The sequence below is a fragment of the Neolamprologus multifasciatus genome, chromosome 16 (assembly GCF_963576455.1).
Source record: "Neolamprologus multifasciatus chromosome 16, fNeoMul1.2, whole genome shotgun sequence".
Taxonomy (NCBI): domain Eukaryota; kingdom Metazoa; phylum Chordata; class Actinopteri; order Cichliformes; family Cichlidae; genus Neolamprologus; species Neolamprologus multifasciatus.
In genome coordinates this window covers 10,549,171-10,620,010 of record NC_140454.1, presented here as the reverse complement: position 1 = coordinate 10,620,010, position 70,840 = coordinate 10,549,171, and the positions used below count along the sequence as shown (strand labels likewise).

Here is a 70,840-nt window from a genome sequence, read left to right as displayed (position 1 = left end):
TCAAGCTGATGACCATAGGTGAAGATAAGGACGCAGCTCAGAGAGTAAATTGAGATCTTTGCTTTTACACTCAGCTCTGTCTTCACTTCAAACTGGGAGTTTAAGATCTTCTGAACCAGGGCCTCTGTCAGATGTCTCCAGCTCAGCTCCTCTCCTCACCTGAGTGTCCAGACCATACAACCGCAGATCCTCAAGCTGTTTATTGAGGTCAGTATCTCTCAACTCTAGACACTAACTCAGGCTCCCTCCCCAGTGTCCCGAGAGGTGACATTTCATGTCCCACTCATCAGCCACTGATAGCTCTGACCACCGTCCGACAAACAATAATTTCATGAAAGCATATTTTAATAAAGGGCTTTGCCAATATAGCTATTAACTTTTCGACAGTCCCGCCAGGCACACGACCTGGCCACCCGTGTATCTGGCAGGGAAAGTACCTCCAGGACACTCAGGCCCACCCGAGCCCAGGCTTCTCGTTGAGAAGAGGGTGTCAATTGCATTCAGGGAACAGATGATGATCAAATTCATTATTGATGAGATAGCAGAGTAAAGTTACAGCAAATGGAAAGTTCATTTTTTCTGCATAAAGCTTTTAAGTAACTTCAGTTCTTTTCATAAATAGAAAATAATTATTACTTTTTAAATTTTTAACCCTTTAAACACCAGTTTGTTTGTCCACTGCACTAGCTGGAAGACAAACTTAAATTTCACAATTTTATATAATTGCAGTGCTACTGGAATTTCTTGTATTATTAATAGTAGAGTCTGGGACATGTAATTGATTCACATCAACATTGATTATAATGCATTGTTATTTTTGTGCAGTGACAGAAAAACATAAAAACTTCCTCTCAGCTTGTTTGTGGCCAAAAATGGCCACCCCTTGTTTACGTTTACAAAATGCTATAAAATTCATATATATTAAGAAAAATTCCCACTTTTTTTGACATGATTTTTTAGATTAGTACCAGTGCTGTTCATGAAAATCAAAATTTCATTCAAATTCATAATTTTAACCCTTTAAATACCAGTTAGATCACATAATCCTAGGAACTCATAAATGGAAAAAATCACAAAACCCCAATTTTTTTCCAAATAAAACATGCCATCTGATTTACTTTCTAACCATGATGGAGGTTAGATGTATAACAATAATTAAAAGTATCAATGACTTTTATACATCTTTGTTTTTTTGTGCAGTGACAGAAAAACATAAAAACTTCCTCTCAGCTTGTTTGTGGCCAAAAATGGCCACCCCTTGTTTACGTTTACAAAATGCTATAAAATTCATATATATTAGAAAAATTCCCACTTTTTTTGACATGATTTTTTAGATTAGTACCAGTGCTGTTCATGAAAATCAAAATTTCATTCAAATTCAGATATAATACCCTTTGAATCATAGCTGGACTGGCCATCGGGCATACCGGGCATTTGCCTAGTGGGCCGATGGTAATTTTTCGTTTTAAATGGGCCGATGTTTTGTTGTTGTTGTCTTTTTTTCTGTAACAGTGTAAACAGTGAAAGGTGGCGGATTGGACAGATGCTGGCAGACGTGTAAAAATAACTCAATTGTTTGGTAGTGGCTATGGTGGAGCTTTCACAGATTCAGTAAAATTAGCAAGTGGTGGAGGCCAGCAGGTGGATGGGGGAAAGGGGAGGCGGAGGTGGAGAGACCCAAGGCGGCTGTCAGGTGAAATGAGCTTCTGGTAAGAAGTTATGACCTGCAGTCTATCTGGGTCAGATATAAACCAAGTTTTGGTGTAGTCAAAGGAGCTTGCAAAGAAAAGCGTCTGGACTTCTTTAAGTTGCTTGAAGACGTTTCACCTCTCATCCGTGAAGCTTCTTCAGTTCTAAGGTCAAATGGTGGAGAGTCCCAGATATAAACCTAGTGGGAGTATCCCCCCACAGAGGGACAAAAGGACCCCCTGATGATCCTCTAATCGCCTGAGCCAAGGTGTGAAACTGGGTGTGGGTCCCAATCAGCCAGAGTTTCGGGTGAGTTCATTGTGAAACCTGGCCCCACCTTATCATGCGAATTCCTGAGGTCAGATGGCCCAGGGTGTGAGTGGGCGTTAAGGCGTCTGGGGAGGGAACTCAAAACTGGAATATAGATGGCAGAGAGTTGGTGTCGTAAACCACCGCCTCTGTTCAAAGATGGTTTGCTCACAGTGGACATAGATGGCTTCTTTCATTCCTCTTTCAAACCATCTGTCCTCTCTGTCCAAAATGTGAACATTGGCATCCTCGAAAGAGTGACCTTTATCCTTAAGATGCAGATGGACAGCTGAGTCTTGTCCTGTGGAGGTGGCAAGCTCCTTTGACTACAATGACCTGGATGACTGAGAACCTTCACAGACAAGTTTTGGTGTAGTTTATTTTCATTGTGCTAACTTTTTACAGCCAGTTACAATAACTCGTACTGTGTACTAGCTAGCATGACGGAGTTTCTATACAGTTGGGTGGGTGCTATATGTTACTGGTGAACTTTATTTTATTCATATGGTTAGTTAGTAGAGTTGCCTACCATCCTGTAAAAAACAGAATCCTCTGGTATGCAGAGTTAATATTAAGCATTTCACATTGAGCTGAAAATAAATGCGATTTGTCCCGTACTTCAGCTACAATTAAAAAAAAGACAAAAAGCTGGAGTTATTCTGTGTCTTTACGCTGTCAGCTGCCTCTTCTTCTCTCATTCTCCCCCCTCCCTCTCCTGCTGCTACTTCAATCGTGAAACTGATCAATGATCAGCTGATCGGCGTTTCTGCCGCCTCTCTCCTGTCTCTCTTGCTTGTTTATCTCCCGCTTTGCGCCAGAAAGAGGAAACTAGTGGAGGTCGGGTTAAACAGCAGCAGCGCCTTTAAACTTGATAAGCTGTTGTTAGAATTTATTTAATATTACTTTCCAGTATCAGCTGATGTTTGTTGGAGCCGTAAAAGCTGCTGGTCATGATGTCGGTTTGGTTATCTGGTGAGAGGGAAACATGAAGAAGAAACCAGGAGATGTCCTTACTGAATCATCAGAGCTGAACAGGTGATGGAGAAACAGGTTTACCTTTTAGGTGACATGAATGGGTTGAAGGAAAGCTATGAACTGTTTCTGAGAGACAAATAACACCAGGATTCTTTTCTATGTAGCTGACAGCTGGTAACTGTGCAGGGGCAGGTCTAGCAAAGTTTTGCCATGGGGCCAGGTAGAGCATTAAATGGTAAATGGCCTGCATTTGTATAGCGCTTTTCTAGTCTTTAAGGACCCCAAAGCGCTTTACACTACATTCAGTCATTCACCCATTCACACACTGGCGATGGCAAGCTACATTGTAGCCACAGCTGCCCTGACAGAGGCGAGGCTGCCGGACACTGGCGCCACCGGGCCCTCTGACCACCACCAGTAGGCAAACATGGGGTTAGTATCTTGCCCAAGGATATTTGGCATGCAGCCAGGAGGCAGCCTGGGATTGAACCACCGACCTTCTGATTACTGGCTGACCTGCTCTGCCACCTGAGCTACAGCCACCCGATTAAAGGGAAAGGGGGGCACAAAGAAATACTTTTCTTTCTTATTCTCATTTAAAATTTCTAGCTTTTAACAAATAATTATCTGAATCTTACAACCAAAGTTTTCATCTGATGTCAAATTTATAGAAATCCATTATTGTACATAGTAAGTTTTTTTCAGGGTCCCAACATAATTTCTTCAGAAGAAAGTACTGTACATGATGCCAGTATTTTCCCACATTTTCTAGATACTGTACTAGTACTTTGTGTAAAATGCCATCAAAAAGTCAGTTAAGTTTTATTCTTTCTCACCTGTCTTTCTGTCTCCTTTCACTTTTAAAAGGTTGCCATGTTAGAAAACATATTTTGCCCTGCCATGCTGTTTATTGATGTGGTAAATAAATAGTTTATGAAAATTATCACTAAATCTGTCATTTATTATTTTTAATATTCAGTAATGGTCATGTCTCACCTCTAGTCTGCTCTGTCTTAATTTCAGGTTTCCACCATGTGTTGTAGATAGTTCAGGAAGTTAACTCAACCAAGCAGTCTTTGGGTTTCGGCTAAGTACTGTTTAGAATACCAGAATAGGGAGCCTCCAGCCTCCAGTCCCTCCTGCTCAGACTATGAAAACTTCCAGATGGTTCCCACTCTGGAGACCTCCTACCTTGCGCGGAAACAAACCAACTCTGCTTCTTCCTCAGAAAAACAAGCGCTCTCTTAAAAAAAAATAAATGAATGAAATCACTTCTTTTCAGATCTGTTGTGTCCAAGAAGGGTTTTCTAAGCTTCATGGAGCCTCGCTCTAACTCATGGGTGAAGCATTTTGTGGTTGTTCGCCGGCCCTACGTCTTCATCTACAACAGCAACCAGGACCCCGTGGAGCGAGGCGTCCTCAACCTCTCCACAGCACAGGTGTACAGCGAAGACCAGCAGGCCATGCTTATGGTTTGAGGCAGGATAGAGAAAGGCTGGATGTAACACGCTTGTCTTTAATGAGAATTCATTCAAATTGTTTTGGTGCACGTTGGCCAGTTTTGGACACATTGATTGATGAAATGGCAAATGGACTGGGATTTATCATTTGAATGAACATAAATATAATGTGATGTTTTCTTTTCAGACGCCCAAAAGATTTGCAGTGAGCACAAAACATGGAGGCATCCTCCTGCAGGCCAACAACGAGAATGACATGAATGACTGGCTGTACGCCTTTAATCCTCTGTTTGCAGGAACAATAAGGTACACACACACAGACACACATGCACCTCTCACACCACAGTCAAACGTACAGCTTCTGCACCCTTCAAAAACATTCCCTTCTCCTCACAACGTAAAACTCTCCCCACAGATCTAAGTTGGCGAGGAAGAACTGAGCGGGCGGAGCGGTACGCGGGAAAACCACCGCTTCCATCCTTTATGAAAAGCCTTTGAAAATACCGAAAATACCAAGTGTTAAAATGTATTAATCATTGTGATTCTTGACGGTTTTCTCTTGTAAGTAGACTTGTGGCTTAAGTCTCTTTTCATGCGACTCAAACGTTTAAGTTCCACAGAACTTTTGCCTCCCCGCTTCCCTCCAGCAATCCCGCTGCCAACTTAGCTTTCCTCCTCTCTATTCCCTCCCCTCAGCTTTTTGTGTTTTTGTTTCGATGACAATGTTTGGGTCTAATTTTGTTCCGCTTGGTTGTCATTCCCAAACTCCCCTAACTAAGTAGCATGTTGTAGTAGTCTACTTGTGTGTGCACGACTCTTTAGAAACTTTCGGTTTGCCAATCATCTGTACAAAAAAATGTCTCTATCAGTTTTATTTGTCTCCTGAAATGAGTTTCATTCTATTTTGGGGGTTTTTGCTGTTGGTTTTTTATTAAATTAACATGCTTGCATGATACCTGCAGCAGTCCTCAGGAGAAGACCAGGTTTGCTCAGTTTCAAACGAAAAACAAAAATTAACCAAATCAACCAGCTTACATTTGAAACCATGAAGAAAAAATCTACAGATATCTCCAAGTGACGTGTTAGTTTACGCTCTGCTACCTAAACTATAGCTGCTAATAGATTTATAGGGTATTTTTCTTCTTGCAGTGAATTTGCATCAGGCTGAACCATCTCTGAAACAAAAACTCAAAGTGGGAATGAACTTTGACAGGAGGGCCACGCCCAATTTCCTCTGTCATCCACGTCATACTTAGATCCTCCTCAATCTGTGTACATACGCCGCCTCTAAACCCCCGATAGTGCCAGTCAGTTAGTGAGTCAGTAAAATACTGACTCACTAACAGGGTTACAAGGAGATGAGGAGGAGGACTAGGAGGATGAAAACGAACTAAGGAGAGAACTTGATTTGTACATGCAGTCTGTTCTGGGATGAGTGTGGTAGTTAACCCTCGTTTAACACTCTGCTCCTCTAGCTCGCTCTATCTCACTGAGAATCAGAAAGCCTTGACATTTACTGCTATTAACTTTACACTCTTGTTGTAAAGACGCAAAGAAAACACAGTGAAAAGGTTAGAAGGACGTAAGGAAAAAGAATGAATGAATGGTTTAATAGAAGGAAAGAAGTTAAAGGGACTACATATTCAAAGGTCTTATTTCTGATACTACTGTTACTTATTTCTGATTACTATGTAGTTTTAGTTTGCATTATTCTCCTGAATTAGAAGAAGGTGATAACTATTACATTTGGTAAACTGATTTGCATTACATTAGACTGTTGATTTATTGTGAATGAATGATATTGTTTTATGATGCATTATACTGCTGAGTTATAAGAAATACTGTCACAGAAAGTCATCGCCTTATTTGTCTGATTAGAAGAGAACAGAGCATACTGCCCCATCTCAGTAGGAGCAGATAAACAGGGAGCCAAGGTCGTAGCTTAGGCGCTGTGTGAGAGAAAGAATGTGAATGTTTAGGCTTTTATGATTAGGTGGGGGCCACTAGAGGCTATAAGAGTTTGATCAATGCTCCACCATTTTGAGATCTGATGCTGTCTGCTGTATGGTGTCCATCTCCCACGCGTGTATTCATTAAATCATCGTTTGACTCAACCTGGCCGGACCAGTGTTGTTATTTTGGTTTTCCTCTTGTATCCATCCCCAATATTTGAATCCGTAACACTACCCCATGAAAATATTTGCTATTTTAGTGTGAACTAAGAGAGGGTTTGAATGTAAGAGAGAGGAGGAAAAAGGAAAAGGAGACCTAAAATGTAACCCCCTGCACCTTGACTGAGGAGGTGAGTTACATTAGTGCTTCCTCTTTATTAGAAAGCGGTTTAAGTGAATTAGAAGTCTGTTGTTTTTTTGGAGGAGATCTACTCATTAGTCATGCTAGACATCCATCTGAACTCTATCAAAATAAAGGTGTATTTTAACTCATTTTTATTTTTTCTAATATCAGAGGTCTAGGACTATAAAAGTAGCTGGTGAGATCTAAAACGACAGCAAACTTATTGTGTCTTTCTTCACCTCATCACTTTTTTTGTGTGTGTTTTTCTGTTGATGCCTTTCAAACAAAACTAGCCATGATATTTTCCACCTTCCCCCTCTGACAATTAATATCAGTTAACCAAGCCCCCTTTCAGATTTGTTCACCAAAAGAAAAGAAAAAAAAAAAAAACGTCATTAACGCTGTTTATTATTTGTCAGACCGGTTTTATTTTCATACTTTGTAAATATCTATGTTGTATGGAGCTTGAACTAAAATGTAAATATGTTTACTGTATTTGTAATAATTATAATCCATTCACTGTACAGCATAGATGTGTCATGCAGATATCCTAATTCTGTGTATGGTAATCTTGCACCATTGAACTGTTAGTGAATGAGGCAACAATAAAAGTGGGAAACGTGCATTAGCAGATCAAGTGCTGCCTGCTTATTTCCTGCTTTATGTGAGCTTCTGCTGTAGTTTATTATGTGCTTTAGTCCCAAGAAACCACCCTTTTACTGTGGCGCACAATAAGATCTTCTGATGTTTGGTGTCATCCCTGTGATCTCCTGTGAACAGGTGGATTAATTCATTCCAAGTTTATGTATGTAGCACCAAATCACAGCAGGGGCTGAACACTGTAAAGACTCTAGAATAATTATGGAGGCACAACATTTAAAGCTCCCATCCTTCCATCCCACACACCTAAAAGTTAGTTATATGATAAACAGCCCCGTGTTTGTTTACTTGATTTGTAAAATGCAAAGTGGTGACGTCCTCATATGGAGACAGTTTTTTTAATAGGCCAAAACATTGTTTACAAAAATGTACATTTTATTGGGCAAAATGAGGTAAACAGTGAAGAAAAGTATGAGAAAACGGAGCATAGGATCTCCGGAGACTGTGGCAACTAGAATTATTGTATACATGTGTGTGTATTAAGGACTGACACAGACAAACAATGAATCAGACAATGAAGCAATGTCCTTTTTAAATGTTTATTTATAAACAGGATAAAACCATTCAAGTATTGAGTCATGAATAAAACATCAACCTCTGATCTGCTAATTGGGAAACAGAGGATGTCAGTGTATTTTTCAGTGCTAGTCCAAATTGAGTGAGATGACTTTACATTTGAATAGATTCGATTACAAGTTATATTTGGTTTTAATTGAATGAGTTCAATTTGATTTAAATCAAGCCAATTCACAACATATAAACTTGAAATATATGATAAGATAAAGGTTGTGCAATAATACAGAGAAAGCCCCAACAATCAAATGACCCCCTATGAGCAAGAACTTGGCAACAGTGGGAAGGAAAAACTCCATTTTTGGCAGAACCAGAATCAGGGAGGGGCCATCTGCCTCCACCGGTTGGGGTAAGAAAATGAAACTAAACTATAGGGAGACAAAGAGGAAAGATGTTTATGATATATATGAAACTTTCCGCTAGCCTTGACTAAAATATTGGTTTTGACAGGAAAGTATTGTTTCATTCATGTTTATTCCACGAGGTGGACAGCAGGAATAAAACAAACCAGATACTAAGAAATAAAGTATACAATGAAATTTTCTCGATATGCTAAAATTCCCACTGAGACTGGATAAGATTATTCTAAAACTGGTCAAAATACAATTCTCTTCATGCACAGAAATCCCACCCAGTCCCACAACCCAGGACGAATATTCCTTGTGTGTTCTTGAGCTGGACAGAAATTCCTCTTGCTGAGCGGGGTCCACGCCAGCCTCGTGTCAGGCAGACGAGGAGCCTCCTGTCCCAGTCTCATCCGTCCACTGGGCCCATCACATCCCAGCCCAGTTCGCATTCTGCATTGGAGTCCGTCGCTCGATACCACCGCAGCTCCCCTCACGTCATCACCTGTAAGTAAAAACAAATAGGAGCCAGAACCATCATCCCGGAAGCTGCCCTGGCTTATAGCCATGGCGACCCTCTCCCAACACGGCTGCACCCAGTGAACAACAGTGAGACGCTACTGACAAATGCAGGCAGTGGTATACATCTGCCCTGATGTCAGTCACACACGTTGTCTCCTACTGTCGCCGTTCCTGCTGTCGGGACTGGGTCACCACATCACACTGACCGGTCTCCAGACAAGGCGTCGCACCCCCCACGATCACGCAGCGGCTCCCTCTTTTCCACCTGGCCTTCATGCGTTCCTCTTCCAATCTAGGGCCTCTCTCCTTCCAGTGCTCAGCTTGCTTCCTTTTAATACAACCTTTAAACAGCTGAAAGGACACCTCTGGACACACCCATGCCTCAACATGTGATCACTATCAGCTAATTTTTCCCCTGCCCAGCTAATCCACAGTGGATTAAAAAAACGTAAAATGACACACTAAAAACATGCGATACAAACAGAATAAAATCATGCAAATAAAAACTACACTCACAAATAGATACTAAAATCAGAAGAAAACCAAGATAAACGATGAATACAAAATTTCTAGTGTGTGCAACTCTTTCACTCGTTGAATATTTTTCATTTCTTACAATCAGAATTCTCCAATAGATTTGTAGAAGAAAATTATTTTCTTTCAGGCATCACCAACTGAACCTGTTATGTTAACGTCTCAAGCTCCAGCCTAACCTCATTGAATTTTGCTTAGCAAAGTACTTTTCAACTCTAATAATTAGTAAGATTATATTTCTTATCATCTGTTGGTCGTCTGACCTGATAAACTTCAATGAACATTATGACACAGGAGTGATTGTCTCTAAAAATGGGCTCCTGCACGCTTGCAGACATTTTTCCATCACAACTTATGGATGATGAAGGATTTGATTAAAGCTGTGAAACATTACTGATAAACTTCATGTGATGTTACATTAAAACCAATTTTCTATTAAAATCAGGGACTTTTCTAACTGACCTCTGACCTTTGAGCAGTAGTGTGTACTGTATGCTTGTATGTAACTGTATCTGACCTGGATTTTATCACCAGTTTCAAATAAGAATCTTCATTAAAGTGTCTTTTTTAATATACAAAATAAGTTAAACTTTATCAAGGCTGATGGTAAACTGTCCCTAACAAGTCCACTTTATTGCGTGCTCATTGACTTTCTCCTATCAGAGCTGTTTAACAAGCCCACTTTATACATGCTTATTAATCTATCACGCTTATCAGTGGCTCATGGTTGCTTAAAGCCTATGTCTGAACTTGACCACAGAGGCAGAGCATCATTCAATCTTGGCAGCAGCTCCAGGATGACAAACTCCACTTTCTCAGCATCAAGACAGCTCATAACTTTTTAACAGTCTCTCCTGATAGTCTCATATCATCTGCTCTAATCAATAACCATACACTATCATTACAATGTAGACTACAGCTCAAAAGTCTGAGGTGAATTAGAAATGTCTTGTTTTCAGAATAGACTCAAATTAGGTTTCAGATTGAATCACAGCAATTTTTAAAAAATAATCATATAAATGCTTAATATTAACACTGATCACAAATCATGAATGATTTTTAATAGAATATCTACAGAGGTGTTCAGAGACCCATTTTCAGCAATAATCCCTCCTGTGTTCAGTGGTACATTGTCTTATCTAATGCAAGCTTAACACATTAAAGCCTAAGTTATCACTCAAAACAGCTTTTTAAAGATTTTTGCACAAACTGAAACTATTGTGGTGATTAAAGAAACAATAAATGTGTCTGGATCATCCCAGTGTTTGTTTTTAACCTCATGAAACCAAGTTTCCATTTTCCTCTAAAGGGGCTGCAACACCCAGCTGCACAAAACCTTCACTTTTTTAAAAAGTTTCACTCTTTGAATATTTTTCATTTCTTACAATCAGAATTCTCCAATAGATTTGTAGAAGAAAATTATTTTCTTTCATGCATCACCAACTGAACCTGTTATGTTAACGTCTCAAGCTCCAGCCTAACCTCATTGAATTTTGCTTAGCAAAGTACTTTTCAACTCTAATAATTAGTAAGATTATATTTCTTATCATCTGTTGGTCGTCTGACCTGATAAACTTCAATGAACATTATGACACAGGAGTGATTGTCTCTAAAAATGGGCTCCTGCACGCTTGCAGACATTTTTCCTTCACAACTTATGGATGATGAAGGATTTGATTAAAGCTGTGAAACATTACTGATAACCTTCATGTGATGTTACATTAAAGCCAATTTTCTATTAAAATCAGGGACTTTTCTAACTGACCTCTGACCTTTGAGCAGTAGTGTGTACTGTATGCTTGTATGTAACTGTATCTGACCTGGATTTTATCACCAGTTTCAAATAAGAATCTTCTTTAAAGTCTGTCTTTCAATACAAATGAAGTTAAACTTTATCAAGGCTGATGGTAAACTGTCCCTAACAAGTCCACTTTATTGCGTGCTCATTGACTTTCTCCTATCAGAGCTGTTTAACAAGTCCACTTTATACATGCTTATTAATCTATCACGCTTATCAGTGGCTCATGGTTGCTTAAAGCCTATGTCTGAACTTGACCACAGAGGCAGAGCATCATTCAATCTTGGCAGAAGCTCCAGGATGACAAACTCCACTTTCTCTGCATCAAGACAGCTCATAACTTTTAACAGTGTCTCTCTGTCCTCATACTTCTATACATTCTTCTGTAATAGATAATTATACCCTATCATTGTAATCAATCTACACTACAGCTCAAAAGTTTGAAGTCAATTTTCACCTGGTTTATAATCATGTGATTGGTCCACACGTCAGTGTCTAAAAATATGCTCATTTTTATCTGTGTCTATCATCAAAATTTGAGTTGATTGCAATCTCTCCCTAACAAGTTCACTTTATTGCGTGCTCATCAATCTCCTCTACAGCTCAGCTAACTGAAGTCAGTTAGAAATGTCTTTTTATCTTAAAAAAAAAACAAGATTCTTTTTTATATTTTGTAAATTGGTTTTGAATGCAAATAAATATAATTGCTTAAAACTTGCATTGATCACCAATTATGATTAATGTTTGATAAAATATTTGCTGGTGTGTGGATTACAACAATAATAGCGAGTGTGCAGATTATATTACCTTCCCTCAGTTTATCACATTAAATCTCATCTTACTAGTGACCCAGCAGTTTTTCCAAATACAGCTGCACTAACCAACATCATTTTTTCAAGTAATATAAAAATCATTTTTTATATTACCTTTTTAAACATTCCATTTTTTCTTTCTAATGTCATTAAATCAAGTTTGCACATTTTTATAACAACATTTGGACCTCCAGATCTTTTTAGCTTTCAGTTTTTTCTCAGTGTCACACATGGATTAGTTTTCATCTCTTACAATAGGAAAGTCAAATCTTCAGACCTTAAAGCAATCTTTGTTTCTTTCAATCATCCTAATATTTTTAATCTCCTGTAATATAATTGCAGTTAACCAGAGCTTAGCTACTCTGATCTACAGTGATTTTGGGGGTTTGGATTTGTTTTTCACAGGTGCAGAGCCTTTTTCTACAAAATTCCAAATAAACTGCATTTTTTAAAAGTACCATTAACCATGTAGACTGACAAGTAACTAACCATGTAACACAGTGATCAGTAGAGAAGAAAGAAAATAACCCATTTCAACATTTCTAGTTCAGATCAAAATTATTGATCTGATTAAGGAAACAGTAAATTTGGCCACATTATTGTCCTAATCCTCCAGTTTTCCCTTTCCAATGTGACTAAATAAAATTCAACTGTTTTTTTTTTTTTAAATAAAAGCAGATGCACATCCATATATTTCTTACAGTAAGAATCCTCCAACAACCTTTCAAAAGAAACATTTTTTGTCTTTCCTCAATTTTGAGAGTAACTGAAGGCACAAACCTGAAACTCGAGACCCCAAACTAACCAAATTTAATGTTTCCTTAATCAGCACAGTAATTTTTAACTCTTTGTGTGTTATGTTTACTCACAGTTTTGATGCTTGCTTCTTCGACTTGATCCAACTCTGCACCATCGCTCTGCTGTTTTCTCCTCATGCTTCTCCTTCATGCGTCCTGTCCTCAAATATAATCCAACCTGCCTCCTTGTTTCCTCTTCTTTGACTTGTATTAGCAAAATTTCCAGTTAAATTAAGAGAAATCCAGAAAAGTTTTCCTGCTTCAAAAGCTCTTCCAGTTGCCTGTCTTCTTGTCCTCCTTTAAATGTGCATTTTTCTACATTTGTATTTATTTGACTTCATATTGCCATGACAACATAGCACAGAGCATCATGGTAGATTAAGGCAGGGGGTTCTGTCCTCTGCAGAAATGCTGGTGTTCCATAGTGATGTAAAAGTATGTTAATAATCTTTAAACAGACACTCACTGATCCTGTAAGAGCAGGAATTTAACTGCAAACCCTCACAGTCCCCATCAGCATAGCTGGACTGGCCATCGGGCATACCGGGCATTTGGCCGGTGGCCCGATGGTAATTTTTTGTTTTAAATGGGCCGATGTTTTGTTGTTGTTGTCTTTTTTTCGTAACCGTGTAAACAGTGAAAGGTGGGGATTGGACAGATGCTGGCAGACGTGTAAAAATAACTCAATTGTTTGGTAGTGGCTATGGTGGAGCTTTCACAGATTCAGTAAAATTAGCAAGTGGTGGAGGCCAGCAGGTGGATGGGGGAAAGGGGAGGCGGAGGTGGAGAGACCCAAGGCGGCTGCCGGTCCGACTGTCAGGTGAAATGAGCTTCAGGTAAGAAGTTATGACCTGTAGTCTATCTGGGTCAGATATAAACCAAGTTTTGGTGTAGTTTATTTTCGTTGTGCTAACTTCTTACAGTCAGTTACAATAACTTGTACTGTGTACTAGCTAGCATGACAGAGTTTCTATACAGTTGGGTGGGTGCTATGATGTTATTGGTGAACTTTATTTTATTCATATGGTTAGTTAGTAGAGTTGCCTACCATCCTGTAAAAAACGGAATCCTCTGGTATTCAGAGTTAATATTATGCGTTTTGTATTGAGATGAAAATAAATGCGATTTGTCCCGTACTTCAGCTACAATAAAAAAAAAAGACAAAAAGCTGGAGTTATTCTGTGTCTTTACGCTGTCAGCTGCCTCTTCTTCTCTCATTCTCCCCCCTCCCTCTCCTGCTGCTACTTCAATCGTGAAACTGATCAATGATCAGCTGATCGCGTTTCTGCCGCCTCTCTCCTGTCTCTCTTGCTTGTTTATCTCCCGCTTTGCGCCAGAAAGAGGAAACTAGTGGAGGTCGGGTTAAACAGCAGCAACGCCTTTAAACTTGATAAGCTGTTGTTAGAATTTATTTAATATTACTTTCTAGTATCAGCTGATGTTTGTTGGAGCTGTAAAAGCTGCTGGTCATGATATCGGTTTGGTTATCTGGTGAGAGGGAAACATGACAGGTGATGGAGAAACAGGTTTACCTTTTAGGTGACATGAATGGGTTGAAGGAAAGCTATGAACTGTTTCTGAGAGACAACTGTTGTGGAAGTTTTCCACTTAAATAAAGCCTGCAGACGAGCGGTGAGCGGTAGCTAACATTCTTTAATCCATGCACACAAAGACAACATACAAACTAGAAAAATTTGCATTTCCTGCGAAAATGCAGTGTGGATGCTGTATAGCTGAAGCTGTCTGCTGAAAATAGTTGAAAATAGCTGAAGAAGCTGAAGAAATCAAAGTCAGTGTTTAAAAAGTTGTTGAAATTTTAATAATTTTGCAGGACAACATCAAGTTAACAAAAATGTAATAACTTAGCAGAAATGCAATAACTAATAAACATAACAATTCAGCAGAAATGTTGTAGTTTACCAGAAGCCACAACTTAGCAGAAATGTAATAATTTAGAATAACATAACTTAACATAACATAACAAACAAAAGTAGTGTAACCTAGCAGAAATAATATAATTTAGTAGAAAATTAAAAACTTAGCAGAAATGTAATAATTTAGAATAACATAACTTAACATAACATAACATAACAAACAAAAGTAGTGTAACCTAGCAGAAATAATATAATTTAGTAGAAAATTAAAAACTTGGCAGAAATATTACAACTTATCAGAACTGCTATAATTTTGCAGAAATGTAATAATTAGGCAAAACTGTCAACAGATAACAACTGAAAAGGCTGAAGTAACCTCAAAGTTACTTGTTTAACTGTGAAAAATTACCAGAAACATTAGAAAAGGAAGAAAATCACCCAGCAGATAAACTGATGTGGAACAAAACCAAGGTAAAATTGCAGAGTTTACACAGCTGGTGAAATCTAAAAATGGCAAAAAAAACCAAACAAACAAAACAAAAACAAAACCCACACAAACAACATTTAGGTAATACAAGATGCACAAGATGCTGCGGTCAGAGGTAAAAATGCCAAAAAGTTGCAGAAAGTTTAGAAAGTAGAAAACCAGTAGTAGAAAAGTAGAACATTCAAATATTTTTAGAAACATATGATACAAACTATTTACTCAGTTGTTTCCAATGATTACAATAATGGCATCCAGAAATAAAAATCCCATTTGGGACAAACAGAATAATATTAATAGAAAACGCAAATCAAATGAATCTAACATCTATACAAACAATTGAAGCATCTGTCGGAATAGTGAACACATCCTTGTTTGCCATGTTTATGTTTATGGCCCTAAGATGCGCAGACACATGATAGGCTATTAACTGCAAAACAATATACACATATATAAACAGCAAGCGAAGGACAAAAATACATCCTCTGATTTGCTGGAGTTTTGTGTAAATATAATTTGGCAAGGATAAACAACATGTTTCAATGCCACATTAAAATTTTCATAAGCTTCATTTTTTCAATTAGTTTACAGGTTCCTGATTTGATGATAAATCTGTACCGAAATGAAGTCCACATTGTGATATATTTGAGGTGTGGAGAGTCACACAGCTGAACAATCAATGTGCATATTTAAAGAAACAGGAATCAAATAAAGAACATTGTTGTGGAATAAATTACACTGAAAAATAATCACTGCTTTGCGTTAGAGAGTGACTTATGATGAGGTATTAATTGGGTTAACTTTACCTCTAACAGCTTTTCACATAGTGCTGTGACCAGGGTGAAATCTATCATAAAGTAACTGTAAACAGTAGAACCATTAGCATGAATGTTATGGTTCTATCCTGATCAAAACTCAAGTCAGCTGTGTGACCTGATATAAAATGATAAAGAGGAACACATATAAATGACCTTTATGAACTTTTCAAAATGACTTTATATGCCTGACCCATTATCTATATATATTAGAGCAGATGTGGAAAACCACTGTTATACCTACTCTATACTAATGTAGTTACTGACACCCCATACTAAGGCAGGATTCATACAAACACACATTATTTATTCTCTTAAACACTTTCTTTTTTCACATTTTGAGATTGTGTAATCTCTATAAAGAATACGTGTAATGGTTCAATAGATATAGTTATTTAAATGTCCATAATAATCACATGATCATTTTTGTACATCCTACAATTCAAGATTTAGAGCTGTGTGTTTGTATGAATTCAGCTTGCTATACTTATAGACTTAGATATATTAATCCACTATTTTTTGGGTAAATAGATTGGGTTTGTCCTACAAAATAATTATTCAACAATAAAAAAATAAATAAATAAAAAAAAACATCTGCACATTAATCCAGAGTTCAGTTTCATATGTCTGATATTGTTTGTTAAATCTGGTGACACAAACACAGTCAAAAATCCATTGCTAGCGTGACATGTGGTCCTTTTTGCCTTTGGCCAATGATATGCTGGTTACTTGGACCAGTTTAGTATTTGATGTCACAGAGGAATGTTAACCATAAATCCAAAAGACAAAACTGAAAAAAAAATGTTAATTGCAAACATGTTTTTGCTTAGTAAAAGGATTGAAATTACATGGAAACTGTCACCTTAAAGCCTCATTGTAAATATCATCACAAACAGATGTTTTCCACACAGTTAACAAAGCTCCACCACATCCGATCACTGCATATAAATCTAAAAGAAAACAATTTTTTTTTTAAAACAATAAAATTAACAAAAGGGAAGACTTTTGATTTAATAACTAAGCTTAAAATAAGTGTTACCTTTGAATATTTGTGGGAAAAATCTGGTGCTACCCCAAGAATACAAAGCCACACTGGAAATGATGACAGGCTTCCAGCCCTATGTCTTCCTGGAGTGAGGTGCCTGATCAGTAGAAGTGAGTTCACAGAAGTCGGTGTCTGTAAGAGTGGCCAAACACTTATACTCTGTCCACTTTTGTAGAGTCTAAGAAGCTGGAATGCAGGCACACTGTACGAGCTTGTTCTAAAAAATACAGAAAAAGGAACATTTTATTTGTGTTAAGGCTTAAAAACTACAAATAAGTTATACAATGAACAATGTTGAAATACCTTATGGGTGCTGCAGGCCACATAACCAGAATCCAGAGCAATCTCACACTCACATGATGGTGAGGAAAGACATTAGCTCTGCAATGAGGTTTGAATGTCTCAGTTGGGACACTGAAGAACTAAAAAGACAGCAGTACCTGCACAGAGAGACAGAGTAGAAAAAGCATAGATTTGTAATCCATAATGTGAATTAAAACTCAAAAAGTGTCAACAAGTATAATCATTTGAGTGTGGAATTATTTATGCAATAAACAGGATTTAAATTAATTAATTGAATTAAAAACACTGACATTTTTTATCAAAGATAAAGAATCATACCTCTCTCTGCTCTGAGGATCACTGAGCATCTCTGACAGGAAATACAGTTTCCTCAGTATGAGTCATCATTGATGGTCTCAGAGGTGTGTAGTGTGGCAGCATGATGATGGTCTCCAGATCAGGCAGGAGGTCAGGTGATGGGTGTGTCATCTTCTCCATTGAAGACACACTGGTATGGCAGTTCATAAAACAGCAGTCTCCTTGTGGCATGTAGTTATCTGTGCAGTCCAGCACTGATGGATCAGGTTTGGCTCAGCAGTTCATGAAGATGGTGTTAAGATGTTGTTGTTTCAGCTGAGGATGGTGAAGTTTGAAGGTTTTCCCACAAAGGAAACAGGACTGTGTGTGCCCTGTCTGAAAAAAATACATCTACAAAACATAAAGTGCTTTTAACACCACCCACCCTCCCCACCCACCCATCTCAGCCCCCAAGTGTCTATGTAATGCTGGTATGGGGTGTCAGTTACTAAATCTAATTAGTGCGTCAGAAAGCGGGGGCTACACCTAAAGCCCACACTTTCTGATGTCTTTGTTTATTAGCAGCTTTTTCCAGCTGCTCAGAGAATTCTGACTTGGCCTTTATCCACCCAAACCCAAACCCACCCGGATAAAGGCCAAGTCAGAAAATGGATGCAGAAACTTTCCATTTACTTCTAAATCAGTTTTTATACATATTCTGTAAGCTGTAAAAATGTTTTTCTCTACATAATGTATCATCATAGACATCTCTGGTAGCCTAAAGATAGTTTAAAACTTTTAAAAAATTTTTACCTGTAAAACATGATAAGCAAAACCTCATTCATCCCAAAAACATTTGATTCTACAAAATTTAGTATAATCAAGAAAATATAATTGTCTGTATTTATTCATGTGACCCATAATAAATACTTGCATTTATCTGGGATTTATTTATTTACTATTTCATATTTGAAAGCCCTTGGAGGGGAAGATCTTGTTTGTTGAAATACAAACGTCAAAGTAAAAAAAGTATTAAAAAAGGAGATGACAATTAACATCCATGAAAAAATGCATTAGTAGATTTAGTCATTTAAAACATGAGAATAAAAAATAAATTATGTCCGTTTAATACTTTTTGCAGCATATTTCAGATCTGAGGTGCATGATAACAGAAAGCAGATCTCCCGGCTCTGCATGAAGTACAGCCATGATTTGTTGAAATGATTAATAACATTGCAATAAGAAAGGGTCTTCTTACAGACAGAGTTGGGAAGACGATATGAAGAAATATGAATTTTCAACGAAAAATCTTTTTCATGCTCTACAATCAGTAAACTCTGTAACAAACATGATCTGTAATTGTTTCAAAACTCACCAGATGACTTCATGATTGGCTCGAGGACAGGACACAAAATACAGGGTTGTGGTAACTGTAATATGATCTCAGAACACCTGAATGGAGGCTTTTCTGTGGCTGAGAAATAAAAATGAGGTCAAGCAGGGTGTTCTTGTCTGTAGTGGCAGAAGTGATCAGCTGTGAATACCCTCTCGACTGAAACTGCTCCAGAATCTGTTTTCTTCCACTCTGCAACTGGTTTTCATTAAAGTCTCCACACACAATTATTGGGTGACAGTCCATTATTTCAAGTGAATCTAAAAGACTTACCAGGTTTTGCATGAACGGTGTCAAACTGTAGTCTGGGGGTCTGTACACAACCGCAATGAGCGCAGGGAATGGAGCCTGAACCTTCAACACTAAAAACTCAAGATCAGTGACATTATGCAGATACTGTTTTACCTGAACCTGAAAATGATTCCTCACATACACAACAACTCCACCACCACTTCTGCTGGCCATGTGAGGAAAGTTTGTGTAGGACACATGTCTGTTGCGTTTGAACATGGTGTAGCCGTCCAAATGAAGACTATCTGCAACAAAGGAGCCTTGGAGGTGAGACTCTGTGAGACACAAAACATCTGCTAAACACATTTCATGATGACTCTTGATGTCACTGATGTGAGATGGCAAACCCTCTGTATTGTGATGGATCAGTGTAAGAGTGTCAGGTCTGCTGGCTGTTTCTCTGACCTGAAGAAGAGGCATCATTTCCTCAACTCTGGCTTGTCTCATGGTTTGGAGCGCTGCAGTTACCTCAGGATTGGAGTAAATCTTTTTCTCATCCAAGTCCTGTAAATAGAGTCCACTGAGAGACGTCACCCTGCTGAGAGCAACATAAGCCATACCTGGTTCAAAAATGTTCTTCATTGAAACTACAGCTGTCTGTGTTGTAAGACCCTGGGTTTTGTGAATTGTGCAGGCGAATGCTAGCTTTACAGGAAACTGTCTGCGTACCGCTCCTTTAAACTTCAGACTCTCCTCTGCTCTCTCAATGTAAACCAGATCATCAGATGCTGCATTAGCACTGCGGTTGCTTCTTACAGACTGCCGGTTGTCCATTCTGAGCCCCAGTTTAATTATTTGTCCATCATTTTCAGATCTCACCACCTTTATCAGTATACCAAAAGCACCGTTGACCAAACCGTTTAGTGTGTCCAAGTTTCTGGTCAGCATCACTCGAGCTCCTTCAGCAACGTTCAGAGTGTCAGGTAAATCATTTCGCCCACCTGTAAATGGTTTGTCTCTTCGTGCCATTCTGCCTGTACGTTTATCCTTCTGGAAATCGTCTGCAGTGATGATTATGATGTTTGAATGAAGCTTCTTCAGGGTATCTGTGTTATGGGATTCCACATTCTTGTTGGTGGCATAGATGTGTAAGACCTCAGTTGGACATTCTTCTGGTGCAGTCACAGCCTGTGACAACAAATCTCTGTCGCACTGAGAAAGCTCATCTGTCTTTTCTTTGACTCTAATCCTGTTCAACATCTCTGCAAAGGCCACATCATCTTTCTGACGCATGATCTCGGTTAGAGTGATCATCTGAAAATGTTCCTGCCATAGGTCAATCTGTTCTGGATCATAAACACAGAGAGGTTTAGACTGTCGCACTGGTGGCAGCTGGTAAAAATCTCCAACAGCTAAAACTGACATTCCACCAAAAGGTCTCTGAGTGCCTTTGATTTGTTTCAGTCTTGCATCCACATAAGCAAAAAGGGGTTTTGAAACCATCGAAATCTCATCAATAACAATAATTTCAGCATTCATCAGCTCAGATCTGACTTCATCCAGTTGGTTACCAAGTCCTTGAATGGGTGGTTTCAGACTCCTGGGTAGTTTGAGTAGGGAATGTAATGTAGAGCCATTGATAGAAAAAGCTGCTGTCCCAGTAAATGAAGTCAGTAAAACAGTTGGATTTGATATGTCAGCTTCTTCTGCATTAGCAGGCAGTCTGCTCAGGATCTTTGATGCTTCAGAGTGAATACATTTAATCAGATGTGACTTTCCAGTCCCTGCACCACCGTTGATATAGAAGAAAAATGGATCTGGGTTCAAACCACAAACTCGCTGAATACACCAGTCTCTTATGGCATAGAACACGCAGGCCTGCTTCTGGTTCAGATTCTGATACATGACGCGTACCACGGCTGGATCGACTGCAGGTTGTTCTCTGATGGCTCTGATCTCTGTTACAGCATCAGACTGACGACTGTAGTCGGGAACATTCTCCTGTTCGTTCTCATCATCATCATGTCTCTCAGGAAGATTCTCATCACATTGCAGCCTCACAACTTCAGATTCAGGAGCCAGATTACACCATTCATCGATCACAACATCCCTATTTTGTTCAAACTCTTCCAGTGCACTCTCAATATCCTCAGAGTTCTTCTCATACTTGTCTTTATTTCTTTTCACAACCCTTTTCACAGACTCACTGTGGTCTGAACATGGAAGTCGCACAAAACCCGAGTTGTAGAAGGACTGATAGGTTTGGAACCCTTGTGGTTTCAGTTCCTGCTCTGATCTGTGTGGAAGGTAAAGTCTCAACAGTCGTCCATAATATTGCTCAGGATCTTTTTCCTGTGAACAGTGGTAATACCTGATTATAGCTGGTTTATCATTCTTTCGCCTTTGTACAAATCCAAGCTGGTTTAGAAGAGGAAGCACATCTTTTCCTTCATTTGGACCACTCACCAACCTGCACAGCGCAGCAAAATCAGCCAGCGACATTTCCTCATATTCTGGTGTCTCAGGTCTGCATTTGTATTTATCACTCAAACTTGTCATCCAAATATTACAACTGTCATGTGTTGTGGTTTCCAGATAGCTCATGGGGCGACTCATTTTTACTGGGTTATCATCTGTTGGTACAAATACAACACTGCGGGAACATTTTTTCATTTTTAGGCCACAGACTCGAGTCACACACTCCTGTGCGCTGATTTCTCTCTTTTTTGAGTAAGCCTGCATCACAGCTCTCATTTCATCACATTCATTGACCGTGTTCTTATCAGAGTTATCAAGAACTGTCTTCAGGTATTCAGAGAGGCCAGATTCTTTCTTCGTTATATATTTACAGAGGTATTCTATACATGAATAGGCATTCAAAATTAATGAGACATCTATATTTGCGTTCCAGGCTTCAAGCAGGTGAGGGTTGTAATTGTTGATCCAACAGTCCTTTGGGTCACGTTTCAGAATCAGAGCTGTTTTCTTGTTTATGTCCTGCAGACATTGTTCATACTCATTCATTGTCAAGTTGCATCGTGACAGAATCTGCTCTATGGTGAGCGAAGCAGCTTCAGGTTCCTTCAGCAGGTTCATCAAAGGTCTGAGTTTGGCTTTTGCAGCTTCAGTGTTTGAATCCTCATCCTTTCTCACAATCATTGTTCTTGTGGCTGGTGGTTTTGGAAACCCAAATCTACAACCAGAGTTCACACTCTTAAAGCATGTTTTTGTGTGGTTTTTGCTGTGCTTTTGTAGTTCAGTGACTTTTTTGTGCAGTTCAGGTTGTTTTTCTGGATCAGGGAGTTGAGCTGAGATGTATCTGTCCACAAAGTCACAGACAGTTTGGTCATCGTCCACATCTACTTCTACCTTTTCTTGAATCCACAGCAACATGTGTATATGCGGACTACCTCTGTGCTGGAACTCTACTCTGTAAAAGTAATCAATGATTTCACCAAGGGGCTGTGCAGGAGAAAAAAGCAAATCTCTGAACAAAGCCTCAACACGTTTATCAAACATTCGCATGGTGGTTACTGGATTTGATCTTAGGATTTCACACTTTTCTGACCAGTCCAGGGTTTCAAAATCAACCTCTTCACCTTGCTGTCTCTTTATTGCTTGAATCACTTCAGGCCATCTCATCTCAGCAGCAGAGAAAGTGACAAAGAACTGAGGTGTTCCTATTTGACGAACCATACTGAATAAATCTTTGGTAGTTTTCTGCCAGTAAGCTGGGGTTCCTCTGAGTGGCTGCATAAATCTGATTGCATCTTTATTTCTTACCAGCTTCTCTACTTCTGTCTTACTTTGTAACATTCCTGATGTGATTTTGCGTCCATCTTTGGTCATAGTTTTACCTTTCCTTAGCTGTATTGTCATGCTGGAATTAGCCAAATGTATTTCAGTGACAAACTGTGAGAAAAACAGGTAATTTGTGTCTTTAGCAAATCTTGCGTCAATGTTGAAAAGCCTTGACTTGAAGTAAGCACTTGGTGTGAGTTTAAGAAGTCTCTTTTCATCCAGTGTACTCTGACCAGTAGGAAACTGCACAGGAAATGCCATCGCTTCCAAATGAGGAGTTCTGAAAAAGCTAACAGGATTGTTTCTTTCTGCAGGAGCCACACAATATGTGTTATCAGTGAAACAGAGAATCTCTTCTGAAATGTCAACAGGCTGCAGACAACTTTCTAGAGCAAAACCTCCATTGTTCAAATCACTTTCTGGTTCATCTGGATTTTGTTCCTCTGGTTGTTCATCACAGGATGCCATATTAATAGCTTGTTCACTTTCAGACTCACTTTCGCACAAAAGGGCATCTTTTTCATAGTTGTCAATTTCCATTAGATCTGCTTCATCATAATCATCACTTCCCATGCTGGCTTCATCACTGCTGTCATCATCAGGTAACGTTGGATCACAAAGCAATGCATCATCTCTGATAACAACATCTGTGTACTGTGGGTGAATCTGTTTGAGTTTACGCAGAGCTTCAATGAGTTTAGACCAGGTGACAGTCTGGAACAGCTGATGGCCTTTGTAGCACAGTCGTCTTTTCAGCTTGATCCTCATTATCTGTGATTGGCTTCTGAGTCTGGGTAAACAGTCAACTGTTTGTTGGACTTCAGATGGTACACACACCACATTACCACGTATGAGTCTTTGTCTGCCCTTTGGAAGTGGAATAATCTTAGCAAATGGGATGCATTTGGCAATCAGATGTCTCTCCAGAATGTTGAGATCACACAGTTCAGCTGGAATATCCTGCAGTTCTAAACCATTGACAGCGGCAAGCCTTGGCATGCGTCCTCTTTTGAGGTAGCTGTGACACGTGTGACAGATATACTCCTTTTTTCTCTCAACAGGAAAGCTGCAGTGATCATTACATGCTTCATCACACACATGAACAAATTTACCAGTTAGACACTGTTGAGCTACAGTTTGGTGTTTTGAGTAATTTTCTCTTTTGCAGATTTTCACCTGATTAGGAAAAGAAGCTTTTAGACAAACAGTACAAACATGAGATGGTGCTGACTTAATGTTTGATCTGAAACGAGATATGGCCTCATTCATTATACTGTTATCTGGATGATACTGTAAACTTTCAGCTTGTTGATGTATCTGGCGATATTTTTTTTTTATGTTCATTGCACATCTGATATTATGCATCTGTCTAAAAGAAAAACTGTTCCAATATTTTACTCTCATTCGTTCTCTCATATTGTCCTTGTGTTGTTGCTGAAATTGGCTCTCTTCTCCATAACGCTTAGTGATGTAACGTTGTTTTTTCTGTCTAAATTCTACACTTTCTTTATATACATTATATACATATGACCTCATGTAAGCTTTATGTTTCTCTCTGAATCCAGCACAAGTTCTGTAATTTCTTCTTATACGTTCCTTCTGCTGTTCTTTGAACATAGGAGATTGTCTATAAGATTCTTTATATGTTTTTCTCATACGTTCCTTCTGCTTTTCTCGAAAAATGGGAGATTCTCTATATGTTCTTGTTATACGTTCCTTCTGCTTTTCTCGGAAAATGGGAGATTCTCTATATGTTCTTGTTATACGTTCCTTCTGCTTTTCTCGGAAAATGGGAGATTCTCTATATGTTCTTGTTATACGTTCCTTCTGCTTTTCTCGGAAAATGGGAGATTCTCTATATGTTCTTGTTATACGTTCCTTCTGCTTTTCTCTGAATGAAGAATCTTCTTTATACATCCTTATGACACGTTCTCTTTTTCTCTCTCTAATTTTAGCACTATCTCTATAGATTTTTCTAGAATGTTCTCTCTGTTTCTCTCTGTATGTAGCATTGAGTTTATACAGATTATTTTTGTACACACTCTTTTTCTTACTGTGATCAGAATCATGAGACTTTCTACTAGAATCTTTTTTCTTTGCCTTAAAGCTTTCATCAAAAGTGTACATCTGTCTTTCTTTCTTTTTCTCATTTTCCTTTCTCTGTGGTAGTTTTTCTTGGACCAATAGTCGTCTCCTAATCTTTCTCCTTTGCTGTTTAGTATGCTTCAACAGTTTATGTGAGAGTTCCTCTGTTGTCTTAGTTAAACAGGAAGCAGTGTTTAAATCATTCTGAGGAACAGAATCTTTTGTTACCTGAGTGTCTCTTACAGAAGATGCAGAGGTTTCTATTTCCAAATAATCAGAAGGAAGATTGTTCAGCTCAGCAGCTGGCTCATTTGAATAATCCACTCTTTCAAATTCAGGTTCATTTAAAGCTGGTGCTGGAACAGTTGAAGCTGTTTGTCTGTTTTCATCAGCATTTCTTTGGTCAGCAACGTTTTCACTGTGGAACTCAACAGGCTGTAGCTCATAAGTGCAGGTTGGTGCGATGCTAAACATTCGGTACAAATGTTTGATCCTGTCAATCATGTCATTAAGACGTGTGAATTTTAACATTACTGCAGTTCCACCACTTACACTTAGTGACAATGGCATTCCTGTAGACTTACGTGGGTGAGGGTCAAAGTATGCGTATTCACCTGAAGTCAGCCTGCAAACTGCAATGACTGTTCCTCCCATGACTAGCAAAGCGTAGCGAAACTCTGAAGCCAAACACTGTAGTCCCTGTTCAAGACTCGGAAGATGATCTGTACCATCAAATGTGCCATAACGAGCAAACTGAGACATGTCCACTTGATACTCTTGTCTGCGGCTGGTGACCACTGTGGGAAGCTCATCACAGGCTAGAAACACGCTGTTCACAAACCTCTTTCTGGCGTCTGAATACACGACATGGCCTTTGTCCAACACACGGTTAAGATCTGCTCTGGTAATGAATTCATCCTCGTGTAAGAATGACAGGAAAACCAAACTGTTCGCCATGCATTGCTGATTCCGGTACTTTCCATATCTAGGAGAAGCCTGGCTTCGGGATGCACAGATGTTACTCACTGGTGGACGACTTTCACTGTTTGTAACCTGTACATGAGATGGTCCTGGAGCTTCTCCATCATGCTGCGTTTGCACAGTTACCTGGGGTTCAGTCTGGATTATCTGCTGTACTTTAGCATTTGGCACAGATGATGAGCAAACACCTCTCTTTACCACATCTGCATAAGACACTGCGGCTGTCTGAACGCTGCTCTGCACTTCTGGACTGGGAATAGTTGTAACAGACACCTCTACCTGCTCACCGGTCTGAGAAACATTTACCTGTTCCTTTTCCTTTTGCCATCTAAGCTTCTGGGACTGTGACCTTTGACCTTTCCTTGGCATTTTGTGCAAGTACAAACTGGCCCTTATATGTATTTATACACAAATGTAAACAAAATTCAACCAGTAAACACTGAAAAACGAATGACTCCTCAAGTTTCTATCAAATGGAGAAATGTAAAAAATATACAAATGGTAGTGTGTTCTTATAACTATGTAATTAATGTAAAAGACTGACTTAAATTCAAACTCAATATAAAGGTTAGTGAAAGTTCTTTAAAAACAGTTTTATTGTAGCTTTTTCAAAAACTGTATATTATTACTTCTATTTTTTTTAACCAGACTGGTTAATAAATAGGTCTATACTTCTGTAAAGTAATATGCAGAATAAATCTCAACAATCAACAGGCTATAATAAAACTCTTAGCTTTGAAGTAGACTTTGTGTAAATCTTTCAGATATCTAAAATTTAAAGCAAATATAAGGAGCTGTGATGGTGTGGTGATCAGATGACAGGCGATGAGGATTCTTCAGCTGGATGTTCTGCAGCAGTCAGGAAACAGGAAGTCTGGGTTCTCAGGGCAGCCTCTAGATGACAATTGTAACTGAATACTTACACTGAGTGACAAAAAAAGGGTTTGTCCTTAAATAATAATAGTTTAAACTTGTAGTCAAATGTTATAGTCAATGAAACAGACTTGAAAAATGTATTTGAATCTAATTTAATATTTATGTAAATACAGCAGTCTGTATGTATAAATTACAAAATAACCAGATTGTCTTATTACAAATAAACCTTTAAGAAGAGGTGTATATTTTATATAATTTATCAAAGTAATTGCACCTCTAAGCCAAACAGCCAATCAATGTTTATTCCAAAGTGTAATGCAAAATTAAAATGACAAATGTAGGGCTGTGTAAGTAGTTTCTACTGTGAGTTCTACTGTACTGTAATTCTACTACTGTAATTTTAACTTTCTACTTGTGATTTCCAGCAAAATGACTGGATGTGAGAGAGTTTAACGACAGGAAAGATGGAGCAGTGAGAGCGGAGATCTCTCAGAATTCTGAATACAGATTGACGAAGTTCTGGTAACTTCAATTCCAAAAACTTAGATTCTGGTAAAACTTGATTTCAAGTCACAGGATTGCGTTTCAACTCAGGTTCAAGCTTGTCAAATTAGATAGAGTTCATGGCGGAGAATGATAGAAGATAGAATGGCTTGTCAAAAAAGATGGAGCAGGGAGAGGGAGAGTGATAGGACAGACTGAATTGCTTGTTAATGATAGAGGGAGAGGGTTTTCGCCAGCAGGTCACCTGTAAGACAGAAAGAAAGTGGAATTAGACACACTTCCAATAAACCTGGCTTTACCGTATTTTTCAGACTATAAGGCACATTTAAAAGCCTTTAATTTTCTCAAAAATAGACAGTGCACCTTATGTATGGTTGTGCTTACTGATTTCAAACCAATTCTATGTGGTACACGGCACTCAAAAATCTGTCAAATGTTTTAGTATGACTATGGTAAGCTACAAAGCCGCACCACTTGATGTATTGTCGGAGCATGCATAGTCAGCACCCTCGTAGAGTAATTCGTACTGTGCTTCAACATAATATGGTGTGTGTGTATAAGGGCCTAGCACCTGTTGAGAGCCATGCTTATGAAGCAGATTTCAAACTGATCAATCCACATTCATCAATCCACAAATCCTGAAAAGTGAGTGTATTGTTCTGTATTTTATGTCTTACAACTGAACAATTTTGAGAGTTATTGTAAATGAGTTGAATAAAGTTTGACTTATCTGTTTTGTTTGGCTTAATGTGCCTTAGAATTTAGTGCGCCTTACAGTCCAAAAAATACAGAACATATATATCATTACACACTGAAGAGTTGTACAGTACATTATTAGATTCAACTGAATGAAAATGTTTAACATATGGTGGTGGAACATTTCTAAGGACATTTTTGCATTCTATTAACACAATAAAAACAAACAGAGTCTGTAAACCAAGATGTGGTGCTACAGTAACTTACTATAAACATTATATGGTCAAGCTAAACCCACACAATGAAGTTAGAGCAGACAGTTTCAGACCACCTGCTTTAAACACTTCACATGCACTCAACTCACATGTTCCTAAATGCCCAAAGGTCTCAAATTCCCGTTTCTGTGTGTACTTACCTGGTACAACAGTATATCATAATGTCTGGGGAGCCGTTAACATAAAAGTAAAAAATAATTTACTCAGTATGACTTTTGGCAAAATGAAAAATTTGGAGACAGATGACTCCTATACAGCAGTTTCTACATTTTTCAGTCAAATATGGGGCATGTTTAATACACACTCCGCTAAATCTACAATAAACTTAGCATGGCCGATATTAGGGCCTAATTAAAAATGTAGTATGATGATAAGAGAGATCTGTAAGTCTGGAAATATTTACATAGACTTTTCTAGGATTTGATGATTGCCAAGAGCTGTGCTGACTCACTGCACTAAACTCAATCTCCTATAATGAGAAACATTTCCCAGCACTGCACCTCAGAAAAACCTTTACTTACCAGACTTGAGACAATCAGATCAGCAGTCTAGAGAAAAGAAACAATTCATCAGATCACTGTTTGATGATTCAGACTGTTGAGCCTCTTCACACACAATCCAATTTACTGTGACACAAATTAACTAGTAAAATCCTCAATTACTTTAAGCTTTTTTAAGTTTACTGTAGTCTAAAGAGGAGACAATTGAACTGCAGTGTCTCACATGGCTATAGTAGTGTAATAGTGTAATAAAAGCATTATTACTACAGAAATGCAAAGAACAGGCACCAATATTTGTTGGCACAAGTGCAGGACACACCAAATATTTCCTACACAGAAGCCTTGTGGCTCCAACATTTTCTACAACAGGTCAGAGCTAATAAAGTGTGAAAAACCAAAACTTTTAATGTCCTTTCAGGTTAAAAACATTAAATACAAAGTAATTATTTTAATCAGAAGCAACAGAAAACCTCATCATGTTTTGGTTAGTCTGATATGAATATGCAAATCCTAAAATACATGTAAATACTGACATGTTACAATAACAGAGGTGCAGAATGTTTTGTGAAATGAAATGTCTTAAAATATTAAACTTAAAATTCCTTTCATTGTACCAGTTGCTAGGAATATTTATGTATGTTGCAATAGAATTTGAATGGCCTGAATTCAAATTCTATTAACACAATAAAAACAAACAGAGTCTATAAACTTACACCAAGATGTGCTGCTACAATCACTTACTGTAAATATTATATGGTCCAACAAAACCAACACACTGAGGTTAGAGCAGACAGTTTTAGGCCACCTACTTAAAATTGTCCCTTTTTGGCAACATTTCTATTTAATTTTAAAACACATTATATTCACTAAATAAGTAATAAAGTAATTCGACACAATGGCTGTAATGTACCTAACAATGTCCACTCACACCTCTGGTTCTCTTCGTTTTTATTATTGCTTAACTGTTAAAGCTATTACTTATACCGAGTCAGGCAAAATACTTCTACAGTGTTCTGACTTTAATGTAATACATCAGCAGAATTTGAGAGACAATATAGATCAATACCTGTGCAGCTCTTAAGTGTTTGAGCAACCACTTATACTGACTCCCCTAAAACACTTTCATTGTTTTGTCTGCTACTTAAATCCACAAACATAAGGAGAAAATGAACAACTGACATTTAGCTATGTTTGGATTTGATAAGCCATAAGAAATTGATATCATACATAAATGGGCTATTAAACTTCAGGGACATTTTCAGGGACAGTCAAGAGTTTCTGTGTGGGGGGGGGGGGCTTTGCTGCTACAGCTCACAAATCCTGTGTTTTTGCCAATCAGTAAATGGAAACATATCACAAAAAGTCATACTACTGTATGTAAGTTGCCAAATGTGCTACGCAATGCCAGGTTCATACTGCTTCAGTTACAATCACTGTTTACTTACCAGCAAAGGCAAAACCAAAGATCTCTTTCACTCTGTGTAACAAAAGACAAAGCACAAAAACACAGAATGAGACAACTCAAATCAGCATCACAGTCAATACTGCATCACTCTGTGTAGTCCAAAAGATTCAGTACACTTCTTTGTTTACCACAGCAACAAACAACTCACCTCTTTTTTCTACACCTTATTAAAGATTACTGTCTTCATTAAGGTAAAATGTGGTTTCATCCGTTTGCAATAAACCACACAAGTTTCTCAGTTATGTGATAGCTCTATTAGTTTGGTGCTATTAGATAACACAATAGATTTAATAAGCAATGATTTGCTACACCTAGCACTGCACACTTTATCAAATTCTGACATCACAATTTCAAAGCATGAGCAATCATAAATGAAAGCTTGGATGATATATTTGTAGGCTTCAACATTTGAGTTGGTCTGCATTCAAATTCTGCTTCCTAAAGATATTATCTGCACACAGTATCATTTAGTATCATTTAATATGCTGTTGTTTTAAATATCTACATATCATATTTATAATATTAATGGTGCACTGCTGCATTTTATTTATTTGAAGGTGGCCTATATTTCATTAATTTTTCACAAAGTGAGAAGTTAAACAGAGCTGCAGGTGTTGGATATATTAAAAAAAAAAACTGCACAAACAAGTGTTTGTTAAACAGTTCTTAAAATTTAACTAAAAAACTAAAATTGATTAATTAAAAACAACTTCTTCTTGTTAAGAAATGTTATTTTCTTATATTATGTGTTTTATCCTCACTCTCTCTCTCCCTTCTGTTAATTAACCCACAACACAAACACGCGCACAGGCACGTGACTCTTTTTCTCCCGGCTTTCAGTCAGAGGCGGTAAAATGGCTCCTTTGAAGTTGCCGACCCTGCTGCTTCAGCAGCTAATCAGTGATTCTAAAATGGCGGCTCATTACATTACAACCTAAAGAATGAGGCCGTTTTAACTGACTGACTTGTGAAGAGGAGAAGTAACTTGAGCTTCCCTAAGAGACTCAGAAACACTAACACACCGAATGAAACAAATACAACACATTAACTGTATTAAACAATCAAATGAACCATATTAATTTCACACTGGGCCTCTAGGAGCTAGGCTAGGCGTTAGCACTTGGTTGTTAGGGCTAGCTTACCAAACACTTCTTTTAAATACTAAAATTACAACGTTTCACTAACAAAGCAGCCATTGTGTTACTTAAACATGACTTATACTTCGACTGGCTTTATAAGTCACTAACAACAACTCAGTAAATCACTCAAACAGCTTATAGACATTTCATTTCAGAGAAGAGAGACAGAGTAGCAGCGCTTACCGGCAGGGATCGACCAGAGAGTGGGCGGAGATTCAGGAGTCAGCAGGAGACGTAAAAAGGAGACATTCACGGGTAGTGGGAAACTCCGTCATTACACAAAATTGGCATTGAAAATGTGAAAAAATATATGTAAATTTAAATATTAATATACTAGATTTTTTTTTTTAGAAATCTAGTATATTAGATTTCACACACACACACAATCACATAGATGCTGCTTGTGTCAGATATATTATGATTTGGTAGACATACTATAATTGATCAGAAATACTACATTTAGTAGAAATGCTATGTTTTAGCAGAAATACTATAATTAAGCATAAATACTATATTCAGCACAAATCCTATAAAATAGAAGAAATTCTATGTTTTAGCAGAAATACTGTATTCATCACAAATGCCAAAAAATAGCAGAAATACTATGATTTAGCAGAAATACTATGATTTAGCAGAAATACTATGATTTGGTAGAAATACTATGATTTGGTAGAAATCCTATAACTCAGCAGAAATACTATAATTTAGCAGAAATACTATATTAAGCACAAATACTATATTAAGCAGAAATACTATAAAAAGCAGAAATACTATAATTTAGCAGAAATACTATATTAAGCAGAAATAGTATAAAAAGCAGAAATACTATAAAAAGCAGAAATACTATAATTTAGCAGAAATACTATATTAAGCAGAAATACTATAAAAAGCAGAAATACTATATTAAGTACAAATACTATAAAAAGCAGAAATACTATATTAAGTACAAATACTATAAAAAGCAGAAATACTATATTAAGCACAAATCCCATTAAAAGCAGAAATACTATATTAACCTCAAATACTATAAAAAGCAGAAATACTATAAAAAGCACAAATCCTATAATTTAGCAGAAATACTATAAAAAGCAGAAATACTATAATTTAGCAGAAATACTATATTAAGCACAAATCCTATAAAAAGCAGAAATACTATAAAAAGCAGAAATACTATAATTTAGCAGAAATACTATGAAAAGCAAAAATACTATAATTTAGAAATACTATAACACACACACACACACACACACACACACACACACACACACACACACACACACAGAAAGAGAGAGAAGCAAGTTTTTAGGTCAGTCAAGCAGCCTGGGAGCTGCTAAATTTGAATCCACCAATCAGAGAGGCTGTGTACTTTTTTCCCGCCAAAACAGGTGCAGCCACACAGCAGAGAGACAGGATTTTTGCAGTCTATTTCTCATAGTGAGGACTAAACTCAAACAAATGACCATAATTTCCTAACCGTAGGGGCTAGAACGGTCATTCTTACACCGTTTTGTTCAGAAGAGATGGGGGAATCTTAAAGTGTTGACAATTTATCATTAAAATATGAATTATTAAACATATTTGACTTGTAATGCACCATAATTGAGTAGAGGCTAAGCGAAAACTGCCTTGACTTGCCCTCAAACAACGCTTTGTAACTCTAAATCTATTTGGAGTATCGATATCATTCTTTCACCGTAAGAGACAGCAGGCTTTGGTGAACAGTCATGGAAATTTTCAGGTCTCTGTGGAAATCCATTAAAAAGATATGACGAGAGAAAAAATTGCCTCATTTCCAGAGTTTGAAATCTGAAGAAATCTGAGCGAAGGACGAATTTCCTACCCTCAAACAAGTCTAACTCATCTCAGAACAGTAATAGGTGAGAAAATAATTCTTGAATTGTGAGCGTCAGGAGTGTCTGAAGATATACTGGGACAAGCCTCATGTCTCAACGTCGCTTCGTTAAGGAGATATGACGATTCGAATATGCCTCTCATTACAGAAATCAAGCGGTGATTTTGAACAAACTTTCCATTGACTTTCTATGGAGAGTTTTCAGACTTTGTGTTGGTCTGAGGAGATTTGCCAAAATTCTATAAATCCCACAATAATGATAATGACATTTTCTGAAAGCCAGCAAAAATACCTACGTTTTGATGTATAATTTGTGGAGGTTGAGTGAAGATTGAGCAAGTAGCAAGAAGTTGTTCGGACATGAAGAGAAGACTGCGAAACTTAAAGTGGCTCACTTAGAACCAACTGCATAGCAACCATAACAACCCATGTATTTTGTGAAAAATCACAAAGATGAAACTCAAAACTTGAAGAGGGATAAGATGAAAATGGTAACAGATATGAAAAAGCTGAATCATACATGAATAGCCCAATAATTTGTGAACATTTTAAAGTTTGAATGGTTTTTCTAGGTGAAAGTATGAGGAAGTAGTTAAGTTTCAAAAACAAGCAAGTTTTAGCAGAATTTTGGAAGTTTTCCATTCATTTCAATGGGACAAATTAAAGGAAAAAAGCTTAATATTTTAAAAAGTATAATAGTAAAAAATAGCAAAAGTCATAGCGCACATTAGCAGAAATAGCAAAATAGTTTAAAATTTGAACGGTGAAAATCGGCTGAAAATTGTGGAAGTAGTTAAGTGCCAAAAAAGTACAAAAAGTGGCAACTAGAATAATAATAATAAAGTATAAAGAATAAAGAGAAACAGGAAAACAATAGTGTGGATGCCTTAAAGCATCCACACAATAAAGATGTAGAAGAACAATACTGTGAATGCTTTTACAAGCATTCACACTAATAATTACACCTTGAGGCCTCTGCCTTTGTAAATGGAGGGACAGTAACTGCATGTATATGTAAGCCTGTAAAACCTGCAGATAGTCAGATTAACAGTATTTTGTCTCTACCTGCCATTCTGCAATTCATCTCATGTAAGCAATAACGTGCACACAGCGTGACGTGAAAAAAGGCACATACCTTTGACATTGCATGACGAACTCTGTATTCCTCATCCAGTAAACGCAAAAAAGGAGTTTTAAAAAAATCTCCGTTCTCGGTGATTCGAAACGCCGTTTACGTGTGGACGAAACAGCTGCGTTTTCAAAAATACCCGTGTAGGTGTGGACGTAGCGTAAGAGAGTTAGTAGTTTATTTTCTTACTACCTGTAATTTATTGCAGATTACTTGTATTTGCTTAATTGTTTACTAAATGTTTGAGGTGTGAAATAAACCGCAATGGAGCAAAATATGGGTGTGTGTGGTTGGAGGATGTGTTCGTGCGTGCGTGCGTGCGCGAGGGGGGGCGCGAACATTTTTCTTGTAAAACAAGGGGGGCCCAGCAAAAAAAGTTTGGGAACCACTGGCCTAAACAATTTAACAGCATGTAAAACAAGTTAATTTTAACTGATATACTAGCCTAATCCTTTGAACATTAGCTGCTACATTAGCCTAAAGAACCGAAGATAAATTGCTACCTTTAAATAAAAGCATTAACAAAAGCTGCTACAATTTCATATTTGTCTAAAAAAATAAAAAATAAAAAAAAACACACGAGCTAATAAAAACAGTAGTATAGGAAGATAACTGGTGTAGGAGTCATTTTTCTTGTGCCCTTATCTTTATCGCCACTAGGGGGTTGTATTTCATTTCATGCACTTGTTATGACAGGCAGGTATGAGGTTATTTAGGGTCAAGGTTAATTCTGTTCAGGTCTTAAATATTGACTTTGTTTAAATGGAAAGATAAACGGACATTGCAAAGGAAATAAATGACTCGTGAATATAAATGAAAATGAAGATTTGGCACGGTGAACTGTGACTGAGTGCACGTAAAAGCAACGCCTACAAACAAACAAGTAGCAACCAGTAGCATCAAAATATAGGATTTACTCGCTACAACAGCAATATTCAACTTTTATCATGTACGTCTGATTTTTTTCGTTTTCTTTTTTTTTTATAATTTAAAGTTCATAAATTACATGAAAACTACCACTTTTTATGGGACTTTCTCCGTGTTGAGGTACTTGGATTCACTTCATTTCATGACTGCTGTCCTGTGCACAAGTTCTCTTTAGAGCTGCATCACTGTTTTCCAGCAGCTGCAATATGTGTTAAATTTAAATTCACCTCAAGCATTGAAAGCGGGGTTTAAACCCACAGGAATGCCTGTAAACTGTTGCAGCAGTCGCCCGACCCTGGTGTTTACTGGTTTTATTGAGGTTCTGGTGGTCTTCATTCTCATGAAGGGAGCCAGCCAGACAGCTCATTCAGAGGCTGCAGTGATGTCAGCTGCATGCTGGTCTCCCAGGTCTCTTGGGTGTTTGTTCATGAGAATGTGGGGTGAATGCTTTTTTTTCTGTCTTTTACACACACACACACACACACACACACACACACACACACACACACACACACACACACACAGTCTTGTTTTCATCGCTTCACAGGCTGTTGCACAGTCTTTCACTCTGTTCCCTAAATTTAAGTCTTATCCAGAGTTTGTCCCAGTAAGGGAGATGGGAATTCCCCACATTGTTTGTGTAAACTTGTATCTCACAAGATTAGTAATACTGTTACACACAACATGAGTTGACATCAGGAGACTGTAACCACATTAACTTTCTACCTAAACATCAGTACCCACCCACAACATGAGTTGTACACAGAATAATGAGAAGTACACACAAAGCTGTGTTGATGCTGACATGCCCTAACCCTCAGTCAAGCTCAGTTAGTGGAAGTTTTGTCAGAACAAACAATGAATCTCCACAATGTGACTGTATAAACAGGAGTAAGGCTCTGAAGGCTCCGGGTCTTTATCATTCGTGTCTCTTCTTTTGTATTTCCTTGTTTTTAATCATCCTTTCTCCAAAATGTGCAAATTGTTTTTTAAAGTCTTGGAATGCTGCGTGTGTGTGTGTGTGTGTGTGTGTGTGTGTGTGTGTGTGTGTGTGTGTTTGTGTGTGTGTGTGTGTGTGTTTGCACAAACGGCATGTAGCCAATCCCCTCTGAACAGTTGCTCTTTGTGGACACAGGAAGTATGGTGATAGCCGCATGGATTTCCAGCCAGGACTTTAGGAAAAATGGCACAAGACTCCGCCATTCACAAACTCTCCAGCTCTCTCTGCTCACTTCACGCCTCTGATGGCTCACAAATGGATCAAATAAAAACAGAAGACAGGCATAGTTTAGAAAGGATCTCTTCCCCTTAAGGCTGCAGAGTCGTAAGGGCAAAGGTGTTTATTTGATGGTAGATCATGGAAGGTGATTGTGTGTCAAAGTCTTCAGATGTGTCATTCAACTCTGAGCGCAGGTTTGAAAACTGAGCAGATGATGTCTGTGTGTGCAGGTAGCCGTCCGACAGTCCAGTATGTGTCCTCGCTGTCTGAGTTGCCTCAGGCCCTACAGCCATACTACACCCAAGGCTACCTCCTGGCTGCACTTCACCCCATCATCCTGTCTGTGGGTCGGACTCGCTCGCTTCCCTTCAGCCTGCTCTACCGCGCCATCCTGACCCGTCCTAGACCCAGGTACGCCAGTCCTAGTCCAACGTCATCAAATTTATCTTAAAACTGGCCTATTATTGATTTTTTTTTTCTTGTAAGTCATGGTCAAAGAAAGCTTTTGCCATGATGTTGTCTAGTAGGTATATGAAAGATAAATGAAGTCAGCTGCATATTTAATGCAGATTGCTGATAGGAGGTCTGGCTTGCGTGCTAGCAGAGAGAGGAGACTGTGTTTTGGTTTGACTACTGTTCAGTTTCTGTTGGCTAAAATTCACCTGACGACAGGGATCTGTCAGCAGCCAGTGAGGATGGAGTATGTCTAATCTCTCAAGCCTGCTGGGCTCTGCCGAGGGACCCAAGGGGGCGACAAAACCACCACAAAGAGATATAAAACCCACTGCCAGGAAGGTCAAAACCACAATACCCACACAACAGTCGCAAAGGGACCCAGAATCACCATACACAGCTGAAACAACCGCAAACAGAATAAACATGACTTGACTACAAAGAGAAATGAAACCTCCAAGACTAAACACGACTACCATTCGGAAAAAAACTACCAAGAAACTAAACATGAAACCGAGAAACATAAAACAGCCACCAAGGAAGCCAAACTAACCAGGAGAGTCTAAAAATGATTACCAGCAACACAAAACAACCACAAACAGACTAAATACCAGGAGACTAAAATCAACCACAGAGGAACTAAACATGATTATTAGCAACATCACTGTAAAGTTGCACAAATCAACCAATACGAGGCATGAACATTTTCACACTTTTCTCTCTTGTTTAAACACTCTCAAAGTTCAAACCTTCATAGAAAAATAAGTCCAGTATTATAGAATGAAACCAAAGATCAAACCCTGTTTTCAGGTCCACAACATGGGAATAGAGCAGCTGGAGAGAATTCAACATTAATGAATCAATGGTACGGTAGTGGAGGAAGCAAGAAGAATGGTAACTTCTACCTTCCTTTAGCATGTCCAGAAGTCCCAGTTTTTGTGCAATGGTTAGCATCTTCCTCTGCCTTTTAGGTGCTACCGCAGGAGCTTTTGACAGTGCAAAACGCTTCATTGACATTGTTGTGTTTGTTGGAGAGAAAACTTAAAAAGTGCAGCACTTCAGAGTCACACTGTACCGATCAAAGATTTATGTAAATTTGACAAGCTGAACGCATTCTGTACTGTACAGGAGACACGGCACGAGGTTGATTGACAATGGTCTACAGCTGATCGGGACACAGAACACAATGTGCTGTAAAACAAAACAAAACAAAAAACAACATGCAAAATTGCACCAAAAAAATCTGCGAATCAGTAAGGCCGCAAAAGGTGAACCACGCTATAGCGAGGGACCACTGTATTACCGTATTTTCCACACTATAAGACACACTTAAAATCCTTTAAGTCCTGACAGTGCGCCTTATGTATGAATTCTGGTTGTGCTTACTGACCTCGAACCGATTTTATGTGGTACACGGCGTGCAGAAATCTGTCAAAAATGTTTTAGTCTGACTTTGGTAAGCTATGAAGCCGCACCGCTTGATGGATTGTTGGAGCATTACAGCTACTGTGGTCTGGAGCCTCACGGAGTAATTTGGGTCCAAAACTCCGTCTACTTCAGGTCCCAAAGTCAAACGAACACTGCGGCATCACTGAGAGTTATAAACTGTCTAAATTCTTTCATCTTTAATAAAATGATCAGCGTTGCTGCTTTACCAGGTGTAACAATTAAGTTTAACATCCAGGCATCCATGAAAACAGAATTTATTCAATTTAGTTAGACTAGAGTTAGAAGTTAGCAGGAAGTTGGCTCGCTAGCTTCCACCTAAACATGATATAGCATGTTCTGACTGAGAGATTTCTGAAAAAATTCAAACGTACAGCAAGCTATCACTTCCAACATAAATGAAGACATAAAACTAAACAGCAGTGACGTTTATAGGGTTACTGAAGTTGGGCTAGCTGGTATATAATGATGTGCTACGTGATCGCTAGCTACACAGCTATGTTAGCATAACATTAGCACAGTGAAGCTGGAGGATGAACGCTAACTTTTTTCCACTCGATAAAAGTTAACGTGAGGGTTCCTGATGGTTAGGGACAAATGCAATCACATGGCAGGATGCTGTAAACGGACCAAACTTCAGTCAGGAGAACAACTAAGATAATCCATCTACAATGCAAGGTTAGTCATTAATATACTGCAGCAACATGGGAATAGAGCAGCTGGAGAGAATTCAACATTAATGAATCAATGGTACAGAAGTGGAGGAAGCAAGAAGAATGAGTTGAGTGAAGTTTGACTTATCTGACTGGTTTGTTTTGCTTAATGTGCCTTATGGTCTGAAAAATACATAGGTTTGTGGAGCGTTGTGTTGTTTATTCTGTTAGTTGTGTGGGGGGATTTTTTCCTGCAGACTGTGGTGTTATGCTCTTGTATCGAGTCGCTGTCTCCTCATACTGATGAGAACAAAGTGAAACGTTTACCTTCACGTTGAAACGGTGCTACAACGGTCTGTGCGTACTCTTATCACTACAGTAGCAGCAGCCTGCTGAGCATGTAAATGATTTATTTGTTTGTGTCTGCAGCTCTGTGACAGCTGGACTCTGCTGAACAAGTCTCCCTGGGGTCTAACACTTATCTTTGTTATGTGATTTCAGTAAGCAAACAGCATCCATGTATCACAGCGTGCCGGTGCTGAGGGTGGAGGAGTGGCCTTTACCTGGAGACTCGCTGACGGCTGACACTGTCAGAGCACTCATCGATAGGGTCAGCCATCTTTACCGGTGCATTAATCAGATCAAAGGATAAAGAAGGGATTTTTAGTATATATGTTACAATCAAGACATTCTCAATGGATTCAGGATAAATGAGTGGTCAATGTATGATAAAAGCAATAAATAAATACTTTTAATGGCTGAAAAATGTTGGAAAATACATTCACCTCATCTAAACTTCTTAATCTGTATTTATCTTTGCTGTAGGTGAACAGCAGTGCACGGGGAGGGGTTCGATTCATTGGCTCCGTCCTCCAGCAGGTGAGTGGGATCACCAATGGCCGGGTGCACAGTCCAAAGAGGGCCTGTCGCTCGCCTCCACGTACACCTCCTGAAACACTGCCTGGAGACAGAGAGCTGGATGACAACACCTACAGTCCCGGTAAGACAAGATATTCATGTTGGGACTTTCTGACTGGTAGTGTGACCTCAGGTTCACATCCGTGGTGACAATAATGGTGTTATGTGTTAGACTGCCAAATGGTCCTGAACCTTGTATTTTATGTTATTTTTTTAAGAAAAATGGTAAAATGAGTCATACTTTTGCTCCTTCTCCTTCCAGATTTGAGGTTGCTGGTCTTCTTCCACTCATGGGCTCCTGGCTGTGCTCCTCTGGACTCTCTGGGCTGTCAGTACCACCAGGGGGCACTCTCCATGCGTGTTTCCAGGAAAGGCCACGTGGTCAGTGCTCTGGAGGCTGATTGGTTGGAGCTGACTGCCGCCTACTATCGCAAAGGCTGGTCACTAGTAGACTCCTTTGTTTACTGGGACACACCTAAAGGTTGGTCTTATGGTGGATGTTAAACAAGCACGGAGCGGCGCATGTATGTTTGTCCTCTGCAGGCTTGAGCACTTAAAAACATTAGTCATGATTCCAAAACTAAAAGACTGAAGAAACCTCAGCTGTCCGGTGACAACAGGTATTGTTCAATAGTTTGAAAATGGTCTAAAACCCATTCAGATTCAGAACCAACACCAACTTTCAAAGTCATTGCAAAATCTGATCCAGACCAAAGCCAAGTTTTAAACAAGCCAAAAGTCAGGTTTAAAACCAAGTTTCAAACCATTCTACTATGCCTCAAACCAGAGCCACAGCCAGAAGCCAATCCAAGTCTAAACCAAGTCAAAGATTAGGTATAAAAACATCCACATCCTTGTCCAAAACAAGTGTAACAATTTGTTTAACGTCACAGCCCAATACAAGTTATAAGATGGTCCAAAACCAAGTTCAAACTTGTGTATGTGTGTGTGTGTGTGTTGTGTACTTATTGTTGTGATTTACATTGCTGTGCTTGAGAGTCACCATCTAACGGAACCAAATTCCTTGTATGTGTCTGCGTGTTTGCATGGCCAATAAACACGATTGTGATTCTTTAGTCCAGCCCAACAACACTGTGTAAAATGGGCCCAAAGTCAGAACCTGTTGCAAATGTTTAACTAGTCTGACGTCAGCTTGAAATCCACAAATGAAACCAGAGTTGTCAAAAAAATGTTAAAAAGACTAAAACAAGTTTGAAATGTGTCACACTGATCTGAAGCCACCTGTGTCACGTTGTAAGTGGACTGATTCTTGTATAGAGCTTTTCTGCTCTCCCAGAGGACTCAAAGCTCTCTGTACAACATGCCACAGGCATCCATTCTTCTATGCTTTTAAGTGCTTACTAACCACATTCATACACATACATACTCCGATGGATGCATCGGAGAGCAACTTGGGGTTATGCAGACTAGGAAGAGCACAGGATCGAACCACCAACCTTCCGATCAGTAGATGACCTGCTCTACTCCCTGTTGTCCAAAACGCTGGAACAACGAGCCTCCCAATAACCTTGAATAAGTCCAAGTGAAGCTGCAGAGCTGTGCTCTGCAGATGAACAGGAAGCGAGGTCGCCAAAGTCGGGAAGACTGCTCCAAATATAGATGCAGTGGGAGAAAGGAGCCAAAACAGGAAGTGACTTTTTTGTGTTTATGTCAGTCTTTGGGGTTTTTGTTTTTTATGAGATAGAAATGGATCGCATATATTTTTCATGTGTTTCATTTTGGCCACAGTTTATTTTGTGCAAACTCGAGTCATACTTTCTAGTCTTTTATGAATCTATTTTAAGTCGTTTTACTGCATGCATAGAATCAGATAACTTGGGTTTGTTATCCTTCTTCCTAATGAATCGGGGAGCATTAGGCAGCTCGCTGATGGTGATGGAGAGGTTTGTACAGACGGACTACAACACGAACCCTCCGCGCTGCTGTCCTCTCACACATGAACACGTGGGAACTCTCAACCTATTTCTAATAACTGGGTCATTATCAACCCAGCGACGCTCTCATTTCCCCAGCAGCTGAAACTAGCTGCAGCAGTGTGAATCATGTATGTGCTGCCAGACAAGGTCAAGAATCTGGTAAATGTTTGATTGTTGTTCTGTACGTTTTCATAGCAGCATTTAGTTGTTTGCTCTTTTTAGCTGTGAAACTGCACAATTAGACCACTTGATGCGCAAAGCTGACTTGCATAATGTCATCCAGTGCCCTCTGAGCAGTTTCAGTTCCACAACTGTGACTTTATCAATAAGAACCATGCCACACAAAAATATGAAGATGACTTTTTCTGTTTTCACCACAAAAACGTGACCGTGTGTCTTCCAAACAGACGTTTGTGTCACTGCCACTGTTTGTGTGTTTCAGGCGAGCCGGTGCCTCGATCGCTGGAGGGATTGTTCGTGTACGAGGAGAGAAGCACGTCTCCTCCTGCCAATGACACAATTGTTGTCGAGCAGTGGACCGTCATCGAGGTCAGTGAGATTTTTGGAGAGATGTTTGTGGAACAGAGATGTTTTATCCACTCTTTAAGGGCAAGCTTAGGTTAAACTGTGAGGCTTAAAAAAGACAAAAAAAAAGTTCTTTTTGAACATTAGTAGCTTTTAACACAGTTTGAGATAAAAAATGACCCGTATGTGTATGTGTGGTTAACATTGTGAGCACCTGGGACAGAATTAGAAAGTCAAATAGACGGTTTGAAGAGTTTGAAGCTGGTCGACTAATGAGGCATCTGGTTTTTTATACCTTCATACCTCCTCACATTATACACCATATGACAGTATTTATCTAATCAATAGAAATCATTGTAGTGATGGATTGGGTGACTTGATAATTCCACGTTGTTACTTTTGCTGTCTGGCTTTACAAATATTCGTTTGGTAAACTTATAATGCCATTAATGCACAACTCACCGTGTAGTTACACCAGGGATCGGTTAAGAGCAAAGCACAGTGCCACAAAACATATTTAGGCATGAAAGTGAAGAAAAAGCATCATAGCAAATCCAGTCTGGAAACTGAAATCAACTTTTGTTAAATTCTGTAGTTTCTTCCACTGATTTCATTTTTATTAAATAGATTAGTAACTGGTTAAATAAAATAGTTTCAGGAGCCACAGGTTTGAGACCTTTGCTGTGCTTACTGGTTGAGGACCCTGACATGACACCTTAGAGCAGAGCTGAGGTCCAGTGTGAAGTGTTATACCCTTTAGATGTGACTCTAGAGGCAAAAAATTGCGCAGCTTCTTCCATGTTTGTTGGCTCTAAAATACTCCCAAACACTCTTTGTTTACTAAGCACAAACCAGTCGTTCTTTCACAGCTCTCTGAGCTCAGCTGTCCACTTTATCAGTGTCTCTATCATTGCCAGCTTTTCATTCCTCAGTATAGACCAATCATCATAACTACATCGCATTTCCAAGGAACTCCTGAGAGACCAGATCCTGGCCCCCTAAAGCAGGTGTGCTTTGGAGCAACTGGCTCTCAAAGGCTCCCCTTAATGACCGGCTCTAAAATAATCAAATGTTTAACATGGAATCAAGCCAGAAGTGGTGTTTACTGAGACTCACGGCTGGCTCTTAGCCAGAGAGGTTGCTTTTTCTGAGCCCTTCTGTGATATCTGGACACGTTGCTCTCCTGCAGGACTCCAATGTGAAAACAGATTACGGGCCACTCCTGCACACTCTGGCTGAGTTTGGCTGGCTGCTCACGTGCGTGCTGCCCACACCCATCATCCGGCACGACAGGTAGAAGAAGATGCTTTGAAGATGTTTTCTCTCCTGAAACATGTTTTTCAGTTGCATTTCTGACCATGCTCCCGTTGATGTGTGCAGTGACGGGAATCTGGCCACAAAGCATGTTGTATTCCTCCAGAGGCCGGTCAGAGGTCAGACAGCCGGACAGCCGAGGAACCAGGTGAGACCTTTTCCACATTCACTATGGCCAAGAAACATGATGAGGCAGCTGAACGTTAAGCAAATGTTTAAATGGTCTTTAATCTGCATGTGGCATCAGCGTTCTCTGTTGGATAGACCTACAAAAGCCTTGTGCAGCAGTGAAAGAGGCGAGCTGGTGAACATGTTGGGATGTTAAGTAACTTCAGAGCAGCATAAGACACTCAGGTGCAGGTGGAGACCCGAAACAGAGCTAGAATAGACATCACTGCACTCAGCGATGTCAGTCTTGTGCTCCTGCTTTCCCAAAGTCAGTTTGGTTTACAGTGTGTGTGAGGAGGTTGTAAATTCAGACGCCAGCAGGGATGCAAATTTCCCTTTAATTTCCTTACCCAAGCCAGCATTTCATAATTCCACCTCTCAGCTTAGCTTCCTCACATTAAGCTGAAGAGTTTTCTTTCTTTGGGATTTTCAAGAAAGCACTTCTAAACATGCTACTTTTCTTTAGAAAGTATACATTGCTTTTATTTAATGTTGTGACTGGAGAACAGCAGCAGTGTTTAGTGGAAGTAAAGAGCTGACCTGTATTACCAGCATCACCCAGATGAAGATGAATGAAAAATGGCTCTGTTGGATAAGCAGGAATATCCTCTGTGTGGCTAAAGTCCCCCCTGGTGGAGAAAGTCGGTACTACTCTGAGTTCACTGCAGGTGATGGCTGCAAACTCGTAGGAGGGCAGAAAAACAAATCAGCAGTTACCTGGAAACTATTCCAGGTGTAGTTTTCATGAAGCGGTTTTATTTATTTCAGTCGCCAGTCTGCAGAGCCGCCCTCAAGAAAATCTGTCTTTAGATTTTTCATCTGTGTCATTTCATGGTCTGTTATGGGTTCTGACTTGTGTCCCTCTCTGTCTCCAGTCTGTGTCCAGTCACTCTGTGAGTCGGGCAGCCAGCAGCCCCGACCCTCCAGACACCCTTGCTCTGCCTGCGGGAGGCATCGGGGGATTCCCAGTGTTCGGAGGAGGGTACCCCAGCTCCCTATCCCACATGGAGGAAGGTGGCTTTGAGCAGGATGAGGGGAAAGCTGAGGTCACCTGTATGTAAGCAGGTGCAAGTACCCAAGCAAAGAGATATGAACTGTGGAAGGTTCAGACTATTCACCATCTGACAGAGACTTTAATGTAGAGGAGCTCTGCACTTTGAAAATGTTGTTAACAAAGCCATAATGAGAAAGCGGTTGGACTTAGATGTGCAGAGTGATGCACGCCTAATAACAGGTGCTCCCAGTATTATAAAGCACAGAAAATATGTTAATGTTATTGTGAGAACTTGAAGGAGCGGGGCTCTGCTTTCTGCTTACAGTCTGGAGTTATGCTCCTTCACAGCTCAGAAACATACTGAAGCAGGAAGAAATCTAGTTTAGTTTAAAGTTATTTAGAAAGAGTACAAAAAGTGATGTGGAACTATGACTAAACATAATAGGAAAAAGTCACAGGCAGTTTTGGTTAAAAGGGCCTACTTGTTCTTACTTCAACCCTCTAAAATCCATGTTTCCTGAGAAAGTTCATGAATGTCAGCTTTAGATTTATATATCAGTGAGACAACATCCTTCAGTCAAGTAATCAGTTGTCAGTAATAAATGTATTCCAGAAACTGTGAAAGGAAAAAGAAAGTAGCACATTCCAGACTTTGACATATGACCGGTGACCTCAGCTTGAAGTGTGTGGATGTAGCTGCTCGGTGCGGCTGCCATCGTCCTGTGTGATCACTGTGTGGTGTCAGTGGCTCTATTAGGTTTAATATTGTACACGATGGAGCTCGATCAGTAGAAATTTGACTTGTTCTTTCATAACTGGTTTAAAGCCCCAGCTGTGTGCGCTTTCTGCTGGCGTGTGTGTATAACTGACTTTCAGTCAGAAAAGCAGCAGAGGTTCAGCGTCTGGACTCGGAGTCTTTTTTTCTCTCTTTGCTAATGTGCTGCTCATAAAAATCGACGAGGAAGACTCCTGGAGCCTTGAGGAAGATGCCGGGGTGGTGGAGGTGTTGCGCTAGCACGTGGCGATGCAGGGCAGCAGCTCTGACGTGTGAAAGGAGGAGATGGGAGCATTTGGAGTTTAAAGGTGAACTGGAAGTGTGTGTCAGGTGTGTGACGTGAGGAGAGTGAGAGGGATGTTGGTGTGCGTGACACAGGGCAACTGGAGCACCACTTCAGTGTGTAGCTCTTACGCTGTGATGAAGGCTCTGTGCTGAAAACATACAAGGTATAAATGGTGGGTGTGGCTTCTTTGTCTGAAAAGTGAAGCAGACACACAAGTGCCTTAAACCTGCACTCTTTCTAATGGCCACCGGGGGGTGATACCAAAGGTTGCATGTCCTATACAAGTCTATGAGGAAACAGCCCCCTGCTTGGACCTCTATAAACACGAGTTCAGTGACGTATTTTGGATCGTACTGATGAAAACGCTCTTTGTAAAGTTTGGTCACTCCAAGTGTCAGAGAGGACGACTCATACAGTCGGTGAGCACATGGTCTGAGTCAGAGCTACACCCACAGCTCATTACATCAAAGTTCTGATGATGAGGTCATCACACAGTTTACATGTTTTGGAATACATTTATCTGGTATTTAGCTCTCCACTGAAGTTTTGTCTCTATTGTCACATATGATGTTTCACAATTGTTTTGTAGTTTCACCAGGTAACCACACAAAAAGAGAAAAATCACTGAACTACTTGAGCCACCGTACAGATATGTAGTTAACCTATGCACCTCCCCAGTACATGATGAAAGCGAGGTGCCTGAAACAGTATATTTGTACAGAAAAGCCTATTTCTCTGAGATGTTCCAGCTTTTTCAGCTATTACTCTGGAAATCATTCATACAGCTCATCGTGTTTAAAAGTATTATTTTTCCTCCTTCATTTTAAAGGTACTGCTAATATTCCTGCTGCTTTCCAGACATTCAGTGTTACACACATCCTAAATGGATGGAGGGCTCTTTTTCTGCTGTTGTGCATGTGTGTATAAGTATATTAGATGATAAGTGTATTTGTCTCATTTATATAAAACATTTCTAAAGCTGAGCTTTGAAATAGAAGCGATCGATGTCGTTTGCAGTCTGCGATGCACAAATACAAGAAATGTGAGTTAAATGCCACAAACATGAATTTCTAACAGGTGCCATGTTCTGTGAATAGTATCAAAATGTTTTTTTAAAAAAGACCCTGGAAACTAATTTTTCGAAGGGAGATTTGAGATTTCAGGATGAGGGAGAGCTTCCATGCCAATTCCTGATTAAACTATTGTTTGTTCTGGGATTTTACAAAGGGAAGTTACTTTATAATAGGACACAAATGGGACAAAAATATGGAGTGACCTTATGAATCAGGAATGACTTTTAAGCGGACCTGTTCTTCTCGTTTTCAGCAGATTTGATCTTGGACTGGTTACAACAGTCACATTGCACTATTCACAGTGAACCGTTCTTATTATCGCTGATCTTCAGTTCATCCCGTCTGAAGCCACTTTTAGCTTCCTTTAAGCCAGCTTTATTATGATTGGCTGCCCTTCGTTAAGCGTTTACAGGTGGGTGGGGCTTCTGTGCTTGCAGCCTGAGGGGGCTTTATTAGAGCAAACAGTAGAAATGGCCAACGTGTACATACCCTGAACTCATTATGTTAATGTTTGCTTTGTTTAATGAGCTCGATGATCAGAACAGTGCGTCAGGAAATGAAGAAAGCAGAGCAGGTCTCCTTAAAGATCAACTTTCAGGTTAATCTGAGGACTTTTATAAATAAGGTGCTGTTTTACTTTGAATGGAAATGTATTAAATGGGTGTTCACTGTCAGTATTAATATTCTAGCTTTTCCCTCTTCCGAGAGTTGTACATTTCCCTTCCTTTATCGTGGCTGTTATTTTTTATTAAACAGTATTTCCCATGTCTGACTCACTGATTAACCACACGACCACACACACACACACATCTGAATAATAGTCTTTTTGTTTTTATTAACAGACATGAAAATGTCAACAGTAACAAAAGATTTTTTTAGTCCAATAAAAAAAAATAAAGTGGGTTGGATCAGGCTCCTCCCACAAAATAACTTAATGAGGGAGAGGGTAAAAGAAGGTTGTGCTCTGACATGTAAATGTGGCCGATGTTCTCTCCTTCCTGGATGACTTATTGAATACTTAAAGCAGCCAAACGTTGCCCATTGCTGCAGGAGATGAGAACATCAGGCACACTGGACACAGTATTATGAAGTGGGGACATGTCACGATGCAGGATCAGAGTTAGCCAAACAGCCTTCCTATACACGTCAAAGGCCGAAGAGACTATCTGACTGCTAGTACACATACAGAGCTAAGAGATTACGGTTTTCTTTGTTCACTAACACACGAACCGCACACCTACATTGTGTTTTAATAGCATTATTAAGTCAGCAGGCTAATTTAGTGATCCATCTCATGGGACACCCCCAAATCAGACTGGTAGGCAATACAAGCAAAAAGAATAGAAGCAGTCAGGAAAAAAGTGCACAGAAAACATGAGTGAATTTAAACGGGGAGGAGTGGCAGAGGGTTTATATACACAGAAGGAGGGAGAGCTGTCAGTGTGGGCCTTTCTCAACAATACAGGTCACCATAGTTACAGAGGCTTTCTGCAAATCCAGCTGCCTGAGGAAGATTAGCCTGCGATGTCCAGAGCGAGAGGCAGCGTGGTGTCACGGCTCCATCGCTGCTGAGGATGGATGAATACCTGCAAGAACAGCTTCGTGTTCTATGCTCGGTACACTGTGTTATAATGTAGACAGTCAAAGTGTGTGGGAACTAAAAAGGGCTCCAAACGTTAGCCAACCATACAAAACACTGACTGCAAGCTTTAAAGCTGCTGCATATATCCTTCAAATCTGAAGAATGCTCCTCTAATCAGGAACTGCTGGAGGGTAAAACCTTTCACACTACAGTTCCCCCATCAGTATTTAAGTTTTCATGGTTAATGCTGTTAAAGTTGTCCTTATTTACACGGTATTTATGATTCCTTTATTTCTTCTCATCTAAAATAAGATTATAGGTGCTCATGTGTGCTAAAAAACAAAAAATTAATCCCTTTATTCTAAATATAGTGAAGATAAATCTGAGATGGGCTATACTGGTGGGTGAGTGAAGTAAAGAGGCACAGAGGGTCATTAAATTCAAGTACAGCCACAATTGATCTAAATGAGTGTTTTCATCTGCTGGAAAACTAAATGCCTCCAGCGTGCTGGGAAGCAGCCAGGAGCCGTGAGCACACAAGCTGGATCCTGTGGACATGCGGGGTTATGAACAGGGTTTCCCTACAGGAGAAGTGTGAGAGCAGGGCTGTACCCCCAACCTCTGAGTGGAAATAGAAAATATAATTGTGTCCTGCAGGCATGACTGAACTCTGCTCCTGGTCATCTTTACCCTTACTTCCTTTTAGATAGATACAGGTGACTGGGGAGGAGGGACATGGACAGTGTTACTAGACGGGAGCCTCAATACACTGGTGTGTGTGTGTGTGTGTGTGTGTGTGTGTGTGTGTGTGTGTGTGTGTGTGTGTGTGTGTGTGTGTGTGTAATGAATGCGTCTCCTCTTATGTAGAAATATGTTTACATGTGTCTCCCTTATGGTGGCAGCAGCAGGAGCTGTCTCTTAGGCTTCGCTCTCCCCAGCTGAAGAGGTGTTCTGCACTTCCTCCTCCAGGATGGGAACGATCAGGTTGTCCTTGGACATCAGGTTGTACTTCATCACGAAGCGTGTGAACCGGTGACACAGGAACGTTTCATTCTGCACACAGATATATGTAGCAATGATCACACTAGCCAGTTTTTGTCTCCTTCACAGCACCCAGTGTGACTCCGAGACTCCACTGCTGGAAATGTTTTGTTCTAAAGCTGAACGATGAGAGGCATTTGTGTGTTTCTACTTTATGGATTCAGAACACTCTCCTGTCCTATGATCACGTTCCTCTTACTTTCTGAGAAATAAGCATATATGAACCTTAATCCTCATGACGGCAGAGAACAAAGCATGCTGCCATTTAGGGGTGGGCGGTATAAACGGTATACGGTAGAGGTTTGGTCCGTTTACAGCACCCTGCCATGTGATTGCATTTGTCCCTAACCATCAGGAACCCTCACGTTAACTTTTGAGTGGAAAAAAGTTAGCATTCATCCTCCAGCTTCACTGTGTTAATGTTATGCTAACATAGCTGTGTCGCTACCATGTAGCATCATTATATACCAGCTAGCCCAACTTCAGTAACCCTACAAACGTTACTGCTGTTTAGTTTTCTGTCTTCATTTATGTTGGAAGTGATAGCAGAGCTGTACGTTTGAATTTTTCAGAAATCTCTCAGTCAGAACATGCTATATCATGTTTAGGTGGAAGCTAGCGAACTAACTTCCTGCTAACTTCTAACTCTAACTAAATTTAATAAATCCTGTTTTCATGGACGTCTGGATGTTAAACTTAATTGTTACACCTGGTAAAGCAGCAACGATAATCACTTTATTAAAGATGAAAGAATTTAGACAGTTTTTAACTCTCAGTGATGCCGCAGTGTTCGTTTGACTTTGGGACCTGAAGCAGACGGAGTTTTGGACCCAGATTGCTCCGTGAGGCTCCAGACTACGGCAGCCATAACGCTCCAGCAATCTCCAGCAATGTTTCATCTTCTGACAAAAACTGTAACAATATTGTAATAAATAGGCATGTTTATGTACATTTTCTTATGTTAGAGCCGTGACTTGAGTTCAGGAGATAAGGTGGAAATAAGGGAGGACACAGCAGTGGTGAGTGAGGCAGATGAAGTAGGAGGAGAACTGTGATTAAAAAAAAAAAAAAAAAAAAAGACAAATGTGCAAATCTTAAAATCTTCACTTACAGTTTCAGAGTTGTGATTTGGACATATCAACAAATAATTGAAAAGAAAAACTCAAAATAACCCTCCTTGGATGGGATGCCCTGCTGATGGTAGCTAGTTGACACATCATTCAAATTATTCTTTCCTTAGACATTATGGACTTGTATAAATAGTCTTTTGTTAAGCTATTGTGAACAAACTGCTTATATCCCACGCAGCAGGTAGCTGGCTAACGTTAACGTGCTTGCTCACCAGTGTCACCATTAAAAGGCCAAAAGTTTGATTTGATGCACTGACGTGGAGTCTGTGCGTAGTTTGCTGCCACCGAGCACAGTGGAGGTAAAGCACTGAGTGATTGTTCATAAGCATCATTTCGATTTCTGCAGAGAACTGATCCACAGTTTTTCGTGTGAAGTCACTCAAAGATGGGGAACGCCTCACTCTGTTTTGTTACAATCAATTTAGCAATTGAAATGGAAATGAAATGGGGAAAAATTAACTTGAACAGAGCACATTTACTTAAAACAAATGATGAACACACTAAAAATACAAGAGAGACTATATGAAAAGACTATAACAGTCTTTATGACCTCTTCAAGTTTGGTTTCTGTAACAGCAAAAAGAAAAAACAAACCCATATACCAGGAAGGAACAAATAAAATCACATTTTAGAATTTCTAGCTTGACACCAACAACCAGAGAGCGATGGGGAGCAAAGGTTGTAAACGCCTACCTCATACTTGTCAAATATCTGGCGATGATGGAAGTAAGCATGAGAGAATATCCTATAGATGCGACGACAAACAGAGCCCAGCTTGGCCACTGATGACTCCTTGATGCTCACCCTGTAGACACAAACCAGTGGTGATTTAGCTTGTGCACTGGGAGCATCACAGCATGGGTTTCCATAGCTGAGCAGCTGCTGGTGAAATGTATAGGTGCCCCATTACTTTGTCCATACAAATCCAACCTCATCTAAGGCACTGTAATAAATGTGCTTTAGCCTGTCTACAGTGTGCGCACATGCAAGCCACTTTACAACCCACCACCACCCCACCTCCAACACTTTATTCCGTCTCTCATTTAATCAAGTCATGTCTGTGGTGGCTGATGCCTGCTCTGGGTCTCAGAACAGAGTCAAAGTCAAACAGCAATTTAAAGTAATACAGTTGTGCATAACTTTTAATAAAATTCTGGCAACCACCAGCACTACCCCACAGCTTCCTAGCAGACACACCTGTGGTATGAATTTGAAAAATCCTACATCCCCCCTCGTTCTCGAGTTGTCACATTCACAAGGGTTTTTAGAGAACTTGACCTCTGACCTTTCGATTGACGTAACATTTTTTAAATCATCTGAGATTTTTTAGTAGAAGCACCTATTAGAGTCTATTTGAAGCTTGAGTACTTTTGGAGCTTGGATACTGAAATCAGATGCCTGCTGAAAATGATGCCTCAAGAGTATTAAGAGTGAACAGAAACAGTCTGGTTATTCAGCTTAGCAGCTAAACAATGACCTGAAATTGATTTGATACTATTCTATAAATTATAGCTGCTTAATGGAAAATGACTGACCTGCTGGGGAAGTATTTGTTGCTATTAAGAAGGCAGGCAGCTCCGTCCAGCGTGTGCCTGGTGTAATCGATGGCAGGGCACTGTGGAAGCAGCAGCATCACAAAACACACACAAACCCATCAATGTGAGAGCAGCTGCTTGAAAAGCTTGAGTGACAGTTGGAAGCTTTGACTCACTTCTTTGGGTGTCTTGTGGGCAGCACATAAAAAGATCCACTGCTCTGTGGCTGTCATCTGGGTGCAGGTGTCTGGATGGCACTCACTCTGCAGGCAGAAACACCAAAATCACTGCAGCTAACAGTCTCTTACTAAACTAACTACTTGATGTTCCTGAACCCTTCTGCACTAGAGAGAAATGGTTTACAAAGAGTAGCAAGCCTACATGCTGCTGACTTATGTGTCAATGACCATTTCTGCAGACTGCACTATTTTTTTAAACCTTAAATGAGACCTGATTCGGGATCTATAGAGGATTAAGGCGAATTTCTAGGGGTGAAAGAAAGGAAGTTTGTGGTGATTTAGTGTACTCACCTGCAGTTTCACAGCTAGCCCGTTGAGCTCCAGGCAGAACTGCCTACAAAAGGATCCAATAAAAGCAGAGTTAAAACAAAATATCCTCTGATCACATGATTTTTTCTTCTGCAGCCAGGTTTTAGCCCAACTGTGAGCACAAGATTTAGCAAGTAGAGATCGCCTATACTTCACTTTCTTTTTATCTAAAAGCTCCTCATATCTGAACAAAGAACTGGTTCAAAGAATCTCTAGAAACAGCCTGGTCTACATATTCAACTTAATTTAATAATTTCTTCAGAGATGTTACTAAAAATGGATTGCACGCAGTAGAAATAAGCACAGGACCGAACACAGAACTAATGAAGCCTACAAAACATTTCATGTTTTAGAAACAAAAAGTACACTATATATTTGCTATACTGTGTAGGAGCTGCCAGCATATAAAAGGACATTTTATAAATGCTTGTCTGCAGCTCTGATCCTGTTTAGAAATATGTGCCCCAAGACTTCTTACCTGAGGTGCTCATACTTCCACACGCCCTCATCCTGACCCTCAGGTGGTTCCAGGATTTTGTCGATATTGGAGCAGTCTGATCGGATGTTCTGCTGAATATACTGACACAGAGAAAACACAGACACATTAGTACAGACTCTCACAGTCCAGTCTAACTTTCATCAAATGACACATGATGAACACACAGTGAATGTGTTCATACATCACAAAAGGCCAATGACAATGCAAACAGTGCGCACCAAACCAACAATGTGTTTGGAATAAAGTCAGAGCCGCACAAGGTAGGCTGACACACACAGCAGAGAGCAGCGCATGTGTAAATGTTTGGGCTACTGTCAGCCACACCGGTACGTTAGAAGTGAGTCAGATGAAAAAAAAGAAAATAACAGAAATGTTGAGAAAAACTTGAGTGACAACATTATTAAAAACAAGATGTCACAACAAGCACAGCTCATAATCCAAAGCTCACAGTGCTAACCCTACTGCTTAAAAGAAGGCACAGAGGAATTTGGAGAGATTTTGGGTACTTAAAGTCAGAAAAAGCAGCAAACACTGCAAACTGTCTCAAAATCATGTTCCGACAAAGGCATGTAAAGACAACACATGATGCCTGCAAGCACAGTCAAAAATGTCAAATTTAACTGGCTGATTAAAGTCACTGACCCTCAGTTCAATGTTTTTCTGTGTCAGGACTTCATCCAGTTTCACCTAAAGAGCTCTTTGGTTAAAAGTTGGTTTTAAAGTTTACTATACATATAAACTCACTTCACTAGGTTGAGTGTGAAATCCCCCCACAGTTTTTTAAACCTTTAACAACATTTACACTGACCGAATATAGAGCTCAGGATTGTGACATCACTAATGTAATGCATAATGGGATTGTTTTTCAAGCAAGTTCGAGTTGATAATGGAATATATGAACGTTTTAAAATGACAAAACAGCACATGTGACTAGAATGGAAACCCTTTTCCAGACAGGAAGCAGCAACAAGGAGCTTAGCTTGGGTAGCAGTTGGAAGAAGGAAACGTATCACCTTCAACAACATTTTGAAAAAATATGTTAGTGTGATCACAGGAATTTCATACCACAAAGTTTTAATTACACTATATTTAACTGTTGTGGTTACATGCTGTTGGGCTGTTGCTATGCTACACACCCTAGGTGTGTCAGTTATCTGGGTTGTAGCTACCTGGCAGCATAGCTGGAATCAAAGAAAGTATTCATGCTTTGATTTTGAAAAACAGATTCTGCGATAGTGTGATCATGGCCGGGCTACGAAAGTGAACACACAGAAGTCAAGGTGGATACTGCTGACTAGTATCAATGGAGAACAAAAAAAGCTCCTGCAGCTGGTGCTACACCACAGCACAAATTGTTGCAATGACACAACCTGCCATAATAAAAGCCAAAACTGCTATGCATCTGAATGACTCATTTTTCAGACTCACAGTACAGTTTAGTTAAAGTATGTAGTAAAACTAAGGTTATTATTACAGTGCAACATTAAATTCATTAGCCTGTTTTCCTCCCTAATGCCTGCTAGGATCTAACGTTGTTTTGTTTATGTGAACAACATGGTGCCTATCAACATGCTTTGCGATTTCCTATATTTACTATGTAGTCAAATTCTTGCCCAATTTGAGCAACTTTAAGCTCAAGCGATAAGACAGCAGCACCAGACAGTCTAAAATTGGGTGGGGAACACACCCACACACAAACACACACATGAAATGTCAACCCACCTGTTGGACAGCCAGGGTGCTGTCCATCTCCTCAAATGATTCATCCGGCCAGTTGTAGAAATCCTGCACAATGAAGAAGGACAGAATTAGTGTGCACTAAGTGTTTGGAATGTATCGCCAGTTATCCAAAAGCTAGTCTATATAATATGACTGTCATCAGACGTAAAGTGAAAAGAAATTGCCAATCCTGGCAGTTTATATATCATATGACACACACGGAGAGGGGGGTAACGGAATGACAAACTGTCGGTGACAGGTGAAGTTTTTCGAAGAGTAAAACGTTAGTACCTAAGTTAACAGCCATAGTTTTTCTACATTAGTCTGAGTTCCGAAGGCAGATAGCTAGCTACATAGTTATGTATCGTCTATTGGGATATGACTATTTCCTGCAAAGCTCCGGCGAAATTAACATTTTTTCCCGGACGCGTGGATCGAGGTATGTGTAAAAGTGTATCATCAAACTGGCGTAGGAATTATTCAAGCCGAACACTTATTCAGAACAGGGAAAGCAGGACCAAGAGTCGCTAACATTACTCCAGGAACTAGACGGAGCAACCGCTAATCTTAGCTAGCTGGCTATTTCCAGGTCAGGCCCTTCCTATACGCTGTCTGCGACAAAGTTGTCGCGAAAATAAGGACGATAATGCTGTACAGCACCACAGACGCAGCTTCTCCCAGCCGCGGAGAGGGTTCTTGTACTCATGCTGGAGTGGTTCTACAGACCACAACTCACCTTCGCCTTGGTTCCAGGCCGATTCCTCCTGAGAACTGCAGTACCCTCCGCCATGACCATCTCGACAGAATACCCGGATGTTCGTCAGCCGCGGTGTTGTAGGTGCTGAGCGGATACGGTAACACAAAGAGGCTCAAACTTCATTCTTATGTAAGGAGACCCGTATCAGTGATAGGGTACTCTTCTTTAGCCAATATGCAGGGGGTTCGAGTACCTGCAAAGTGCCAATGAGAAAGACACAGACCAACCTGACAAACACCAAAAACAGTGTTTAATGTTTTTACAGCTACGCATGAAAGCTGGGTGCACTGCCTCAAAGTCTGAATTATAAGGAAACCCAGCTTTCTCACTTTGTCTACAAAGAGAGGCGCTGTGATTGAGTTAGGAATCTGTAGTTGAGTTAGGAATATGTAGTTTTTCGTTTTACTGTATGTTTTTCTATGTGTCATGGGTTCCTTAGTTACAGGCGGGATTTGGCTGGTTGGGGAACCTTAAAATCGGATTTAGTAACGCTGAGAAAAGAATTCTTAGAAATAAATCATTTGTTTTGATCAGCTGATCTGTGCTGCTCCTTCCACATGCACTGCTCGTTGTGGGTTTAGTCATATACATTTAAGATATAAGCAGGTATTTCAGGGTGCATGTGGCTGATTTCCCAACCCAAACACACTTGAAAGTTAGAATAAAAGTGAGAATTTAGTGGGTGAATCTAATCAATAACCTTAAATATAGATTGATATCTGCTACCCTTGCTATAACCTAGTATTAACCATGAACAACTGGTCTGCTCTGTACCAGTCTAATATATACTTTACTACAATCTAACCAGTTTTGCCTGAAGTTCAAATTAGTCAAAATGAATATACTTCTGGTTTGCATTATTTTTCACAAAACCACATTCATCAGTACATTATGTATAAGTTCAATATTTGATTTTAAAACATTAATTAGAACAGTATGGTCCCACTTTAGCAGATGTAACTTATTGTGCAGTCCTTACTTTTGAAAATAATTTCTCATTTCCCTTTCAGCTACGCAAATCTTTCTCCATCTCTCAGCGTCACACATTGTTTCGTTTTTGTTTCTTCTCGGCTTTGAAAATACAGAAACTTTACATCATTCCTTGTTCCAGCCCACGTTAACCCTATGGTTACAAATGTTATACTACTAAATGCTGTGGTTTTACTGTGATTTCAAAGGTTTAAAGCAATCACTTGAAGTGCAGCAACACCATCTGAAACTACAACACCCTCTGCCAACCTAAAACTACAGCAAAACCAAAACAGCTAAAAGTTATAGCAGCACCTTTTGTGTTTAGCTTTTTCTGTGCTTGCATTTTTGTCTTTATGTGAACAAAAGCCTATTAAACTTTCCTTCTGCCAAGATTACACAAGTATCACACAGTTTCAGGCGGAGGTGTGTCAAAGGAAAAGCCCAACAATGAGTCTTCACTTTTATTATTGTAACAAAACATGATTAGAATTATTTACAGGAACACAAAGAAGGGGGAAAAAAAAGACAGACATGAATGAACTTAATTTCTTCTCTCCGGGGATGTCAGGGACTTTACATGAGGACTGGCGACTCATTCAACATATTTACCGAGGATATCTGCATCACGGAACAGGAAATAGTCCTATGGGAGAAAAGACAAGAAAAAATTTAACTAATTTCAGCACAAAAGTGTGGACGGAGTCTGAGGAAACTGCACCGCACCTTGTCATCCAAAATGACTTTAGTCCCACCGTACTCTGGTAGGAGAACCTTCTCCCCAACCTTCACGCTCACTGGATGGATTTCTCCCTTCTGAAAGAAGGATAAAAACATGTTAGGCATGAAGTAACACCACAGTTGTTACTGAGTCTTTTATATTTAAAAATCAATAAAAATCTGTATTTTTGTTTCACCCTATAATTTACAAGAAAATACAGTCATGCAGTGGATGGCCACATGACACGTAGCTTCCCTGATCCTAACAGCTTTTTAAAAGGCAGATGACTGAGGATCTGTGCTTCAGCAGGAGTCCTGTTCACTACTGTGTATTTAGAGATACATTTTTACTGCAGTTTTTAAATGCATCATTGAGAGAAAAAACCTAGGTTAGGTTAGATCAGGTCTGAAGGTCAACCAGACACTGTGACTATGTTAGCAGTGCTAACCCAATTCTGTAACCAGGGTTCAGGAAATAGTAAAGTCCAGATTTTATTCTCTTAATGCATCATATTTAAAGGTGCAGCACCTTCAGAAAACTAAAACCAGAAATTCAAAAAACCATAACAGACTTTATTTTGAACAGTTTTGCTTTTGCAGGAGCAACTGTGTATACAGAAATAAGAGTCGTGCGCATAAAAAAAATTATGCGCAGTGTGTCTAAAACAACCTGCATCAGCCTAACCCTTTAAAGCAGGGGTGGGTTACTCCAGGGCTCAAGGATCGGGGTCCTGCAGGTTTTAGATGCGTCCTTGATCCAACACAGCTGATTCAAATGGCTAAATAACCTCCTCAACAATTCTCGTACTTCTCCAGAGGCCTGGTAATGAACTAATCATTTGACTCAGGTATGTTGACCCAGGGTGAGATCTAAAACCTGCAGGACACCAGCCCTCGAGGCCTATAGTTGTCCACCCCTGCTTTAAACCCAATCAGGGACACTGAAGGATAAGCAATAACTATAATATTGGAATCTTTTCAAAGTAAAACCCATCTCAAGCATGATATACTGATTCATAACTGTCTTGTTTTGGGGGGAATAAAGTTTCTGTTTAAAAGTTCTTAATTTAATTATGGTCTTTATTATTTATTAATGGTATTGTGCATTGTGAGATTTTCATGTAGTTTAATACCAACTGCAAAAACAAGCTTTAGTTTATAAAATAAAACAAAAACCATACACTCTTCTTGTAGCAGCTATGCCATGTATGCTTACCTGGGTGACAGAGCCAGGTCCGACTGCCACCACTGTAGCCTGCAGCACTTTGCCTTGAGACTTCTCTGGCAGCATGATCCCCCCCTTTGTTACCGTCTCTGCTGTGAAGCGCTCCACAAGCACCCGGTCAAACAGAGGAAGGAATTTTCTGAAAGCCTGGAGACCACAAAGACAGGACATATTAGCACGACTATCACACTATGTTTAGGTGAACTGGGCAGCTAATGATTCATCATTAGAAATAAAAGTTGGAGGAAAAGAAAAATCCTACAAATTTGACTCCAAACTTTTAAGTTGGCTCTCTTGTGTAACACGCCCCACTCCCCTGACTTATGTGTTATGCACCATCTATACACACACACTGATTTGCTGCAAAGGTTTTAAAATGTGAACATTAACTAGATTCAGTGCTTCACATGCTTACAGTTAAGTCAAACTGTAAGTTAATACAGAAACGTGCTGGTTATAATACATGAGTGAATAATAAGCTGCTGGGTTTGAGTTAAAGAAAGAGGGTGGAGGTCAGCGACAGAGGCAGCCTTTGTCAATCAGTTTCCGCTAAGCTGAAAATTAACTTTTCCTCATTTATCTACTTGAGTCTGAAATCACGAGGGAGGACAGCAGCTGTGCAGCATTTCAAAGAGACACTGATCAACTTTTTTCTGTCACGACTTTAAGGACAACATTTGTTTAAAAGCAACTGCATGAGTGACCTTCAGTAAAGGTCATTTGTGACTGTGATAGAGGAGGGTGATGGAGTGGGACTGGTCCCAGTTTGATAAGTAGGGAAAGGAGGTGGAGCTTCCACACTATGTCTGAGGGGTCCAGGCCAAGGACTCTTCACCTCTCCACTGATAAAACAAACTAACCAACATCAATCAGCCCTGAGCCTGGATCAAACATCCTCCTGCTCACTGGTACCAGATAAAATCCAAGGCCAGACGAAGCAGTTTTCACAAAGTTCTTAACAAGTTGCATAAGCTCATTATGATTAGCCCCACATTTCTGTCAGATGCACCAACTTTTCTCCTTATACTTTAGCCACTGATAGTGTTTTGATTGGCTTATGACCTGACAACAAAACCAGATGTATACTAGACATCTACATTTTAAATTGAGTATCAAGCTAGTTGAGGATCTAGTTTTGGTTTCTACTTAAACAAGAGTTCAAAAGAACTACCCACCTAAGTGTCTCATAACATTTCAAGATGGCTGACCAGTGGCAAGACTCAATACTAGTAGTAACCTGTTCTATACAATGAGTACTTTTGATTTTGTACATTTTTAAATATTAGCATTACCTTTACTTGTGACAATGTTTCTACACAGGGGTGATGCAACTTTTCCAAAGCAAATGTGTACAGACAAGTATAACTCCCGCTACACTGATAAGCCTTTAAAGAGATTTACTGCAGTAAAAAGCACTCAATTTTCCTCAAATACGGTGGATAAAGTACTTGAGTACCTCATATTTGTCCTGAATGCAATCTGAGTGCATGCTGCTGTAAAAACTACTTTCAAAAAAACTAAACTTCCGCTGCTCCTGACTCAGAGGCCAGTATTGGATGTCAGTAGTAGTTCAGCAGGAACAATGGGACTGCCTGTCGCTCCTCACTAAATCTCATGCCTGGAGGTTTGTGCCCTTGAGCTTGACAGTAAACGCAAACTTGCTGCACCTTGTGTGTGTATGTGTGTATGTGTGTCTGCGCGCGTGTGTGAATGAATAAATGGCTACACTAAGTGCAATTACTTACCTTTTTACTTAAGCTAACAGTGCGCTCATAGCTGTACTTGTATACAGGTCTTATGATCCCTCATCTAGGTTTAGGCTTTGTGGCTTGCCATTAAGACAAACGTGCATTTATTTAAGCTCATTCTTAGCTCCCTTGCAGCGTGACCTTGTCACTGATGTTCACTTTAGCTAACATGCGGCTAAGAATAATTAAAAGCTGGTCAGTTTATTTAAACCGTCTACTGACTGCGTCACCTATATCAAAGAACTCGGCGGTGATTGACGCTCGTTTTTTGTTCGCCTTTTTAAAATTAACCAGGCACCTTACCATTTCTGGACGTGTGTGAGGTCTGAGAGCCGGCGTGGATCTGCACCCCGAATCCTTGGTGAGCGTGAATATGGCAAGCTGAAGGATATCTCCACGTGAAGAAATATCCAGAATGCGCATGCGCACTAACCTGCCCTGACCTCGTCAGGCGCAACGGAAAGTTCTGGTACACCCAAGGCCAACATCAAAATATTTTTTAAAAGCACACACATTATTTAATAAAAGCAAAACATGTACGGGACATTTTCTAAAACTGCTTTAGTTACTTTTATGTCTTTGAAACACTCCGAGCTGAGGCAATGTTGCACAATGTCAACTTTGACCCTTTTTTTTCCGCCAATGGCACGTCAGAAAATTCTGGAACCGTCTGCCCAGGAACGAGCATTAATTTATAATTCTACATATTTCTATCCTAATTAGCCTATTTTACACACTGTTTTGACTTTATTTTATCGAGAACTATAATTCAAGTAATAGTGTGCCCGCACGTCATTATGAATTTTAAAAGAAGAGCACTTTTATTAGGTAGTTATGGTTTATACACAGTCTGGGCGGGCCGGTACATAACCCGGATGTACTAGGCCATGTGCAGTTCTGTCTCCGTTACTCCACACGACTGTTCTCTCCTCCAGTCGTTATATCATTCCGTCTTGCGGACCGGCTAGCAGCAAACCTTTACCTCAACTCACAGGTAAGTGTGGACACTGCTGCCAGTGTCTGAAGCTACTCAGTTTACGTTACAGCCCGTATACTCGCGAATAGCGCTAGCTTTTATGTAGAGTACAATCTGCGCATGCCGCTCGGGAGGCTCGAGTTTGATAGCTCTGCGCTAACAGATTTCTTCCCCTTCTAACTGCAAGGACATGCGAGTGTGACTACAGACTTTAACCGACAGGCCAGCTGTCTCTGTGCTCTCCTTCTAAGTGTATTGTCTCGACTGTTAAATGTGCTTTGCTCGTGTGGAGTAAGAGGAAGATAGCGAGTGATTAAAAGCAGTTAAAACCTCCCAGTGAGACCGTGTATGAGCTGAGCAGGGATGGAGAAAGCACTTCCACACGTGCTTTCACAAATTTGACCTTGTGACGCACGACCTGAAGAGCGCACGCGTGGGGTGGACGTTTCTTAATCCAGTCACGGTTAATGCGCATAGAATTAACAGTCAAGAGACTGAAGCATTTAGAACATCTTTTAGTCAACTATCGCATATTTTTGAAGTAGTTACACTTAATTGATTTTTTTATATTCATCTGCACTGAATTTACTATGGTTATTGGTCGCTCAGTAGCTCAAATACAGCTTAACCTCAAGTAATTACAACAAGAATGGGGATAAAGTCGCGGGGGTGGCGTTGTACACAACTTTTAAAAACATGGATAATCTGGGGTTACAATCCTGTGGTCCTTAGACCTTAATAACAATCCATGGTTGTAAACCCCATTTAAAAATCGCCGATAACCGACAAGGGGCTCTTGCATACTACTACTGCACAATTTAAACTCGTAATAGCTTGTTGTTCTTGCAGTACTCAATTTACAATTTCTACTTTTTGATAATTGATATGTTACTCAATGATTAAAAGATGGTCATTATTCGCTAAGCAGATGTGAACTGGCTGACTGAAGTCACTGACAGGTTTTCCTAACAGGTTGGCTCTGGGGCTATTTTGTCATTTTTACTAACCCCTTAATGAATGTTAAAGAATGTTTCAGGCTCTTTTTTGGTTTGTTCGTTTGTTACAAGGACATTACACTGCTACTGTTCTATCAAAATTTTAATCGAATATCCTCATATGTGGCTGTCATTTTTCTTAGAAACAAAAATCAGGTGTTTAAAAAAATCTGGTAATTCTTTGTTTTTACATTCATCGGGCCCCAATATGTCCAAATATCAAAGAGAAATTAAAAATGCATGCCGTGGAAGAGTTCGGGTTTTAGGAGGTTAATGAAATATCTTCCAGTTTCAACCACTTAATTGACACATTTTCAGATATTCTGGCTGTCAGATTGTGTTGTTCAACTATTAATAAAATGTATTCAGCTGCACCTCTCTTTACTTTTAATATGTAGGTAGGCAGGCAGGCCAAAACCAGTATTGGTAACACTTAAAACCATTAAACTTGCAGATTAATGATAAATCCAGGGGACTCTGCCCCCTTGTTGTTTAGTACAACTAGAGATGTTCCTTTATTCATTCATTCACAAGTCTCATGTCATGCCGTCTGCGGCCACTAGGGTGTACTTATTACATATGCAAAGAAATGTAATTAAACTTTGGGATACTTGGAGTATTATGGCCTAACCTGTGTTTTCCTCCCACAGACATGTTTCGTTTAGCCACAGTCATGAGGCAGGTGAGGCCTGTGAGCCGGGCACTGGCTCCCCACCTCACACGAGCTTACGCCAAGGATGTGAAGTTTGGGGCTGACGCTCGTGCCCTCATGCTGCAGGGAGTGGACCTGCTGGCTGATGCCGTGGCTGTCACCATGGGCCCAAAGGTAACGCCCCCTTTGATTTTTTTTTTGATTTTTTTTCTTGAATATCAGACCAGCTTTCTAGGAGACTGTACAGAAAGATCCTTAATATCTTACACTGAGTGTTGGTGTAGGCCAGGGGTCTGCAACCTTTAAGACACAAAGAGCCATTTGGAGCCGGTTTCCACACAAAAGAAAACACTGGGATCCGCTAATACGTTTTGACATCTAAAATGAAGATAACACTGTATATATTGTTTTTTACCTTGTGCTTTGTGTGAACAACTAAGGTGTGTTGCTTATGAAATCCATGAAGTGCTACAGAGAAAATCACATTTTATTTATGTACTTAACACATTTTGAACTCTTAAAGAAATATAACAAAAGGAAAGACACCCATCTGAACTAAAATGATCCATGTAGCAAACAAAAACTGTTGTGAGCCACCCTTATATCGCCTTTGGGCTTTTGGAGCCTTGACCTGACTTTTAAAATCAAATTCGGGAAAAAAAAGCACTAAGCTGCTAAAAAATGAAAAATAGATATTTGCAAAATTCTGCCTAAATATGTATTTTACCTGGTTAATGCGTGTGGCGGCGCGTGGTCTGCAACGCCACTGCAGCGGAGGCGGGCGCACCTGAGCTGCACCTGCAATCACACCTCGCCACCTTAACGTCTGTGCTCGCTCTGCTGTTGTGTTGGTGTGTGTCGGGCTGTGAGCTGAAAAGCTACAGCTGGCTGTATGTGTACAGCAACCGTGTGTGAAAAGTGGTCAATAAAGAGATGCTGAAAAGCGTGTTCATGCAAACATCGTCGGGTCTGCCGTGATATGTTTACAATGGGACTTCTGCTCCTGAACCTCTGCGCACAGCGTCTGCAAATCGGGGCTGTATGAAAGAACAGCTGCTGACATAATGTGGATCCGAAGATCCATAATTGGCCTACCTGGGGTTGAAAGTCTCGATAAATGCACGGCGTTTCGGCGGGTATATCGGCTTCCGCGAGTGGGACTCTTATTTTGAGCAATGAAAAAATACTAGAATATAATTTTATTTTTATATTTCAATATTACAATAATCTTCCAATTTAGAACTACAAGTTAAAAAAAGAACTAACATAAATAAATAATAAATAATACACTTCAGCTAAATGCTTCCAATTTATTTTCCCAAACCACGCAGAGCCGCAGTATAAGGACTATGACTTGATGCCACAAAGGGGTACCCTGCCCTCCACAGGCAGAGAAGGGAAATCACTGAATTTCTTGCCAATAGCAGGTTTAATTTCAGCAAAGAATTGAGATGTATTTGGACAAATAAAGCAGATATGCTAGCCTAAGTCCTTCATCAGCCAAGTGTTAAACAAAATGCATTAATCATTATGCTAAATGCATCTTGCAATGCAACAAATGGCATAGACTTAAGAAAATACTGGAGATGAAAGTGATTATTTGTCTTTGTGAAACATATGTGCAGAACTTTTTATCTCACAACTTTCTGGGTCGTTTCAGGGTCGCACTGTCATCATCGAGCAGAGCTGGGGCAGTCCAAAGGTCACCAAGGATGGCGTGACGGTGGCAAAGAGCATTGATCTGAAGGACAAGTACAAGAACATTGGTGCCAAGCTGGTGCAGGATGTGGCCAACAACACCAACGAGGAGGCCGGCGACGGCACGACCACCGCCACTGTACTGGCTCGCGCCATCGCCAAGGACGGTTTTGACAACATCAGCAAAGGTGCGAACCCTGTGGAGATTCGCCGAGGTGTCATGATGGCTGTAGAAACCATCATGAACGAGCTGAAGAACCTTTCAAAGCCCGTCACAACCCCCGAGGAGATCGCACAGGTATGGTAATGTTTCTGCTGTCTCCATAAGGCCTCAGGCATTTGGGATTTGAGCTTTAATTATGAGTCTGCTCTTTCAGGTTGCTACAATCTCAGCCAATGGAGATGTGGAGATTGGCAACATCATTTCTAATGCCATGAAGAAAGTTGGCCGCAAGGGAGTCATCACCGTCAAGGTTGGTTTCAGAGGTTTCCTCCTTCTGGAGAAAAGCTCATTTACTCGTCCAATGAACATTTACTGTCTGATTTTTGAGGACAGCTTGTAAATGTTTGGTTCAATTTGCCAGGATGGGAAGACTCTGCATGATGAGCTGGAGATCATTGAGGGTATGAAGTTTGACCGCGGTTACATCTCACCTTACTTCATCAACACTGCCAAAGGTAAGGCTGCTGAACAGGTTTCAGCTGTGCATTACTGCTCACTAAAAGTTTTAACTGATAAACCGGTGCTGTGCACTCATTATAAAATGACCAGTTAGTGTGAATGGCTTGTAAGAGACACTGTCCTCCTACAGGAGCACAACAAACAAACCGTATCTAAACTATTTTTCCTCTTTAGTTGTTGCCATTTATCTCTTTGTAGCTGCCTGACTAGAATGTCCAGCATAACATGTTAGTTTCTTAAATTTTTATTTTATAGGTTTAGACACTTTGTAAATGTGTTATTTCATGTAGAATAGAATAGAATAGCCTTTATTGTCATTGTACAAAGTACAACGAAATTGGAGTGCCACTCCCTTGGTGCAAAATGCAAAATAAATATAAATGTAAAATATAAAAAGTACAATAAAACAACCGTAGTACTCAGACAATAATAAATACAATATATACAGGATAGCAGCATAATATAATAGTATGAATAGCAGCATAATATAGTGACAATGGCAAGTATAGTTAAGCAGTAATGTAATATTGTAAACATGTAATATTGGTTTGCACCACCAGGTGGTGCAGTCAGCCCAGACAAGGTATTTGTATTCAGTGGTGACTTGGAAAATAGGCAAAGTCCATTGAGGTAATGGGGTTAGGGCTAAGTAAAGCGTCTAAAGTTCAACAGCAGTGTGCTTCCAAAAACATCTCAACACACTGACTTGTTAAGTGCTGCCCCCTGCTGGAGAAAGTGTATGCTTTGCAGAAGGTATTTGGAAAAAGTAACTCGTTGATAATCAGGGAAAGCCCAGAAGATCATCTGACAGTGTTTTAAACACAAGTCATTATCTGTGACAGTGTTGAAACGGTTTGCTTTATTGAATCATTACAGTGTTTTCACTTGCATCCAAATATAATCTTGAGACAAATTTGAAGTGTAAAAAAAAAAAGAGAGAGAGAGACAGAAGCTTGCTTTCAAACTTGTCTGAGGTTGCAGTCGTCCCCATCTAACATCGATACTGTGTGCTGACTGGATTTAACAGTAAAACATGCAGGTTTTGTAACCAATAAACTGTGAATGGTTTTCATGTGCCAAGTCTTGTTTCTTCCTGTTTCTACCAGGCCAGAAATGTGAGTTCCAGGATGCCTACCTGCTGCTGAGTGAGAAGAAGATCTCCAGTGTCCAGAGCATTGTGCCAGCTCTGGAAATTGCCAACCAGCACCGTAAACCTCTGGTTATCGTGGCAGAGGACGTGGATGGAGAAGCTCTAAGCACCTTGGTTCTCAACAGGTACATTGTTGTTGTGAAGTCGGGGACTGAGATGCTTGTTAACTGCTTAAGGGGGAAAAAAGGAAACTACACTGAGGGAACTTTGAATGTGTAGTAGCTATTTATTTATTTTTCATTTCTTTTCAGGCTGAAGGTTGGGCTTCAGGTGGTAGCAGTTAAAGCCCCAGGCTTTGGCGACAACAGGAAGAACCAGTTGAAGGATATGGCCATCGCCACCGGGGGGACTGTAGGTTCTGATCAGTCTTAAGTGTGGCAACTCTTTATAAATCTGAACTGCCATCTGATGGTATATCGTTCTTTGTGTATCTGTAGGTGTTTGGGGATGAGGCTCTGGGCCTGGCTCTTGAGGACATCCAGGCTCATGACTTCGGCAAGGTCGGCGAGGTACAGATCACTAAAGACGACACCCTGCTGCTGAGGGGAGGAGGCAGCTCAGCTGAGATTGAGAAACGGGCGGCAGAGATCGCCGAGCAGCTGGAGAGCACCACCAGTGACTACGAGAAGGAGAAGCTCAACGAGAGGCTGGCAAAGCTTTCGGATGGAGTCGCCGTGCTCAAGGTTGGATTCGGCACCATTTGTGGATGAGTGTTTTTTCCTGTCGAGAGGCAAAGCTGTGACACGTTTGCTATATTTCAGGTGGGAGGAACAAGTGATGTGGAGGTGAATGAGAAGAAGGACCGCGTGACAGATGCTCTGAATGCCACCAGGGCAGCTGTTGAGGAGGGCATTGTTCCTGGAGGAGGTTGTGCCCTGCTGCGCTGCATCCCCGCCCTCGACACCCTCAAAACTGCCAACTCTGACCAGAAGATCGGTAAGATCGTGCTTTGGCCTCTTCTCGGTAACACCCATACTCCTAGGGTTACATACGTACTGCGGTTTTAACCAGCGTCTCGATCTAAACAGGTGTGGACATCATCAGACGGGCGCTCCGTATTCCTGCCATGACCATTGCCAAAAACGCAGGCGTGGAGGGTTCACTCGTTGTGGAAAAGATCCTGCTGGGATCCCCTGGGATGGGCTACGATGCCATGCAGGGAGAGTACGTCAATATGGTGGAGAAGGGCATCATCGACCCCACAAAGGTACAGCTCAGCCAATCGCATTCACTCGCAAGATGGATGCTATATAATTTTTTGTTTTGGGGGGGGTTTCATGGCAGATTATGGAGGAGCTTTAACTTTTTATTTCCTCCTCTTACAGGTGGTGAGGACAGCACTGATGGATGCTGCAGGAGTAGCATCTCTGCTCTCCACTGCTGAGGCTGTCGTCACAGAGCTCCCCAAGGAGGAGAAGGAAATGCCAGGGGGCATGGGAGGCATGGGTGGCATGGGCGGTATGGGGGGTGGAATGGGTTTCTGAGCCACTCCTCCTGATCTTTGTGTACAGACTCAATCAGGAGCTTAGTGGAGCTGGAGAACTGCCCCCACTGAGCTCTGCCCACAGTGATGGACGGACTGACGTCGAATATGTCAGAGATGCAAATGTTTGATAAATGCTCAAAAGACTTGAGAGCCCACAGAGTCCACCTGCTACACTAGAGTCCTCCTCAAACCTTTTCCATTAGCACTTAACTCCTCGTCAAATGCTCAGACTTAAACTAATACCAGTGAAGAAGGAAATTCAGCAGTGTTCATATTTGAGGATGGTTCCAGTTTATTTCTACCTGATGTATTTCCCGTGTGGGTCTTTAGATCATGAACTTTGTACTCACTACATCTGTTGTAGGGAAACAAGGAGTTAAACTTCTAAACTCCAGAACATCTGGGTCTCCATCCTCTTGTGTCCCTTCATTGGCTGTCTCCTCTGAGTGAGAGCGGCCTTCTTCACGCCTTTGCTTTCCAGGGACCCAGCTGTACTCAGAAGCACAGCTCTCACCTGCTCATCGGGAGGCTGTGTTTCAGGTTACATGTTGGGTTCACATGGGATTGCTTTCCATAAATGGAGGGTATGGGTTTTGCACAAGTCCAATGTTCTTTGAAAGGTAGACGGCCTGAATTTCTGCCCAGATTTACAGTTTAGTGTGGCAACTCCTTGTTACCCTGAACCTCTACGACACAATCCAAAATGAGTTTGACAATGAGCTACAAAAGGGAAATAAGCAGGGTGGAATAAACTGTAACTATCCTTAAATGGACCACAGAGCCTCAGCATCTGTCCTTCACTCGTCTTTTTTTTCTTCTTTTTCTTTTTTTAATTATTTGTATGTGTTGTCTGTGATTGACTTGAATTCATCTGTGATTGAATTAAAGCAGTTTTCGTACATACATGGAGCCTTTCTCCATCTTGTCTTGTTACAACTGGACAAAGAGTGCCTAAGTGACCAGAAGTGGAGCGTCGTCAGGAGCCCTTGTAGTCTGAATGTTTACCGAGTCGCGTTTCTGCATCGGAGTGTACAGCTGATTGTATGTGAGGGGCTCGCGATCCTTTGCTACGGAGTAGATGTGAAATCCTCGTTTCCTCCATCGTGGCACAACACTCACAGAAAGCAACCGGAGAGTGATCTTTGTCTTGCTCCAAACAGCAGTGATGGTTCCACTACTCTTGTGTAGATGTTAATTTTTTTTATTTTTTTTTTAATTTTCATTAATAAACTCTTATTCTGATGTGCAGATTTGTTTGTTTCTGCTATGTAGTCTCCACAAGTCCGTTTGCTTCCTTTAGTAAAGCAAGTTGGGGTTAAGTTTGTCTTCTCAACCATAGTTCACCTTCTGTTCAACCATCCAGGCAGAAGCTGAAGATGTCTTGCTAGTACAACCATGAAAACGATACAGATGAAACTTGTGCATAAACATTAGCAGATAGAGGTTTAAGTACAGATTTCTGCATACAAAGTTTGTCCAGTCGCTCCCACCTATTTCCAAACCATTCAGGCCTTATTGTTGCAGAGAGGTTACTGTATCCAGAGTGTTTTGCTACAGTAGTTCCTGTCAAAGTTGGCTTTAATGTTTAACCTCAGTCAACGGCTAATAATTGTCATGCTAAGTCAGGAATGGCTCTATAACTTTGGGACCAAAGTGAGCACTCTTTGCCTCTATGAAGCTGTTGGGACCATTTAGAAACCCAGTATGTCCCCATCACAAGGCCAGAGGACCTCAGAATACACTACAAGGCTTTTTTTTTGTCAGCTACTTATGCTTTGGCAAAATGTCTCCGACCCACCGATGGTATTATGTACAGCAGGGGTGGGGAACTCCAGGCCTCGAGGGCTGGTGTCCTGCAGGTCTTAGATGTGTCCTTGATCCAACACAGCTGATTTGGATAGCTAAATGACCTCCTCAACATGTCTTGAAGTTGTCTAGAAGCCTGGTAATGAACTAATCATTTGATTCAGGTGTGTTGACCCAGGGTGAGATCTAAAACCTGCAGGACACCAGCCCTGGAGGCCTGGAGTTGCCCACCCCGATGCACAGCTAGACTGGAGCTGTGTCACCCACATGTGATTAAAAGGTGTCCTAGTTTATGGCTGAACCATTTATTGTGTTAAAAACTCAGTTCAATTCAAGCTTTTCTTTATATAGCATTTGTATAGCACCAAATCACAACAACAGTTGCCTCAAGGTGCTTTATATTGTAAGGTAAAGACCCTACAATAATACAGAGATATTTTCCAACAATTGGATGACTTCCTATGAGTAAGCACATGGCGACAGTGGGAAAGAAAATCACATTTAACAGGAAGAAACGTCTGTCAGAACCAGGCTCAGGGAGGGACGTCCGTCTGCCGTGATGGCTGAGAAGACATAAGTTAGGCTTTAAACAATTGTTATGTTTCAATTTAGCATTTTTTGCCTTTAAAACAAAACTACAAACCTAAAGCTATATTACCATCACTTTATTAAGCAAATGAGATGTTTGTTTGTTTTTAGAATCTCATCATAGTACAACACTTTGCAAAAGTCTTGAGTTACC

The 70,840-nt window shown here is 40.0% G+C and overlaps 5 protein-coding genes across 5 annotated transcripts; 2 read left to right on the top strand and 3 right to left on the bottom strand.

The window, feature by feature from the left end:
- Window positions 1-14,469: 14,469 nt before the first annotated feature.
- On the bottom strand, window positions 14,470-26,551 carry LOC146500316 (uncharacterized). The gene is made up of 4 exons (XM_085135441.1): window positions 17,608-26,551; window positions 17,290-17,426; window positions 16,981-17,203; window positions 14,470-16,891 (listed from the first exon to the last, which is right to left on the bottom strand). The coding sequence occupies exon 1, from the start codon at window positions 26,423-26,425 to the stop codon at window positions 18,950-18,952; it is 7,476 nt and encodes a 2,491-aa protein (XP_084991567.1). The 5' UTR covers window positions 26,426-26,551; the 3' UTR covers window positions 14,470-16,891; window positions 16,981-17,203; window positions 17,290-17,426; window positions 17,608-18,949.
- A 10,225-nt stretch (window positions 26,552-36,776) lies between these two features.
- Window positions 36,777-47,945, top strand: LOC146500315 (raftlin-2-like). Its single transcript, XM_085135443.1, has 8 exons — window positions 36,777-37,049; window positions 39,692-39,800; window positions 40,016-40,190; window positions 40,371-40,589; window positions 42,488-42,594; window positions 43,760-43,863; window positions 43,951-44,032; window positions 44,928-47,945. The coding sequence occupies exons 1-8, from the start codon at window positions 36,808-36,810 to the stop codon at window positions 45,111-45,113; spliced, it is 1,224 nt and encodes a 407-aa protein (XP_084991569.1). The 5' UTR covers window positions 36,777-36,807; the 3' UTR covers window positions 45,114-47,945.
- A 1,590-nt stretch (window positions 47,946-49,535) lies between these two features.
- Window positions 49,536-56,104, bottom strand: LOC146500314 (MOB-like protein phocein). The gene is made up of 8 exons (XM_085135444.1): window positions 55,971-56,104; window positions 55,238-55,300; window positions 53,495-53,595; window positions 52,999-53,041; window positions 52,645-52,731; window positions 52,469-52,548; window positions 51,627-51,738; window positions 49,536-49,815 (listed from the first exon to the last, which is right to left on the bottom strand). Exons 1-8 carry the CDS (start codon window positions 56,028-56,030, stop codon window positions 49,681-49,683), a joined length of 681 nt encoding a protein of 226 aa, XP_084991570.1. The 5' UTR covers window positions 56,031-56,104; the 3' UTR covers window positions 49,536-49,680.
- A 1,306-nt stretch (window positions 56,105-57,410) lies between these two features.
- On the bottom strand, window positions 57,411-61,091 carry LOC146500313 (10 kDa heat shock protein, mitochondrial). The gene is made up of 4 exons (XM_085135445.1): window positions 60,957-61,091; window positions 58,897-59,052; window positions 57,687-57,776; window positions 57,411-57,606 (listed from the first exon to the last, which is right to left on the bottom strand). The coding sequence occupies exons 1-4, from the start codon at window positions 61,074-61,076 to the stop codon at window positions 57,556-57,558; spliced, it is 417 nt and encodes a 138-aa protein (XP_084991571.1). The 5' UTR covers window positions 61,077-61,091; the 3' UTR covers window positions 57,411-57,555.
- A 420-nt stretch (window positions 61,092-61,511) lies between these two features.
- LOC146500312 (60 kDa heat shock protein, mitochondrial-like) lies at window positions 61,512-69,715 on the top strand. The gene is made up of 11 exons (XM_085135442.1): window positions 61,512-61,647; window positions 63,275-63,450; window positions 64,937-65,272; window positions 65,352-65,447; window positions 65,559-65,652; window positions 66,763-66,931; window positions 67,058-67,157; window positions 67,244-67,489; window positions 67,568-67,742; window positions 67,835-68,013; window positions 68,132-69,715. The coding sequence occupies exons 2-11, from the start codon at window positions 63,277-63,279 to the stop codon at window positions 68,288-68,290; spliced, it is 1,728 nt and encodes a 575-aa protein (XP_084991568.1). The 5' UTR covers window positions 61,512-61,647; window positions 63,275-63,276; the 3' UTR covers window positions 68,291-69,715.
- The last annotated feature ends 1,125 nt before the right edge of the window (window positions 69,716-70,840 follow it).

Coding starts and splice junctions, on each gene's coding strand:
- LOC146500314 (XM_085135444.1), bottom strand. CDS start 56,030: ATGGTCATGGCGGAGGGTACTGCAGTTCTCAGGAGGAATCGGCCTGGA. Junction 52,732..52,998: donor GGCTAGCTGTGAAACTGCAG/GTGAGTACACTA, acceptor TTCTGCCTGCAG/AGTGAGTGCCATCCAGACAC. Junction 49,816..51,626: donor AGATATTTGACAAGTATGAG/GTAGGCGTTTAC, acceptor ATCTGTGTGCAG/AATGAAACGTTCCTGTGTCA.
- LOC146500313 (XM_085135445.1), bottom strand. CDS start 61,076: ATGCGCATTCTGGATATTTCTTCACGTGGAGATATCCTTCAGCTTGCC. Junction 59,053..60,956: donor CTCACACACGTCCAGAAATG/GTAAGGTGCCTG, acceptor TGTGGTCTCCAG/GCTTTCAGAAAATTCCTTCC. Junction 57,777..58,896: donor GACCTGGCTCTGTCACCCAG/GTAAGCATACAT, acceptor TCCTTCTTTCAG/AAGGGAGAAATCCATCCAGT.
- LOC146500315 (XM_085135443.1), top strand. CDS start 36,808: ATGTGTCATTCAACTCTGAGCGCAGGTTTGAAAACTGAGCAGATGATG. Junction 43,864..43,950: donor CCCATCATCCGGCACGACAG/GTAGAAGAAGAT, acceptor TGATGTGTGCAG/TGACGGGAATCTGGCCACAA. Junction 44,033..44,927: donor CCGGACAGCCGAGGAACCAG/GTGAGACCTTTT, acceptor CTCTGTCTCCAG/TCTGTGTCCAGTCACTCTGT.
- LOC146500312 (XM_085135442.1), top strand. CDS start 63,277: ATGTTTCGTTTAGCCACAGTCATGAGGCAGGTGAGGCCTGTGAGCCGG. Junction 67,158..67,243: donor CCATCGCCACCGGGGGGACT/GTAGGTTCTGAT, acceptor GTGTATCTGTAG/GTGTTTGGGGATGAGGCTCT. Junction 67,490..67,567: donor ATGGAGTCGCCGTGCTCAAG/GTTGGATTCGGC, acceptor GCTATATTTCAG/GTGGGAGGAACAAGTGATGT.
- LOC146500316 (XM_085135441.1), bottom strand. CDS start 26,425: ATGCCAAGGAAAGGTCAAAGGTCACAGTCCCAGAAGCTTAGATGGCAA.